This window comes from Balaenoptera physalus (assembly GCF_965194825.1).
Source record: "Balaenoptera physalus genome assembly, chromosome: 13".
In the NCBI taxonomy this organism is placed as follows: Eukaryota; Metazoa; Chordata; class Mammalia; order Artiodactyla; family Balaenopteridae; genus Balaenoptera; species Balaenoptera physalus.
Genome location: NC_138892.1, coordinates 11,378,333 through 11,444,927, shown reverse-complemented (window position 1 = coordinate 11,444,927; position 66,595 = coordinate 11,378,333). Strand labels below are relative to the sequence as shown.

General features: G+C 50.7%; 2 protein-coding genes and 1 pseudogene across 3 annotated transcripts; 2 read left to right on the top strand and 1 right to left on the bottom strand.

Moving 5' to 3' along the window:
• Positions 1-17,449: 17,449 nt before the first annotated feature.
• Positions 17,450-34,254, top strand: LOC309640808 (cytokine receptor common subunit beta-like). Its single transcript, XM_082420128.1, has 13 exons — positions 17,450-17,693; positions 18,668-18,791; positions 21,548-21,738; positions 24,929-25,080; positions 25,163-25,331; positions 25,885-26,020; positions 26,182-26,339; positions 27,497-27,636; positions 28,608-28,770; positions 29,804-29,894; positions 30,115-30,172; positions 31,045-31,148; positions 31,808-34,254. Exons 1-13 carry the CDS (start codon positions 17,618-17,620, stop codon positions 32,934-32,936), a joined length of 2,691 nt encoding a protein of 896 aa, XP_082276254.1. The 5' UTR covers positions 17,450-17,617; the 3' UTR covers positions 32,937-34,254.
• Positions 34,255-34,719: 465 nt separating this feature from the next.
• LOC309640802 (reticulocalbin-1 pseudogene) lies at positions 34,720-36,127 on the top strand (annotated as a pseudogene). The gene has a single exon. The product of its transcript is annotated as a reticulocalbin-1 pseudogene (transcript).
• Positions 36,128-43,006: 6,879 nt separating this feature from the next.
• On the bottom strand, positions 43,007-66,362 carry LOC309641306 (cytokine receptor common subunit beta-like). The gene is given in 18 exon segments (XM_082421158.1): positions 43,007-44,230; positions 44,234-44,301; positions 44,304-44,998; positions 45,658-45,761; positions 46,634-46,691; positions 46,912-47,002; positions 48,038-48,200; positions 49,170-49,309; positions 53,248-53,405; positions 53,567-53,702; positions 54,256-54,267; positions 54,270-54,423; positions 54,506-54,657; positions 58,385-58,552; positions 58,999-59,059; positions 60,227-60,354; positions 61,329-61,555; positions 66,282-66,362. Coding segments are annotated over 17 exon segments (2,610 nt in total). The 5' UTR covers positions 61,405-61,555; positions 66,282-66,362; the 3' UTR covers positions 43,007-43,984.
• Between the last annotated feature and the right edge of the window lie 233 nt (positions 66,363-66,595).

Sequence of the window (66,595 nt, the reverse complement as noted above, 5' to 3'; positions counted from 1 at the left end):
ATATCTTTCTACCTGTCTACCTACCTCCCCATTCAATTTCTCCTTGGAGGGGAGAGAGAGTTTGTTTCTTCTCTGGAGACGTGGGAACCCAGGACCACTGTTCGTGCCTCCACACAACACTGCCACGGTCACGAGGCCATGCTGGGTCCTAAGGTTCGGAAAGCCAATTTGCAACGCAGTGCTTTGTCGTTCAGGGGAAGAAAGCATGGAAAAAAGTGGATATCTGGCATCATATCAAAGTGAATGGCAGGCTTTTGATGCTGCCCATCTCGTGCAGTCCTGTCAAAGTTTCTCGGCTGGACATACTAAGTGATCAAGGAAAAGATACCCCCAGTTCCTTGCAGACACACAGTTACTGCCTCATAACTTCTTGGTTGCCTGTACAGAAGAAAAACTTCCTGTTATTTTCTTTTGTTTTGTTTTATTTTGTTTATTATATTTTCTGGCCACACCTTGAGGCACGCAGGATCTTAGTTCCCCGACCAGGAATTGAACCCCTGACCCCTGCAGTGGAAGCACGGAGTCCTGACCACTGGACCGCCTGGGAGGTCCGTCCCGTTGTTTTCAGATTGTAAGGAAATTATGATCATAGCTGCTGCTTCATGGCAATGTTTATTACTGATCAGCTCAGGCATCATGCAAAAGAGCTGAATGCATGAAAAACTTCAGATACCAGAATCTCTTCAGGAAAATCAAAGTAATACACAGAATTTCAGGGAAACATTTTCAAAACAAGGGAGTTTTAAAAAATGGTGTCCCTTGGGAAGACACTGGCCTGTAGTCATGTCTCACGGCACCTTTGCACAAGGCTGTGTGGGAGGCTGAGTTTCTGGAGGTCTGAGGCTCACAGATGGGGTTGTATCTGAGCACCAGACACGAAATACCAAAATGTTAGGGGGATGCATGGGGTATTGATCAAATGGAGCTGTCTATGATAGAAAGCAAGGAAAAGCATCAAGTTAAATAGGTAAATTCAGTGGTGTAAGTTAAACAGGCTTAAGTTAAGGAGTTTAAGTCATGCCTTTGCTCTGCAGTCAGATCTTGTGTGGAAAAAAAAAACAAAAACAAAATGAGGCCAGAAAACAAGCAATCACCGAGGATCCGCTTACGTTCTTCAACCCTCAGGAGTGAGGGGCCCTGGAGCAGAGCTCCAGCCTAGCCTGGTAGAGTCAAGGAACTCAGGGCCACCCTGAACATGCTCCACTCTGGCTGCCCTGCCAGTGGTAACAGCGGCATTACAAGGAGAAAAGTTAAATATACATGAAAGAGACAAGCAGTCAAGGTGAGGCACCATCTGGAGTCATTCTTTACTCCTCAAGCTTTGATGCGCTTACACATCACCTGGAGAATCTCGTTAAAATATGGATTCTGGTTCACTGGATCTGCAGTGAGGCTTGAGATTCTGCTTTTCTGATAAGATGCCAGGTGATGCTGCTGTTGGTGGTCGAGGGACCACACTTTGAGTCACAAGGACTTGGTTGGCATCACTTTGGGGGAAGATCTGGGAGGGTTTGTGGAGCAAAGAAGGATGCCATGAATGAGGGAAGAATATATAGTATATAAAAGGGTGCAGCAAAGAGGGCCCCCTCAGGTGCAAGCAACCAAAAAACCACTGAAAGTAGCTGAGCAGTAAGACATGGTGCCTGGAGGGGGGACAGTACCATGTGAGTCAGTGCAGGGTCTCGACCTCATCAGGAACCCATGTGCTTTCCCTGCTTCTGCTCTGACAGCTCAGAATGTGGGTGATGATGGCTGGGGTGGCTCCAGACATCACAGGCAGAGGACAATGTCAGGAGGTAGGAACGATGTCTTTCCTCGGGAGGCAAGGTTACCCTTCATGACTCTTTGGCCAGATTGAGTGCACATGCCTCTTCCCTAAGCCAGTCTCTGGCAAGAGGAGAATTACCATACATAGCTCAGACTAATCAAGTTCTGCCTCCTTGGGACTTGGGACTGGGGACAAGAATATATCATATCCAAGATCTGATTATTCCAATATCTTTGGTTCTTGAGGGTCAGTATCTATTGTTTGTTTCTGGCTCATTTCTTTGTGAATATGGTGATTGTTAATTATGGGCTTATGTGGCTAGGTGGAAAGTCAACATGGTTTGGCAAAAAAATGGTGTCTTCTACAAACAGTCAACTAGAGCTTGGTGTCTGAGAGGCATTTGGGGTTCAACTGTCCCACTGCTCCTCCTGGTCAAGTTGGTGTTGTAATAAGTCACATGGTTCCATATCCACACTGCCACACCTGCTCCCTCTTTCATTATGGCTGCCCGGAGGGAAACCACAGAAAGCAAAAACCAAGGGCGGACAGAGCAGGATGTTCTTTCTTCTAACACCCTGTGCTGGGGTTCACAGCAATCTAGGCAACCTGCCTTTACCATGACTCCAGGGTTGGAACAGAACACACCACCAAAAATGGCCATTCAGACCCCAAGGAGCTCTCACTGGTGGTCTCTCTACTTGGGCTTCACTTGTGACCATATTTACAGGGTCTCTGCAGCCCACCACAAGCCTTCTCCTATTCCTCCTCTTACCCTAGACCATGGGCTCTAACCTAAATCCTCCACTGCCTTCTTCCTGCTCTGCCAGGGACCCTTCAGATTCCGGCAACTTAGTTATGCTGAGCAAGTTTCTGGCAAGAGGGCAAGGGCTTCACCTTTCCTAAACAGAAAGGAGCCTGTAGATTTCTCCAGAGTTCAGGGATAAAACAGATTTGGGTTTCTCAGCATGTTATATGGATGAAACTTTCTTGGGAAAGCAGCTTGAGCTGAGCCGAGGGCATGGATGGGCCTTGGAAACGCTATCACTTAAGGGGTGGGCAGAGAAAGAAGAGATGATGAAGGAGAAATAGAAGAAAATAGAAAAGCGTAGTGTTCCAAGGCCAAGGCACAGACACGCATCAGGTACTGAGTGTTCAACAGTGTCCAAGCTCTATTTCCACAGTGAGGTGACCATGGATTTGGCAATGTGGAGGGCCTTGCTGGCCTTGTCAGAAGCAGTGTTTATGGAGCAGATTTCCCTGGGCTGAGGAGCAAGTGGGAGGTGAGAAGTGGTGGTGGTGATTGTAGACAAGATTTTTAGAAATGGCAAGTGTCTCTTCTGCCCAAGGAGGTGGACCCGACCATCCCATTTAATGCTGCAAACTGCTCTTCCCTCACCCACCCAATCCCCTTACCCTGCTCCACCTATTTTTCCCATGGTAGCATTTATCCCCTTCAAAAATATTACGTGCCTTTATCCTTCACTAACTTATGATCTTTGGTGAGTGTATCTCTCCCCTGTGAGACCAAAATGGTCCCGAAGACAGAGACCCTTGTCAGCTGTGTTCACTGATACATCCCAAGTGCCTAGAACAAAGGGTCGGCACCCAGTGGGTGTTCAAAAATATTGGTTAAATGAATGAAGAGAAGGATGGTGATTGAGAGGGGTGCTGGGGCAAAGGAGGGGGTTGTTTTTAAAGCTGGCAGCAGCCTGTTTATGTTTATGGCTTAGAGGACCAGTTTGAAAGCGCAGAAGAGAGAAGTGAGAAATAATGACTCAAGGTCTTAGAAATGATGAGTTTCAGAGTACACTTAGAGAGGACGGTCTGGTTGGGGGGAAGTTGCAAGTGGTGACATGTAAGTCTGGAAGGGTAGATCCATGGAGTGTTTTAAATTACTCCGATGGACTCAGAGTTAATGCCCTGGGTAATGGAAATCCCGGGGTTGATGCTTTTTTTGAGCAAGGAGGTGACAGATCACTCTGGTGACCACTCGGGGTCACAGTGTTGCAATGTCTCAGGACATACCATTCCAAATCCCATACAGCACAAGTGAATGGTGCCTTCTGGAGTTGTACAACATGGCAGCCCTGTGAGGAAGGGCTGGCACTGAGAGTGGTGCAAGGCAGGACTGTCTGATGGGAAACTCTCGGAGACATAATAAGGCCTGACTAGGGTGTGGCAGAGAGGCAGGTAGAAAGTTCCAGAAGGCTGAGTTTTTGCCAGAGCAGAATCAACAACACAAATTCAGATCTACTAGCAGGTGGGAAGGCAAGAGGGTCAGAAGTACTGAATGTAAATTGTTTATGGAAAGACCTTCAGGACAGGGGCTGGCTGGACTGAGGAGATAATGAACTGAGGTTTTGGTAGTTGCAGTTGCTCAAGAAAGAAGAAGGAAGTCACTTAGATACCATAACATGTTTTGTTAAAAGTATGGTGGTAGATAAATTCCCAGACAAAACCCACAAAGGGAATTTAGAACTTACCCAAAAAAGGACGATTGGAAGAGCCTGTGACCTTTGAGACTGATGTAGGGAGGCCACCTATGTCCTCCTGAGATCGTCTTTTGGTGCCTTTACTATTCTTATTTGATTCAATCCCATCCTGTCCCCTCTGTTTGATTTAACTACACTCTAGTCCATTCAATAGATGTTAATTGGGTATCTACCAGTCCTTGGCATCAGAATAAGAAATAAATGGTAAGAAATAAATGGTATGGTCCCTGCTCCTGATTGGCTGTCAGGCTTCCAAAGAAGACAGAAATGCAAGCAACTGCTGTAGACCGTGGACAATGCTAAAATGAATATTCTGCAGGGATTGGGGGGGGCAGAGGCAGGAGAAGGTCGGGAGCATTATGGTTCCTCCTCTCACTGAGTTTCCTAGTGAAGAGATGGGGTGATGTTGAGTTTTCCTTGGTCATTTTTCTTCCCGAGGCCCCAGGAGCTGGAGTGTGCAGCGGGAGGAAAGGGTATAGAAAGTTCAGGATTTCACGTTTGCTCCTGGGATCCCTGACTCTCCTCAAAGTCATCAGAGGTAATGTTGGCCTCCACTCAACCTCTAACTAGCTCTGACCTTGGGGTGCCACTCATTGCCGGGGAGCCTGGAAGTGCGGGTGTGGACCCAGTCCTTTGTGGAAGCCCTTTTGACTGCTTGGTGCCCTCCTAAGTGAGCCAGGTCAATGAGTAGACCCCAGAGACAATCAGTAAAAGCCTTCACCTCCAAGAAGCCTGCCTGGCAAGAGCCTCCATAAACTCCAAGATCTAGCTCTGCGGGCACCTCCTCTGTGGAGCCTTTTCTGATCTCTTAGGAGATGCATCTCCGGTTTCCACGTGCTTCCGCTGTGAGTGGGAGGTCCTCACAATGCATAGGAGGGAGAGGTTTGCACAGGACCCTCCCTGGACTCTGAACTCCATGGGGCTAGGCAACAGCTTTTACTCATCTTCAATACCTAGCCCATGGCAGGTGCTCAGTGCTATTTGAATGGATGGATATGTGAATGAATGTCAAAATTTTACATCCTCCTTCACTCCGTTGTCACTGCCCCTGGAAGCCTTCCCTTGCCTCGCTGGGCAGAAGTCACCACTCCATCCCTCATACTCTCATCAGATGCTCTTTGACTATCTACTACAGAACAGGGGCTGGCAAAGTTTTTTTGCAAAGGATCAGATAGTAAATATGGCTTTGCAGGCCACACAATCTCTGTTTCAACTACTTAGCATTCCTACTGGAGCACAAAAAGAGTGGAATAATTAAGAACATGGCCTCTGGAGACAGATGGGCCTGTATTCAAATTCTGATTCCAGACTCCCTCCCTCCCTTCCTTCCTTTTCAGTCAAAGTTACTAGGTGGCCTGATGAGGGCAGGAAGGCAGTCAGGACTCATGCAAGGAGGGTGAATTCCTTTCTTAGGGCTGCAGTAACGGAGTACCAAAACTGGATAGCTCAAAACAACAGACATTTATTGTCTCACAGTTCTGGAGACTTGAAGTCCAAAATCAAGGTGTCAGCGGGGCAGAGCTTACTCAGATGGCTCTAGGGGAGAATGCTTCCTTGCCTCGTCCAAATTTCCAGTGTTGGCTGACAGTCCTTGACGTTCCTTTGCTTGGAGATGCATCACAGCGGTCACATGGCCGTCTGCTCCCTGTGTGTCTATATGTCTTCCCTCTGTGCATATCTCTATGTCCACGTTTCCCTTTTATAAGCAAGCCAGTCATATTGAATGAGAGTCCAACCTAATGACCTCGTTTTCACTTGATTACTTCTGTAAAGACCCTATTTCCAAGGAAGGTCGCATTCTGAAGTACTAGGGGTTAAGACAGCAACATATCTTTTTTGAAGGGCCCAATTCTACCCTGTAACAGTGGATGTCAGAGCAGGGTAACAGCCCAGCACAGAGGTGGGCTACACGTGGGCCGGTGAGCAAATAAGGATAATGAAAAAAGAAAGAAAAGAGAGAGGGAGGGAAGTTAGGAGAGAGAGTGTGTGACTACAGATTTTATCTCTTTCTTACACATATATTTTATGTCCAATATCTGATTATTCCAAAGTCTTTGTTTCTTAGGGGATCTATATCTGTTGTTGTTTCTACTTACCTTCTGCAGCTTCTTTTGATGAGCTTGGTGATTGTTGATTGTGAGCTTATAGATGGGAAACCGAGAATGCTTTCCTCCAGAGGGATTTGCATTTGTTCCCGCCAGGAGGCAGAGGCTATCCTACCCTAGAATGGATTGCGGTCTCCTCCAGGGTTCTGAGTTTAAGGTGAGAATCTTGAGTTCAGCCTCCCCTGTTGTTGGGAGCCCAAGGCATCCATTCCAAATGGTCAGAGCAGTTAATCAGCATTTGCACTGATCGCAAATTCAACACCACATTTCCAGTTTGCTTAATACTCGGGTTTCAGCTCACTATTTTTGTTGATTTTTGTTGTTGTTTTGGTTTTTGTTTGAAAAGAAGGGGTGCCTTAGAGAATTCCTTCTCCCCTCAGGAGTCCAACAGTGCTCTTAAAGACTAAGTGGACCCAGGATATAGGGGTTTCGTTGTGAAAGGGACCCTCGTCATATCTAGAGCATCACACCAACTGAAGTCATAGATCTTGTGTTGTCTTTGGCTGTTTGACTCACTGTGGAATGTCACATTGGAGCAGCAGAGGCTGGCCTGATTTTTCTTTTTGATCCTGTGCAGGTGGTATGCAGGAGCCTTGGGGGCCATTCCCCAGATTTTTGCAGGGTGTCTACTTTGCCCCTTGACCAGCTCCTCTCCACTTTGAAGGGCATTTCTGTTCAGATTTGCTGATTCACCCTCTTTCTCAGTATTGCTTCTGACTGAAGGGCCAGAGGAGCTTCCTGTGCTGGGTTGCTGGCCTCTTCGAGATTTCCTTGCTTCTGTGTCATAAAATCGAGAGCAGAAGGTCACTTCCACATCCTCGATTGGTTGCTACTGGTACATTTCTGTCTGATTTTCATGTTCATTTTGATTAGTATCTGGGAGATACAATCTGTGGTTTTGCTTCGCTCTTATTTTATCTGGAAGTCTGATATCTACATTTTTCACAGCACCTCAGAAGTTGCAGGTGGTCTTTAGACCAGAATTTGAGAGTCAGGGGTTACCCATGGCATGAGCGAGTTAGAATGAACAAGCAGGACAGAGCAGGCTGTGGACGATTCTGGAGTCAGAAAGCTTTTGCCTATCACTTTGTTTAATTGAAGCAAGTAAGATGCAACTAAGCATAAAGTGATCCCATACAAGTGAAGTTCAAAAACAGGCACAATTCAGAATGGTAGCTCCTCAATCATTTAAACAAAAGTACTATATGCTCATCAATTCCACTTCTGGGAATATTCTCAAAAGAGGTGAAAGCAGGGGCTTGAACACATATGCGTACATCAGTGTTCATAGCAACATTATTCACAATAATCTGAAAGGTAGAAACAACCCAGATGTCCACTGACAGATGATTGGATAAACAAAACATAGTCTATCCATACTATGGAATGTTATTCAGCCTTAAAAAAAAAAGGAATTCTGACACATGCTACAATGTGGATGAACCATGAAGACATTATGGTAGTGAAATAAGCCAGTCACAAAAGGATAAATATTGTATGATTCCGCTTATATGCGGTACCAAGAATGGTCAATTTCCTAGAGACAGAAAGTAGAATGATGGTTGCCAGGGACTAGGGGGAGGTGGGAATGGGGAGTTATTGATTAATGGGGACAGACTTTCAATTCGGGACGATGAAAAGGTTCTGGAGACGGATGGTGGTGATGGTTGCCCAGCCATGTGAATGCACTTAATACCACTGAACTGTGCAAAGTGGTAAAAATGGCAAATTTTATGCTATGTATATTTCACTCCAATTAAGAAAAAAAAAAGACAACTAATTTACAGTGAGAGAAATCAGAGTAATGGTTATCTTTGAGAGAGAGTGGCGGGGTGGAGGCACAAAGGAGCCTTCTGGGGTCTGGGAATGTTCTGTAGTTGATCTAGTGATGGTTATAAGAGTGTATAGATTTATTAACAATCCCTAAACTGTACGTTCAGGATTTCTGCATTTTAGAGTACAGGACTTTAAAATATTTTAAATTCAGGGACTTCCCTGGTGATGCAGTGGTTAAGAATCCGCCTGCCAATGCAGGAGACATGGGTTCAAGCCCTGGTCTGGGAAGATGCCACATGTTGTGGAGCAACTAAGCCCGTGCACCACAACTACTGAGCCTGCGCTCTAGAGCCCGTGAGCCACTACTGAGCCCAAGTGCCACAACTACTGAAGCCGTTGCACCTAGAGTCCGTGCTCCGCAACAAGAGAAGCCACCGCAACGAGAAGCCCACGCACCGCAACGAAGAGTAGCCCCTGCTCTCTGCAACTAGAGAAAGCCCAGCTCAGCAACAAAGACCCAACACAGCCATAAATAAATAAATAAATAAATAAATAAATAAATAAATAAATAAATAAAAATAATTAAAAAATGAAAAACAAAAATGCAAATACAGTAGAGAATTTTTTTTTTTAATTCTACAAGCAAAACTTCTTAAGTCCCAGCCAGAGAGGAGCTGGGCTCCACGACACTCATGGCAGTTGAGAAAAGAATCACAGAGTTGAGAAAAGCCAGCCTGCCTTGAACTGGGTGGGACGCGGGCAACCTCCACCCTCCCATCAGAACAGTGCTGAGTCACCACACGCCCCATCCTGCCCTCTGGGAGCTCACACTCACATCATAGCCACGCTTCAGCAACCTAATTAAGCTTCTCTTGGTTTATTTTTGCGTAACTTCTTGTTGTTGTTGCTTGTTGGTTTTTATATTATTGGCAACTTTATTTTTAGAAGTGGACCATTGTTAACCTCTGATGTTCCATGCTCAGGCCACCTCCCTGCTGAGTCCTGGTCACACATTCCCATCAGTGAGTCCTCATCACACAGGGAGCCCCGAGGCTGAGGGGCACCTTTGCCCACTGAGGAAGGAGTGTGGCCTTTGTCGGGAGCTCAGCTGAGCGGGGAGAGGGAACTGGGCTGCCAGGTATCGGAGAGCTGATTACAACAACAAGCCGACGACTGAGAGAGTTTACCTTCATCATTTACTGCGATGGTGTAAGATGCTATAAGATGGTATAAGCAAGATTGTAAAACTGGAGAAAGAGCCGACTCCCCCTTCCCCCATAGGGTCATCGTTGAGGGAGCCAGAACACGAGGCTCCAGCCCTTTTATGGACCTTGGGTTTGGGGGACGACCAGGGCTAGGGCTTGGCGTGGAAAAGCACAGGGTTCTTAGTCAGAGGGGGGAAGTGTCCTCCCCTAGCCCCATAAGGAGGCTTCCACCCAAGGCTTCACCTAAGAGACCTAGGAATGCAAAGATGCAAAAGAGCGTGACCGGACAGGGCGCCTGAGTCTTTGACCTCAGCTCCCCCAGAGCCGGCCCTGCACTGCGTGTACCCAGTCTGAGGTGGAGGGCAGCCAGGGAAAGCTTGGTGCTTGCCTGTGGTCAGGGTTGAAAAGAACACACAGCTTTTTTTTTTTTTTTTTTTTAAGAAATTCACGGTCTTTTATTTATTTATTTATTTATTTATGGCTGTGTTGGGTCTTCGTTTCTGTGCGAGGGCTTTCTCTAGTTGCGGCAAGTGGGGGCCACTCTTCACCGCGGTGCGCGGGCCTCTCACCATCGCGGCCTCTCTTGTTGCGGAGCACAGGCTCCAGACGCGCAGGCTCAGTAATTGTGGCTCACGGGCCCAGTTGCTCCGTGGCATGTGGGATCTTCCCAGACCAGGGCTCGAACCCGTGTCCCCTGCATTGGCAGGCAGATTCTCAACCACTGCGCCACCAGGGAAGCCCGCACACACAGCTTTTTAACCTGGAGCCAGACTTCTCACCCCCCAGACCACAACGGAGGAGCACAGCCCATGCTTTCTCTGCCCCGTGGGACATTCCAGGCACTTCCCGGCCAGGCCCTTCCTGGCAGAAGAAAAGCAAAGAACAATCAGGCCAGGAATCCAGTGGCCACAGGTTCTGGGCACTCCCCGCCCCTGGTCCCCACCCCTGCCCTGTACCCTCTTCCTTCATTTCTCTTCTCTCCTGTCACTCTGTCTCTGCTCAGGAGAAAAGACACTGCTTCTTCCCCCTGCCAGACTCCAGTATGGCTCAGCGTGAACTGTCACCAAGCCTGTCGTCATTTAAAATTGTATATTTTGTTCATCATGGATTTAAAAATGTTTTTTACAATATTGTATTAAAATATCATCTTGATTACTGAGTATTTGGGTGTCTCCTGAAATTTTGCGCCCAAGGGAATGCCACACTCACTTGGCCTTAACCCTGGCCCTGCTGTGCTCAGGGAGTCATTCATTCATTCGTTCATTCATCCGTTCCACACACAGTCGCTAAGGGCCCCATCAGTGTTAGGGCACAAGCTGGGTACTGGGGAGAGAAAGGGAGCCCTACACGACAGTGTTGGGGAAAGACAGCTGTGCACCCCAAAGATTGTTGGACAGTGAGGGAGGGAGGTGCAAGGCAAAGGGACCCCAGGGAAATCAAAATCATAGCGGCTAACTCTTAGGGTTATCGTGCCCCAGGCTCTGAGCTGAGGTCTTGCTCTGTGACATTTCAATGGCCCTTCGATGCTTGCAGATGCCTGTAAGTCACAGAGGTGGGTCCTGAGCCCTGGTGAAGTTACATGCAGGTAATTTGCACAAGGTCACACTCTGAGCAGGCGGAGGTGGGAGTCCAGGACCCCGTGGCTCTGGGCTCTCACCTGCTCTGGGTACTGCAGCCACTCCCCCCTGCATCCCCCCGGGGGTGTCAAGGAAGGCTGCATGGAGGAACTTTGCATTGAGCTGAGAGAGGATGCGTGGAAGTTTACAGGAAGACCAAGGATAGAAGGTAGAAGTACTTCTGGCAGAAGGAACAACGTTTGCAAAGTCAGTAAGGCTCAGAAAAAAAAAAATTGATATCTTGGTGTCCACAATTCTAAGAAGCTGGGCAATCTTCTGAAGAGTCACTTGTACAGAAAGAGGCCAGGGCCAGCACCGCTTCCTCTTTCAGCTTCTCTGTTTCCTAATGACGTCAGCATAAATAGGAAGACTGAGAGGCTGGCTGGCTGCCGCCTGGAGACTCCAGCAGAAGGTCCGTCTGTCCCGGCACAAAGAGGTACGGCCCGGCTTTGGGGGTAGGCTAAAGGGCAGGGTGGGGAGCAGGGGTAGTCTGGGATGGAAAGGACAGGGAGAGCCTGGGGGTGTTGAGCGGACAGGTGTGCTCTGGGGACTTGGGAGGTTAGGGCTTGGCCTCTTGGGAAGTCCTGAACCCAGACTCCTAGGCAGCCAGTGGACGAGGAGACAGTGAGGGCCGACCTGCCTGGGTTTTGTATGAGGGGCTTTGGGGGGTCCAGGCCTCACTGGAGGATCCTACTGTCCTAGCAGCAGAGAAGATGCCTGGGGCGGTGGAGAGCTCAGGCCTGGGAGTCAGACCCCTGTGTACCGTTGTCTTTGCTTTGTCACTAAGGTGTCACGAAGGTGTTGGTGGCAGTGGGAATATCCTGCCCTGGGCTTCTGTCTCACGTCTGGAATGGGGAGAGCACTGATAGTTCCTGACATCCTGGTTCAGAAAGAGAGAGAGAGAGAGAGTGTGTGCGCGTGTGTGCGCGTGTGCGCGCGCGGGCATACGCATATGCATATGTGGATGTCCACAAGGATGGAGAGATACTGGGAGACAGAGGGTGAAGCCGGGAGCCTTGCTGTGGCCAGGCCCAGAGCTTGGTGCGGGTTGAGAAGCTCACTTTGGAAGATAAGAAGATGCCCAGTCCCTTACTTCCTTAGAGACTTGTCTTCCCCTCTCCAAGAATGTTTTCTTTACGGTCGCACTCCTCCCTGACGCACTGTTGCTTAGTTGGGTTTGGGCCCAGGTGTGGATGCCCTGTACTGAAGTGTGTTGGCTGAGTGGGGGGCGTCTGGGGGTGTCTGCCTCCGGGTGTGTGCAGGTGTGTGCACTTGCCCTGTGGGTCCCCACGGGGGTACAAGCCTGTGGACACTCGCCAGACAAGCTCCAGTGACAAGTTGCAAATGTGTGATGTTAAGTCTTCAAAGGCCCCACTGTTATACTTTTGTATAAACAGATTCTAAGTTTCTCTACTTATCATCTTCCCTGTTTTCTAATGGTTTTATAATGAGTAAAACCTTTCCTATTAATTTTTGGTCACCCTTTTTTTCATTCATTAGTTTTACTTATGTTGTGCTATATCCAGTAATACTACAGGATACTTCATGAGTTCTTTAATGAACGTATTTAATACTAACCAAGTAAATATATGGATATCTTCTTTGTTAAAAATTTAAAAATTTGGAGTACATAAATGAGATAATAACATACATATTGTTCTATGACTTAGTTTTCCACTTAATATTACATTTTGGACAACGTTCCAGAATAACACATGGAGATTTAACTCATAAATTAGCCCCAAGAGATGCATAGCATTTATTAGTATAGACACCCCACAGTTTACCCAATCCCATGTTGCTAGACCCTTACGTGATTTCCAATTTTTCCGCACCTGTGAAAGTATTTCTGCAGCCCAGATTCCTAGAAGCAGAATTGCTGGGCAAGAGATTGCATGTTTAAAATAGTAATAGATATTGTCAAACCATCCTCAAAGTAGCTGAACTAACATACACCTCACAGTCGTGCATAAAAAAGCTGATTTCTCTTTAGGGAAACAATCTTTTAATTGTGTCCAATGTAATGGATGAAAATCACCTGGTTCTTGCTTGGATATGTCCTTTCCCTGATGATGGGTGCCATACCCTTCAACGTTCCCTTCAATTCCTCATTTGCCAAGGTTTATTTCTTTGCCAATGTTCCCTTCAATTCCTCATTTGCCAAGGTTTATTTCTTTGTTTAATCAGGAATGGCTTTTGTATTACCAAAAATTTAGGAGCAACTGTCAAGATAAACTTATCCTTTTTTTCCTTTTAATCTGTTGATCTATTTCTTTTAATCATGAATAGAGTTGATGCATTCTTAAAGTCTTTGTCAGATTGTCCTATGAAATTGTTTTTGTCTGGAGTGAATTTGTGCTTTGATTTTTTTTCCCTTTTCCAGTTTTTACTTTTATCATTAAATTTCTTCATGAGTTTGGGAATTTTTGTGTTACATGTTTATTTTATTTTGAGTGAGAAAGCTTTTGGCTTTTCTCACCTCTTTCTCCCTCTCCCTCCTTCTTCTTTGCCCCTACCTACCATCCTCTTACTCCCATGTTTACCCCTCACTCTTAGTGATTTTTAACCCTTACATTTTAAATACACATATTTAACTTACATTTTCCATCAGCATTTGGGCTTACTTAGAATATATACGCTCCTCCAAAACCAGACAAGATCCTTAGCAAGCTTTCAGTTCTCCTCTGCTTTTCACCCTTAACCTCACAGCCAACTCCCATGTTAAAATCATCTTAGTTTTACTTCAATATTGTTACCATACATTTATTTATTTTCACTTTATACAGTAACAATTCTTCTTTACTTAACTATAAGTCTTATTGGTTTCTTCTCTCAACACTGGTTCCAGTGTCACATGCTATCTTTCTTTCCTAGTCTGAAATCCACACTAGACTAATTTTCTTAGAAAACATCTGAAAAGCTTTCATTGTCCTTACATTTCCAAAATGTTGTGGGTTTTTGCCCTTGAACTTCAAAATAAGCTTGACTTTTTAAGATTCTAGGTTCAAACATATTTTCCTCTCAGTATTTTCAAGACATTACTATCTGTTTAGAGTTCCAGGTCACTTGTGAGAGAATCTTGCCAACCTGATCTTTTTTCATTGAAAATAACTTGTTTGCTTGTCTTTTTCCTTCTGGAAGCTTCTAGGATTACCCTTTTACTCTTTGATGACAGAAAGCTCATTAGCATGTGACTGAGTTTGGTGCTATTAAAAAAAATGAATCTTGCTTTTCACTTAGTGGATTATCGTCTCCTTTAAAGCCCTGTGAATTTTTCTTCTGTTTTCAAGTGTATCTCTTTGGTTGCACGTGGAAATCCCCAAATAACAGTGGCATAATAATATAGAAGTTTATTTTTTCCCTCACATAGCAGATGTTCAGAGGTAGGCAGTCTCAGACTGGTATGGCTGTTCCACAGCGAGAAGAGGGATCGAGGTTCCTCTTTTTCTGTTGCATATGACTTCCACTCTCAAGATAATCTCATAATCCAAAATGGCTGCTGGAGCTCCAGCCATCACTTCCAAATTGCAGACTAGAGGAAAGAAAAAAAGCAGGAGGGCAAAAATGGATTCCTCCTACCTGAGCCAACTTCCTTTAAGCAGCCTGTCTTGGAAGAGACACCCAATGATTCCACTCACATCTTCTTGGACATTTTGTCACATGACCACACTTAGCAATAGGAGAGTGTAGGAAATATAATCTTTTATTCTGTGCAGCAATAAACCTAGCTAAAACTTGAGCTTCTGTTACCAAGGAGGAAAGGGACAGCTAGGTAGCTGCCACTGTCTGCCATATCTGCCCTCAATTCTCTCTGTGTTCTGCTTCTAGATGTTGGAACTCCTGGATTTCTTTTCTAGGTCTCAACTTTTTTCTAAGACTTTCCATCTCCTTGCTTATTTGCTGTCTTCAATACCTACCTTTGTAACATGACGGTTTATAGTGTTAATTCTGTGATTTAGCCCATTATTGAGTTGTGGTGTTTGTTTCTTTGTTCGTTTGTTTTTTATGGATCTCATACCTTCAGATTCCAAGAACTCTGTTTATTTGTTCTTTGCATAGCAGTCTGTTCTTAAATGGCTATGATTTCTCAAATTTCCCTGAGGATGTTAATTAAGATGTTTTAAAGTTTTGTGTTGTCTTTGCTGTATCTGTGCATGTCTGTAGAAGTGTCTACTGGGTCAGTATATGTCAGAATAGACACATATGATATCAATATTGGGAAATACCACCACTATTGGCGTAGTGGTTAAGAACATAAACTTTAAAGCCAACCTGCTGTGGGCTTCAATGTCAGCCTGTTCCTTACTCGCTGTATGATCATGGACCCTATACCGATTTCCTCAACTACAAAGTGGAGATTTTAACCTACACATTGATGTATTAATATCTGTAAAGCCCTAAGTACAGTGCCTGGCTGATGGTAAGCATTTTATAATTGTTAGCCACTAATATGAATTCTCTGCATGTATGTGTCTTTTAGACGTGTGTCCTTTGATGCCATTAATTTGTTCGAACTATTTACAGTGTAAAGGTAGTCACCTGTTCTCCATACTTCTAACACATTTATTTTGTAATTTGTCCTCTGTTTTACGGCTCAGTTATTTTTATAAAATACAGAAGAGTTCACTTTTATGCACTTCTGTCAGCCTTTGTCTCTCTGATATCCTCTAGTGCTTTGAAGCTTAAATAGTTCAAAGATTCACTTCTATGGTTTGCAAGTTTCATATGATTTAACTACATACATTTCATTGACCTGATATGTGGAGAATGGTGTGAGGTAGGGATTTAGGCTGATATGTTCTATGTTGTTATTCAATTGTCTCAACACTTTTTATTATTCCATCACTTCACACTGATTTGTGGTTCCTCCTTCATCACAGAGTACATTCTCTGGTGAAATAGAGTTTGTCTGGTCAGTATGTCCATTGATTTATCATATGTGTGTGTGTGTGTGTGTGTGTGTGTGTGTGTGTGTGAAAACCCATTGCTTTACTTAGACCTTTGCAATAGATTTTGCCATTAGGTGGAGACTCATTATTTTTATTGAAGTACAGTTGATTTACAATATTTTGTAGGTTTCAGGTATACAGCAAAGTGATTTGGTGGTACATATATATGTATATATCTATATTTTTTTACTTTTGATTCTTTTCCATTATAGTTTATTACAAGATATTGAATATAGTTCCCTGTGCTATACAGTAAATCCTTGTTGTTTATCTATTTTATATATGGTAGTGTATATCTGTTAATCCCATACTCCCAGTTTATCCCTCCCCCATGTGCCCTTTGGTAACCATAAGTTTGTTTTCTATGAGACTCCTTATTTTAAAAAATCTCATTAACTGTCCTCACATATATATATTTTTTCTTCTGAGTTCCCACACACAAAAAAATCTTGTTAATTTTTGATTAGAATTGTGTTAAACCTATAACTGACTTTCAGATGAATTGACCTCTTTGCATGTGCAGTATTTACATTTGTGCTAAGACCCAAAGAGAAGCTCTGAGTTTTTAGGCAAGTTACAGGTAGGCAGAGCAAGCTGCACCAGCTCACACAGACTCTCCCAAGCCTGCCATGGCATTGCCCCCTGCAGGACCTAAAGTGGACAATACTGACCCCCAGCTCCAGACAAACCCACTCTTCCTTCCTGAGCATTTCCTGGACTAACCACCCTGTAAACATCATTGAGTTTGGTTCTCCTCATGACCACCATGTGAGATACGTTGGGTTGTGCTTATTTTACAGATGCAGAGAGCAAGGTTCAGGGAGCATTGGTGAGTCAGCCAATGCATGGGAGGGGCACAGCCTGTGTTGAAAGTCAGTTTGGCTGAGCCCAGGGCCATGCTTTTCCCAGCAAGACAACTTCTGGTGTGCATGTGTACAGCTTGAGTGAAGTTTTAGACAATCTTACGGACGGAAAAGGAGTCACAGTCGTCTCTGTTCTACTCTCCTGGTACTTCCCAGGGCTGGATGAAATGAAAAGAGGAAATCCCCAGTCTTCTGCGGAGAAAAGGGAACTGGCATTTCAGGGGGTGGTGTGGGAGGAATGAGGTAAATGGAAAAGGGCGGGGAGAGCCCCAGGCCCCTGCGTGTGTGTGAGCAAGCGTGTGTGAGCGTGCATGTGCTCACATCCAGAGGAGGACCACACTCCCAGCACCCAGTGACTCCCCCAAGCAGATGTGGGTCATTTCCAGGGGGACCTGGGGACAAATCAAATACCAGGCCTCCCTCTTAGATTTTTCTCAACACCGGTGCACAGGATACCCAATGTGCGATCCAGCAGGAACCCACATCTTCAGAGGCCATTAAGTGCATCTCCCTCACGGTCACGTCCCAGCCACTGAGGCCGAGGAGAAGGGACTGTCCCAGGTGCCAGGCTGAAGCAGCAGCGGGAGCTGGAGCCCAGGCATCAGGGCCACTCCTGGGTCCGCCCCACCACGTGGGCCGAGTCCCAAGGGCTGACGCTTCCTTCCACAGGCCTAGAAGAGGCAGGGTCCTGGAGAGAGGATCCCCAAGGGCCGAGGACATGGGTCTGGCCTGGCCCCCAGCTGGGGAGGAACACAAGATTCTAAAGCAGTGAGGAGCCCAGACCCTACCCAGACCTGGACCCACCTGAGCAAGCCTCCTGCTCTTCCAGAGCCGACTCCAGAGATGGCGCTGACCCGGGGGCTGCTCCCCCTCGCCCTGCTGGTGCTCTGCTGGGGGCCCTGTGTGGCAGGGGCCCAAGGTGAGCCCGATCGCTCCCTCCCCCTCTCCCTCCCCCTCCCCACTGCTGGGCCCCATCCCAGAGGAAGCTCCAGACCCTATGCTCCAGCCTTCCCTCCCTTCCTTCCTTGCCCCCCGCAACCCCTGCTGGTTCTCGTCTCTCCTGGTCGTCCCCGGAGTCCCCTCTTCCCTCCTCCCACACTCCCGCTCATTCTTCTCTGGCCTCCTGTAAAGGCCCTCTCCGGTCCTGTGGCTTCTCTGCCCACATTTCTCCCTGCGGCATTTGAGGCCTCTGACCTCCTGGCTGACCATTCCAGTCCTTTCTCTGACCCTCCTTCGCCCCCAGACACCAGCACCTAGACGGCCTTAACCAGTTCCCACCTGGGCGCCCTTGCTCCTGGGGACCCTCGGCCTGGGGGTCTCTCCTCCTGCCTGGAGGTCATGCTGAGATGCTCCCCGGGCTCTTCAGGCCCGTGAACCCCCCTCCCCAAGGGCTCACTGAGAACTTGGCTCCCCTGATAGCGCTGGAGACCACGCTCCCTTTCCCAGCAGCTGACCACGAGAGCAGGGTGGGGACGTCCCAGAGTAGGGCCCTGCCACACCGCCCCTTAGGGGCGGGTCTGTGCCTCTGCTCCCAGGCTGCACCCACCCAGGGGCCCAGGGGCAGGGCCTGTGCCTGATGCATGTCCCCACCCTGGGGTGGGAGGGACCCTGTTCCAGGAGCAGGGCAAGGCGGGGGCTCAGGACGTATACTGTGAATCAACTAGACTATGTGTTTCTGTGCAGACAGGAGGGTCCGCGGCTGGCACCTTCACAGCTGCAGAGCCCCCAGCCCCGCCCAGGGCTCCTGGGGACCTCTGTCTGGCCTCCAGGAGCCTCTACGGGACTCTGGGAGATGCCTCCCCAGTGCCACACACCAGGAGGGGCTGGGAGGGGTGGTGACAAGGGACATCTGGAGGGGAGAGGTGTGACCCCCTTTCTGCCTCCCCCTGTCAGGGACCTTCCCCCTGCAGACCCTGCGCTGCCATAACGACTACACCAGCCGCATCGTCTGCAGGTGGGCGGACACCCAGGACGCCCAGCGGCTGGTCAACGTAACCCTCCACCGCAGGCTGAACAGGCGAGTGAGGCCAGGCCTGGGGCCGGAGGGCAGGAAGGGCCTCTGCTGTGGGGACTGTGCCGGGGTCGGGGCTGGACGGGGGGCGGGGCGGGGAGGCCCCTGCCCAGGAGCTGCTGCCCCACCAGGCGGCCTGCCAGGCCCGCGGGCTGGTGTCTGACGTCAGATTTGGGGGAAAACCCTCCTGTGTTAATATCGTTGTTATGATGGTGATGGTGATAATCTTCTCTTGTTTTGTCACAACTGAACAAGATCACCAGGCAGCAATCGATCTTGGTTCATCCTCCCTGTGAGGTGGGCAGAGATATGATGCCCAATTCACAGATGAGGAAACCGAGGCCGTGGAGGTGAGGTCCCTCCCCCAGGCCACACGGTGGGGAAGTGGCCTGAGCGGGACCAGTGTCCTGCGTCCAGCCTGCATGGCTGGGCTCCACGCGCCCCCCGGGCCCTGCCACCTCCAGAGTGGTGGCTTCTCCTCTCTCCTCACCTGGTCTCCGGGGCCTACCCCATTAGGGAATGTGCTCCCACCATTCTGGGATTTGGTGAGAGTCTGACTCACCATAACAGAAATAGTGAAACAGCTGGCATCACAGGGTCTGGGGTGTCCCCTGGAGGCCGCCCCTGGGAAGGCGCCGCTCTCACCCCACGGCGTCACTGCCCTTCCGCTCTCCCTCCTGCCCTCCCGGGAGCCTCAGTCTTCCTTGTCCGCTGTCCTCTGCCCCACTCCACCTCCCACCCTTAGCTGTGACCCACTTCCTTCTGCTCGGGGATAGCAGATCCCCCCACCCTGACCCCTAGCCCCCTACCTCACATGTCTGCTGCCTTCCTGGCCCCGCCCTGCAGGATCTGCCCTGTCCCAGGCTGTCTGAGGCTGCAGCCGGGCTCCCACCTGGTCTTGCTGCTCAAGGACATTGCTGCCACCACAGTCTCCACTGTCCCCATGCCATCGACAGGCCGCTCCCGGGATCCACTTTCAGATGCCAACCAGGCTGCAGCTCTGGAGCCTCCTGAGCCCCATCTCCTGCAGCCGGGCCCTTCTCTCCTCTGCTTCCCTCTGAGGCAACCTCCTCTAAAGAGTTGTCTAGACCCCTGTAGCCAGTGTCTCTCAGTTACACCCTCCTGAACCCACTCCCCCAGGACTCTGCTGCCCCCACCAGGTCACTTAAACTGCTCCTGCTGAGGTCAGCGCTGCCCTTCCTGGTGCTAAATCAATTGTCAGTCCCGGCCTTCTCCCTACGGACCTGTAGGCAGCACCTGACTGGGACTGACTGGGCCTGAGCATGGGGTCCTGCTGAGGCACCTCCCTCCCCCAACCCCGGCCAGCATCCTGGTCCTTCCCCATGTCTCCCTGGCCTACCCTTTTCCATCTCCTAGTCTGTTCTCTTCTTGTGTCTCTTCCCTGAAGCGTGAGATGTCCCAGGGCTCTTGGACCTCCACTCTTGTATCTGGATCCAGTGGCAGAGATCCAGCCTCAGACTATGGCTATGACCCTTACGTGCTCTCTCCAGCCCAGATCTTCCCCCAAGTTCCAGACCCGTAGGTGCACTTGCCTCTCCACATCATCCCTTATAGGTGTCTTCAACCCCAAATGTCCCAAACCACATTCCTGCTCTGCTCCCCAAAGAAGGTGCCTGTTCCAGATTCTCATCTCAGTTCACTGGATGGGAGCTCCTAGGGGCTCAAGCCAGACAAATGGGAGGGTTTTTATTTTTTGGTTTTTGTTTTTCAGTCGCCTTTCCCTCCTTTCCTTCTCCACCACAGCATTCAATCCATCAGCAAATGCTGTCAACTTTATCTTCAAATAGAATGTGAATCTGGCTAACACCATGGTTCAAAACACTTCCTATCACTGAGATAGTCCAAAAGCCTCCTAACTGGTCCCTCCACTTCCAATATTGCCACCCCCTGCAACCCAATCTATCCACAGCCCAGGAGCCAGAGGAATCCTTTCAAAGCATGCCAAAATGTCACTCCTTTGCTCATAACTCTGAGTTTTCCCCAGTTCCAGTGAAATCAAAATAATCAAATTTCCTTAAATTCCTTTTGAGCACTGGCCTCCCATCACCTCCCACAACTAGGCTTCTAGACCTCCCACCCTTACATCTCTACTCTGTGCACACTGGTTAACTGCCTAGTTATACAGCACTCCAAACCTGTGCCTACCCCAGGGCCTTTGCACTTGCTGTTCCCTTTAACTGAAATCCCCTTTCCCCGAAATCCCCTTTCAGAATCCGCATGGATTCCTCTCTCATCTCCTTCAAGTTTCTGCTCAGATGTCACCTTTTCTAAGAGACCTTTCCTGCCTCCCTTATATCAGATTGTATCCCCAGCCCAGACCTTCTGGCCTCTTCATACCTCTTTTCTTCTTGACTTGTCTTTGCACAGTTTTCTCCATTTGACACACAACCTAGTTTCTTCAGGTGTTTCATGTGTGTCTCCCTCTATTAGGATGTCAGCTCTGTTGACAGGGATTTGTGTGTGTTTTGTTCCCTGCCAGGCCCCCTGATCCTAAACAAAGCCTTACACATGGGAACCACTCAATAATGTTTGTGAATGAGTGATTCTTCTTCTCTCTGGGCTAACCTGCGTCTTCTCCTGACAGGGGCCTTCCACAGCCAGTGTCCTGCGATCTCAGTGATGGCATGCCCTGGTTCGATGGCCATTGTCCCGGCTGTGCTTACACATGGGAACCACTCAATAATGTTTGTGAATGAGTGATTCTTCTTCTCTCTGGGCTAACCTGCGTCTTCTCCTGACAGGGGCCTTCCACAGCCAGTGTCCTGCGATCTCAGTGATGGCATGCCCTGGTTCGATGGCCATTGTCCCGGCTGTGTGCCCAGAATATGTGTCATTCCCTACGAAGTTTTTGTCATTGCTGACCATGACTACTTCTCATTCCGACCGGACCAGCCTCTGGGCGCCCAGCTCACCGTTACTCTGAGTCAGCATGGTGAGGCTTGGGGGCCCTGGCCGAGGGTGGTCCCCTGTGTGGACAGGGGTGTCCAGGCTGCAAGAGATGGGCCAGGGAGGGAGATCCTTCAAGGGGCGTAGACACCGGCTTGAGTTGGGTTTGGTTCTTGGGGGAAGAGGATACGGTCTCCTTAGATGGAGGCACTGGGGCAGGTTCAAGGTGAGGAGCCCCAGCCAAAGGTACCCACCCCCTCCCCGATGCTCCAGCACCTGCCAAGTTATTGCCTTCCAGACCTGAGACTTCCCCTCTAGAAGAACAGTCCTTCCTAGTCAGATACAAACTTTATTCTTTCATCAATTTGGTCTCATGGAACTTCTGTGACAACCCATTTAATAGATGAGGCATTTGAGACCCAGAGCAATTACGTAACTTTTCCAAAGTGCCACCATGAACCATCATGACAGTGATGGGCTGGACTTGCCGAGCGCTCCCCGCATGTTGGTGATGGAGGTCATCCCCTCACTGTCCTCGCTGCTTGGCCCCCACTGTGTGCACTGCGCGTCCACAGAGCCTAAGAAAGTCAATGGTCTTGGGTGAGAGTCGATGATCATTTTATAAATAGTCGGGCTTCATTTAACTGTACCTCAGACAGAAATATAACGAGCACTTTCATCACTTTAATTCAATTATATTTGTGCTTAGAATGACCCTGAAATAAACATGGGGTCATTTTTAAAAATTAGAAATCTGCAGGAAACACGACTTGATCTTATTTAATCATTACAATAATGTGTGGTGTCATGCACTACTTTTTACCCCATTTCACAGATGATGAAACAGGCTGAGAGAGCAGGAACTTGCCCAAGGTTAGGTACTCAGATGCTAGTGTCTGAATTTATTGTCCTGGATCCCAAACCCTGGGCCACCTGCTGCTCCTTGCAAGTGTCGGATGGGGAAGGGGCTCCAGCCTTTGCTTCCTGCCTCTGATCATCACAGCAGCACAGAGCTGTTGCCTGGAGGAGGGGATGGGTTAGGCTGTGATGAATTCACTCCAAACAATATCTCAAAACATGTGTCTGATGGATGAGAAGGAGTCCCGTCCTGGTGGAGCTCAGAGCGTACAGGGCAGGACACACCAGATGTTGTCCGGTGTGATCACTTACTGAAGGCGGGTGCATGCCACGTGCCGAGGGGCAGTGGACAAGGAGCCCCTGGGAGGTCAGGACAGGCTTCCCCAAGCAGGGAGCTTTGCAGGGAGATCTGAAGGGTGGGAGGGAGGAGAGTGGGAAGAGCATCCTTGGCAGAGCAAGAAGTATGTGCAAAGGCTGGGCGACTCGGGAGGACGAAGCAGGTTGGGAAAACCGTAAATAATTGTGTCTCAGAAGCATCAACTTCAAGAGGACTGGGCAGTGGTAAGGAGGGGGGCAGGGAAGGCAGGGGCCTGACCTGGAGAGGCTTCTGTGTTCTGCAAAGGAGTTGTTTAGGGGTCAACATCTAGGCAATGGAGAGCCACTGAAAGGGCATGTCATGATCAGATGTGGGTGTGAGGACGTCAGAGGTGGGCGATGTACGGTGTAGATGGCAGGGGACAGGAGGGGGTGGGAGGATGGAGCTGAGAATGTGGCCTAAGGTACCCATCCCAGAGAGAAATGGTAGGGATTCAATCACCTTATGGCCAAGGGATGGGAAATTGGAGGGATACAAATCAAAGTTAGGATATACAAGCAATTCATTCATTAAACTGCTCTTCAATAGAACACTTGCACATACAGGAAAGCAGTGAAAAAGTCGTCAGTGTCCCTGGCTCTGTGAAGCTTATGGGGTGATGACAGGTGTCATGGTTGAGATGGGGACAACTTAGAAATGGGGAGGGCAGTGTGGCATTTGCCTGCTGGAGCATATGTTGTGTGGGAAGTTCAGTTTTAGCCCAAACCATTTAGGCAATGAATCACGGAGGCCTTGAGGTGCTGGGGAACGGAGAGATGTGCATCTGATCTGCTCTGAGGTTGCACATGTGGAGATCTGGATATTTCACTTCCTCTGTCACCTCCACCTGTGAAATGAGCTCGTGGACTACATCTCTCAGGTTGGATGAATAGGTTTTCCACTGGTTTCCCAGTCTGTTCTGTTGGGAGCAGCTTCCTAGAGCTTCAGGCTGACAAGGAGTTCCACTGCATGACAGGCTCAGGGGCTAGGAGTGCATGATTGATTAGTGATGTCTGCTGTGGCTGGGGCTGGGGCAGCGGTGCTCTGGATCTGCCATTCTGGGCTGAAGATTTTCTGAGGCTCCAGCTCTGACACGCTCTATCATGCCCTGTCCCCTGTCCGGCATAGAATATTGACATCTCGTTTGGCTCTTGTGGAATTTTTTGTGTTGGAAAGTCATCTCTCAGCATTCAGATATAGAAGCTTCAGGAAGTCTGCAGCCATGCCATTCATGGATGAATCTGCGCACCCAACCCTGTAGGTCCCAGCAGGTGTCTGCTTGCTGTTGGTGATGGAATGATTTCATGAAAAGTCTCTGAAGGTGGACCTACATGTACTCATTCATTGATTCCTTCATTGATTCATTCACTTTGTCCCCATATTCGATGAACCACTCATCTCAGGCCCTGGGGAGAGGCAAGGGGGTCAGGACCCCACCCCTGACATCCACAAGCTCCTGGACTACTTGAGGGGACAGATGTGGAACCATCTATATCCTCCAGGGTTGTTAAGGACCATACAAAGGGCTACAGTGGGGCAGGAAAAGGAGCAAGGGATTCTGCCTGGGGGAAGGGTCCAAGAATGTTCTAGAGGAGACGTCTGCTGGGCACTGAGAAGTGCAGGATGACACTGGACACTGGAAATAAGAAAGTGTGGACAGGAGAGAGAGTAACATGAGTCACAGCGCCCTCTGCTGGGAAGGAGGCCACACAGAGCTCCTCATGGGCAGCGGGGACAAAAGGAAGGTCCACTTGGAGTGTAACTGCCAGCACTTTGTACGGAGCTTATGTTCTGTGCGCCCAGCAATCTGCACATCTTCATTCACATACACATTGAATCCTCACAATTCAGCAGATGAAGGTCTGAGGCCCACAGAGGTGAGGGGTCTGTCCAAGGTCGCTCAGTCCGTGGGGGCCGTGCTTGGCCTGGAGCCCAGGTCTGTCCACACGTGGGCCCTGCAGGCCCTGAACCTCCCACACAGTCGTCCAGCCCCTTAGGGACCCTCTCCTTCCTCTCCCTGCAGTGCAGCCCCCCGCACCCAAGGACCTCAACATCCGTGCTGCCGGGGACGGTTTCCTGCTGTCCTGGAGTGTGGCCCATGGGGGTTCCCAGAGCCACTGGCTGTCCAGCCTGGAGTTTGAGGTGGTCTACAGGCGGCTTCAGGACTCCTGGGAGGTAGGGACGCCACCAGCTGTGCCCTGCGCCCACGGGGACCTGGCCCAGCCGGCCCTGCTCCAGCAGCCCCTCTCTCCCCCAGGACGCGCCCACCATCTACTCCAGCTCCTCCCGGGCCATCCTGGGGCCAGAGCACCTCATGCCCAGCAGCACCTATGTGGCCCGAGTGCGCACCAGGCTGGCCCCGGGCTCGGGGCTCTCGGGACGGCCCAGCCAGTGGAGCACGGAGGTTCGCTGGGCCTCCCAACCAGGTAACAGAGTCGGAATAGGGACGGCGCCCCCCTGTGGGGAGGGCAGCTCATTACAGCTCCTGGACAGAAGGCGTCCAGGGGTCCGCACCGTGGGATCCACGGAGGCTCTGAGCCATGTGTTCAGAGTGACTTCCCTGGCCCACCCCGTCCCTACTGTGACTCTGCAGAGGCAGCGGCTGCATCTTACTCACTTCTGGGCCCCAGTTTGCTGCCCACTTTCTGTGGAGGAACAATTACAATTTAATCACAATGGCATATGAGCATCTGTGTTTTCGTGAGAGCTGCACCATATGCAGACATATCAACGTGATTGTGTTAAATTCCCAAACCCTGAGGCTGACATGCCCTCCCAGCTTTGCACAGGGGGGTGTGAAGGCTCACAGAATTCACTCTCTGAGCTGTGCTTACACAGTTGGCCCTTCGGGCTGAGTTTAACCCCTGGTCTTTTTGGCCCCAATGCCCATAATTTCTCTGTGATGAGCCTCATGGTGGGCCCACTAAGGGTTAGGGAATGACTGAATGAGGACTGAATGAGGGACTGTCTCCCTCCCAGGGAATGAGTCCCAGCCCCAGAACCTCCAGTGTTTCTTCGACGGAGCTGCCCTGCTCAGCTGTTCCTGGGAAGTGAGGTCCGAGGTGGCCAGCTCGGTCTTCTTCACCCTCTTCTACAAGTCCGGCCCCAATGCAAGGTGAGTGTCCCCTGCCTCTGTCCCCTCTGCTCCTCTAGGCCTAGCCCTCTCCAGGCCTCCTCCTGCCCCTGGGGGCCCAGCAGATGCCACAGTTCATCCGGAGGTGTCATCCCTCACGTGGCCCTGCCTCCCCCTGCCCTCGCTTGTGCCATGATCCTCAGGGAGGAAGAATGTTCCCCAGTGCAGACGGAGGAGACCAGCAGCCCTTACGTCCGGCACTGCTGCCAGATTCCCGTGCCTGACCCCAGGAACCACAGCCAGTACATCGTCTCTGTTCGACCAAAGGAGGAAGAGAAACTTATAAAGAGCTCAGATAACAGTGAGTTTGCCCCCAGCCTTCTGCATGGAGAGTCTTGTGACAGCACTGTTTCCTTTGTGACCCGTAGAAACTCAGGGTTCCTCATGGCCCAGTCTTCATGTCTGTCACTTTCAGTGAAAAGTCCAGGGAGCAAATTGAACAAACATGATTCCAATCGGTCCTGGAAGTTCTCAAGTAGCAATAATGCAACAATGACAATGGTAAATAACATGAAGGAAGATGCAGTTGATATTCTCAAGAATATCAATATTAAAACCTTTGACCTCATTCTTTTAACTCTATTTTCCCTTCCAACTTTGCAACTGCTCTGAAGTTCCTACTGTTGCCCATGGCCTTTTGGTCCTCCCACCACATTTTCCCTTTCTTTCCCTGATTTGATTTTTCTCTTTTAGGTTTCCAAAGTCCTCCCTTGACATATTTTCAGTCTTCAAGATAATTGATCTATGATTTACTTCTTCAGCTGGGGACTAGAGTGTGTGCAAATGGACGGTAGTTCCTTACAGGTTGATTTTCCTGATTCCTGGTACATAGCAAGGACCTTATGCAAAGGAATCTCCTGCATTACTTCATGATGATCAAGTTCTTCTACCCCGTCTCTAGCATGTGTCAGAGACAGCAGCCAATTTGCCCTAGTCACCTGGGTTTGAATTCACTACTTACTCTTTGGGATTGTCCAGGTTGCAATCTTTGTCTCTGCCACTTGTTAGCTCCTTGTCCTTGGCAAGTTACCTAGTCATTCTGGGACTCAGTTCTCTGTCTGAGAAGTGGACAGATTGAGTATTTACTACATAGGGTTGTTGTCAGAATTGAGAGAAATAATTCATGTAGGTTTACCATTAATAATAATGCTTAGAACACTGTCAATACTCTAGATTAGAAAAAATTAATAGTAATTTTATTTCTGCTTAAATACTAGGGGTAACCCATACTTCTGGTCACTTCACTACAAAACAAGTGTATCTCAGCATCTCCCAAGAGAAGGGTGGCTCAGGTCAAAATAGGTGACATGGTGAAGTGGGGCTGCAAAGACCCTGAGATGGTGAAACCTGGGGTCCTGGGTCAGTGGAGAGAGCACCTGTGACCAGCATGGAACACAAGGGATACTCCACTGGAGGAATGTTAGAAATGATGTTCTCTAACACTTTCCCTCCCTGCAGTCCAGATGGCTCCTCCAACCCTCAACATGACCAAGGGCAGAGATGGCTACATCCTGCACTGGAAAGAAGGAAAAATGAACTATGAACACATAGCTTGCATCTTCCAGGTCCAGTACAAGAAAGAAGCTGCCTCATGGGAGGTGAGGGCCTGTGCCCGAGGAGTGGCCTGGATGGGGGAAGGGGGAAGCGAGAAAGACCAGGGAGAGTGCCACCAGCCAGATTCCTGGCTCCCAGCAGGTGCCCAGTCAGCGGGAGCCACTGGGACTTGGCGGTCATGCCCCTGTGCAGTCAGCAGGTCACTGTCCCTTCCCTTGGGGAAGGAACTGAGACTCACAGAGGTGATGCGAACTTGGCCAAAATGAACACGTGACCCTGAATTGCAAAAGAGGTGTAGACATCAGGACGAGAGACAGCTGGAGGAAGGGTTTTCAAAAGTCATAAAGGGGGCATTTCTTCACGAGAATCTCATCCAGAATGCAAATGTGCAGCTGCTAAGAGGAGAGCTGCTCCCTGCGAGGCGGGCAGGGCTCCGCCTGGGACTCAGTATCTGGCCCCCACCCCCAGGTATCCATCAGGGCCTGTGGGCAGAACCTGGGGCTCCACAGAGGCCAGTTCAGAAACCTTGGAGCCAGCCCCGGACCTTCAGGCTGGAAATGGGGAAACTGAGACCAGAAGGGGGTGTGTCAGTGGTGGAGCTGGAAGTGGCCCCTGGGCTCCTGAACATCTGTCTAAGGGTCCAGAGTCCACTCCTCCTGCACTGCACTCCTGGGAAGGCCATAATTAGGGTCCAGGCTGTCCCAAGAGGAGCTGGGAGGCTGAGGGGGGACATGGTGACTGACTCCTCAGGGTTTCTGGGCCTCGGTGTTGTCATATGTCACGGGGCGCATTGCAAGAGGTGCTGTCCCTGATCCCGCCTTGGTGCCGCCCCTCTGTGGGCACTGGAGTGTGGTCCTCCGCGGTGGGAGTGATGTTGCCTCAGATCTGGGGATGTGACTACAAGGTGACAACTGATGGGTACCAGGAGATCTGGGGTGCTGAGGCGGGAGGGCTTCATAGCTGCGCCCACGTGCACCAGACCTCAGCACACCTGATCACACACCTGCACCCACAGGAGACCAAGACAGAGGACTTCCAGAACGCCCACAGCATGTGCCTGCCACCTCTGGAGCCTGCCACCAGGTACCAGGCCAGAGTGAGAGTCAAACCTGACCCCCAAGGCTACAACGGGATCTGGAGCGAGTGGAGTGAGGAGAGCTCCTGGGACACTGAGTGGGGTATGTCCTCCCGGCCCCCACTCACCCCTCCAGGCACAGCCCCACTGGGCAAGGGTGGGGATGATATGGACATGAGATGTAACCCCACCCCAGGCTAGCATCCTTCCCTGCCAGGTGTCATTAGAGATGAGAAAGTGACACCCGGTGTGCAACACAGACTGCAGGTGAGGTCTCGAGAGGGCAGAGGAGAGCACGTCTCACCAGCAGGTCTCCCTAAGCCTGGACCTTAGCCCTCTATTAATATGGCCATGCTTTCATTAGCTTTTGTGGCAGCTACTACCCAGGGACCACTCAGCCCAAGTTTTCTGTTACCATGAAGAACTACAGACTGGAGCCTGGGATTGGAAAGCTTTGGTCTGATTTCTCAACCTTCCCTCAATCTGCACTTGCTAATTTCATTTATCTGTCACCATCACCGTAGCGGCCACCAGGAGACAAGTACAGAACAAGGTCCAGGAGGTGGTGGCAGAGAGAGGAAAAAGTGTTGGCAGCAAGGTCCCCAGTCTCAGCCAGCCGTAGCAGGGAAAGAGCACGAGGAAGAGGACCCCAGCCAAGCAGAAAGAAGGGCTGGGCCACTGGACCTAAGGGAAGGAGACCAGGGGAGTCCTGGAGGCGCACGGCCTCTGAGGGGCTTGAGGCCAAGTGGAGAGTTCTGAGGGCCCCTGATGGGCCTTTACACCTTCTGGTTCCTCCACCATCACCCCTTTCCCTGTCTCGGCCTCTCCAGTCCTCCCTGTTCTTGACGACCACCTTGTATGCTGCCACCTTCAGGAAGTGCCCTATGATTGCCTCTGGCTGCAGTCACTGCCCACCTACAGCAACACTTGCTACTGGACAGGATCTAACCCTTGGTGTCCTGCCAGCAATCCAGCACTGTGGGTGGCTTAGACAAATGCCCTCCTCTTCTTAGTCTGTTTCTGGCCTCTTCTTCCCTTCTGCATGCCAAGGCAGCAACTTCACCTCATCTCCTGAGCCCCCAGCCCTTTCCCTCCCCGAAAGTTAATGCTCCTTTTTCCTCCTGGCTGCCTGGAAGTGCTGCCCATGTGGGTCCTGGCGCTCATCCTGGTCATCAGCACCTTGATCCTGCTCGTGTCCCTGCGCTTCTGTGGCGTCTACGGGTACAGGTAAGGCGACTCCAAGATGGGGGAGGGCGCTACCCAGGGCCCCAGACGATGCCAGGGACCCCACAGCTGACTTTCTCCACTCTCTGCTCTGCAACTCACACCCTGTGGGGCCTTGGTCAAAGCTGCCCTCTCCCTGGGCTTTAGTTTCACCTCTGTACATGAGCACCAGGCAGCTGCCCTGAGGTCTTGGGCAGCGGTCACCTCCCTGCTGTCTTTCCAGGCTGAACCAGAAGTGGGAGGAGAAAATCCCCAGCCCCAGCAAGAGCCACCTGTTCCAGGTAGGGGCAGGCTGTGAGGGCGGCGGAGCTGCCGGGCCCCTGTGCTCCTGCGCCCACGTCCCCATGCCCGTGTCCTCCTCCCCTTCCGGTGGGCCCTGAGTAGGGGTGGTATGTGGCCAGGGCAGGGGCTGGGAAGCTCTAAGAGCCGGGCCAGCCCCTGCAAGCCCAGCACTGCGATCCCCTGGGCCCCCCCGATGCACAGGGTACCCTGCCCGCGGGGACTCCCGTGGAGCAGCAGAGAGGGTTGGCGTGGGGTTGCCAGGACCCAGGGGGGCGCAAGGAGAGCCTTAGTCACATCGGGGGCAGGGGGGATGGTGGGAAGCCACGTGGCTTCCCCAGGACAGGACAGCAGCGCTGAGCTCTGGAGGATGGAGGGTGGTGGCAGGTGGGAGAGGCCACTGCTGGCAGAAGGTGAGTGGAGGGTGGAGACAAGACTCCTTGGAGAAGGGACCTGAGGGGCGTGGGCGGTGAGTCTGGGGCGCAGCACGGGAGGCTGAGAGGACCCCGGGGAGGGTGCCGGCACGTGGGGAGCGGAAGCCCTTTGGTCGGGCAGGCAGGGCCAGGACTGCCTTGGGAGGGTCTCACGGCCAGTGTGGAGGAGACTAGGGGTGAGCATGGAGACAGGGACAGCGCAGATGGGCGTCCTCGTGGGAACAGGCTGCCCGTCCTTGATGTCCCAGGGCCCCTGCGAAGTCCCAGCCCCTCTCTGGCCTTGTGTTCCTGGTGTCAGGAGGGCGTGGTCGGTCCTGCCCATGCTGAGATGCCGCCACGTCTGGGGGCTCCCGAACCCTCGCCACCCTCAAGGCCCTGCCCCCACCTCACCTCCTGGGGTGCCCCCACCCCACAGGCACGAACGCCCTCTCTCCCCCCAGAACGGGCGCGCCGGGCTCCGGCTCCCACACAGCATGCACGTCGTCGGCAGCGGGAGCCACGCACACAGGGGGCTCTGGGGCGGCAGCTGCCCTCAGCCGGAGGGGTGAGTGTCGGGCGAGGGATCCCTGGCGGGTGGCACGGTGGCTCCCTCCTGCACATGGGGGGCTCGGGGGAGGCGGCCTCGGCCTGGGTCTCAGCAGGAACAGGTCCTTGGAGGCTGGCTGCACTAAAGCAAGAGGTGCCCCGGCTGGATGGAGGGAAGAGCTTCCCGATTCCCAGCTTAGGGAGGGTCGGGGCCAGAAGCAGGAGACTGGGGCAGATGACCTCCCCCGGCCCTGCTGCCCAGGGAGACGCCACGCTGCCTCGGCCCCACTGGGTGGCAGAGGATCTGCGAAACCTCGTGGCCTCAGCACCTGAGCAGCCGGCTCACCACTCACCCGCAGGTGGGGCAGGTGAAGGCCGAGGGCATGGCCGAGCCCAGGCTGGGCGCTGACGCTGGGTGACGGCAAGGAGCGGGAGGTGGGAGGGGCCACAGCTGGCAGAGCGTGACCTTGAAGGAGAGCACGGAGGCTGGAGGGGGAGACCCACAGGGAGGCTGAAGGAGCGCCCGTTGCCTGTTCCGGGCCGGCTCCCTCACCCTGCTCTGCGTTTTCTGTGAGCTGGGGGGAGCCCGGCCTCCATCCCACCCCAGGGCTCCCTGTGCGCTAGCTGAGGCATCTGTCCAGGGTGGTGCCAATGTCCCTGCCCTTGTTCTCCCCACAGGGCGTCCCCTGTAGACTTCGGGCACAGTGAGGTGTCCCCTCTCACCACAGAGGACCCTAAAGATGCGTGTGACTCATCACCTGAGCCTGACATGACTCTGGTCACCTCGGACCTCCCCACGGAGCAGCTGCCCCAGCCCCCGCCAGAGCTGGCCACCCCCTCGAGCAGGCCTGAGAGCCAGGCTTCCGGCTTTGATTTCAATGGCCCCTACCTGGGGCCGCCCCACAGCCGTTCCCTGCCTGACATCGTGGGCCAGCAGGGACCCCTACAGACAGGCACGAGCAGGAAGCCGCAGCCCCCAGGGTCCCCGAAGTACCTGTTTCTGCCCGCAGCGGGGCAGGTGCAGCTGGTCCCACTGGCCCAGGTGATGGGGCCGGGCAAAGCCCGGGATGCGGACCTGAGGTCCAGCCCAGGCACCGAGGGGAGTCCTTCCCTGGAGTCAGGGGCAGGCCCTACCCCTCCTGAGCCTGGGGTGATGGTGGGTGGTCAAGGCCCGAAGGACAGGGCCCCCCCATGTCTGCCCACTGGCTCTCGGGGTCCTGAGGAAGGCACTGTGGCCACTGGTTACGTCACCACTGCAGATCTGACATTCACCCCACCCACAGGGGCCCCGTCTCCTTCCCAGGCTCCCCCTCTGGGCCTCCCCTCAGACCAGAACCCCAGCCTCTGTCCTGGACTGGCTGCTGGTCCCCCTGGATCCCTAGCCCCACTGAAGCCAGAGTTTGAAGGCTATGTGGAGCTCCCTCCAACCACAGGCCAATTTCCCCAGTCCCCTCTGGCCAGCCCTGCCCCTCCTGCAGCCAGCAGTGCTGTCCTGAGCCCAGGGCCGCCCCGGGCAGATGTGCTCTCAGTCTCCCCAACCCCCGAGGGGCTCCTCGTCCTGCAGCAAGTGGGTGACTACTGTTTCCTCCCTGGTCCAGGGTCTGGCCCTCTCTCACCCCAGAGTAAGCCCACTTCCCCAGGACCCTGTCCTGAGATCAGGGACCTCAACCAGGTGTTCCAGGCCAAGAAGCCCCCATCTCAGGCCATTCCCCAGGTGCCGGCCATTCAGCTCTTCAAAGCCCTGAAACAGCAAGATTACTTGTCACTACCCCCTTGGGATGTCAGCAGGCCTGGGGAGGTGCGCTGAGACCCTGTAGACGTTGAGGGAGGGGAATAGAAGGAAAGGGTCTGCCTTTCCTCCAGCCCTGCCTTTCCCTCCTGCCAGCCCCTGGTCCATGGTCCTTTCCGCAAAGCCAAGGAGAAGTTTCCATGTTGTAACATGGATACCAGAAAAACAAGTCAACCATCTACCTCCTCCCTTGACCTTCAGCAAGGTCAAGCTCCTCTTTCTCTCCCTCCCTCTCTGCCACACACGCGCGCGTGCACACACACACACACACACACTGTTCTTTCAAATTCACTTCTTTTAGGTTCTGAATTATTAGAGCTTTATACACATACTCATTTCATTCGCCCCCGTTTTCCTTTTTTCCCAGTTTCCCTGCTTTTCCTATTGTCTTCTCTTTCCACTGACTTATCATTAGAGCGAGTCTGAGGTGTGGGCTAAGCCTATTCTGAGATGCCGTGTCTCAGTCACAGCCTCTTCAGATGCTGACATATGTGGTTTCGTGGAGGACTTCTGTCTGTCCCTGGCAGGCATGAATGCACACGACAAGATTCCAGCCCGGGGACTTCCCTGGCGGTCCAGTGATTAAGACTCCGCCCTTCCAATGCAGGGGGCGCAGGTTTGATCCCTGCTCCGGGAACAAAGATCCCACATGTCACACCCTGTGGTGTGGCCCAGTGCGGGGAGGGGAAGAGATTCCAGCCCTGAGGCAGGAGGCAGAAGGCATGGGGTGAGGGCTTGGGGGTTTCAGGCTTGGAAGAGCAGCTCTGGACTCAGCATGCTTCTGTCGGACGCTGCAGGCCCAGACATGGTAGCAAAGCACCAACCTCCATTGTCACTCCAAGAAATGGGCATGGCGTGAGAAGCACTGTTCTGAGCTCACAGGAAGCCCTGCTAGTCTCACGGAGGTGACCGGGGAGCCTCAGGGACCCCAGGCCCTGCATCTTGTAGAGGCCACTGACCTGAGCAGTGGGCAGTGCCACTCCTGGTTGAAGTGATCTCCTTCCTACATCCAGGCTGGTGGGGCCTGGAGAAATTCAGGAGGGGAGGGGAGTCCAGAACCCACGTCGACTGCAGAAAAGTTGGAAAGAACTGCTCAACAAGGGAAAAAGGAAAATGACCCAAAGGCATGTACTCTTGGGCTTATAGTCCAAATCTCGCAGCTGCCCTCCCTCCAGAAAGACCTTACAAATCCCATGCCCACCAGCCACGTACGAGGGGCTTTTGGTCTATGGCTTGGCTTACGCTGGGGATCATGGTTCTTTGAAATTCAAATTTCATAAATCTTTGCCTTTCTGATATGCAAAAAAAAAATGGCATTAAATTGTTTTAATTTGCATTATTTGAGAACTAGCATGTTTGCACATATTTTCATATTTCTTGGGTGTTTGTATTTTTTTTACTGATCTAAGCCCGTTAAGATCTTCGTTGTGTTGGATGTCCCCTTTTTTCTGATTAAGCTTTAAAAACTATTTAGCTCCTGCCTTTCATAGATGGTGTAAATTTGTTTTCCTCGTTTGTGGTTTGTCTCTTAATTTTGTACATGACGCTTTTGGGTGTATTCAATGTAGACTTGTCTGGGTGATCAGATAGATCTACGGGTGAACTTCTTCACGCTTCCACTTTGGGTGTCAAATTGACAAAGCCCTTCCCCACTTCAAAATTGCATTTGTCCGAACCACACTCCAAGTTTGGAAAGATTGTCGATCGAATTGACAGTGATGGGGATGGCTTTGTCACCACCGAGGAGCTGAAAACCTGGATCAAACGGGTGCAGAAAAGGTACATCTACGATAATGTCGCCAAAGTCTGGAAAGATTATGATCGGGACAAAGACGATAAAATTTCCTGGGAAGAATACAAACAAGCCACCTACAGTTACTACCTAGGAAACCCCACAGAGTTTCATGATAATTCAGATCATCACACCTTTAAAAAAATGCTGCCACGTGATGAGAGAAGGTTCAAGGCTGCAGACCTCGATGGTGACCAGACAGCCACCCGGGAGGAGTTCACCGCCTTTCTGCACCCTGAGGAGTTTGAGCATATGAAGGAAATTGTGGTTTTGGAAACGCTGGAGGACATCGACAAGAATGGGGATGGCTTTGTGGATCAGGATGAGTATATTGCTGATATGTTTTCCCACGAGGAGAATGGCCCTGAGCCAGACTGGGTGCTGTCAGAACGGGAGCAGTTTAATGAATTCCGAGATCTGAACAAGGACGGGAAGCTGGACAAAGATGAGATTCGCCACTGGATCCTCCCGCAAGACTATGACCACGCACAGGCTGAGGCCAGGCGCCTGGTGTATGAGTCGGACAAAAACAAGGATGAAAAGCTCACTAAAGAGGAGATCTTGGACAACTGGAACATGTTTGTTGGAAGTCAGGCTACTAATTATGGGGAAGATCTCACCAAAAACCATGATGAGCTTTGATGCACATTCACCATAATATGACAGACTGTCATAGGCTTTCGTTTATTGTCCTGGATAATTGCTACAACTGTCTCATTTACAGCAGTTGTGTCCCCCAAAAAAGCAAGTTTATCACCTCAGATTGGGATTAAAATTATTTTTTACTCAATATTTGCTGGAAAATAGTCATCACTGATCTTTGAGTAAGGTTTCTGTCCAAACACATTAAAATCTTGGTAAATTGCAATGCTCTATGGGGATACATTGCTAAAACATGACTTTTTAGCTTTTTCCATGAAATTTGAACTGAAGGGGAATAAAATTTGAAAAAGCCCTATTATTCAGAAGTTGGGTGAGAGGGGAGAGGGCAGTATATGGAGTGACTGCTATGTATTTTAACTGCAGAGTTTTTACATTTGCCACTGTTAAGTAATTGGTGAGGGAAAATTCTGATTAAGCTTCAGTGGTATCTCTTCCTACACAGGCTTCTTTCAGAGCAAGGCTGATATTTCAGATTCTCCTTCTTGACTTGGTACTCTGAGCTGTTACTGTAAATGGCATATAAACTTCTGCGCATTCTTCTATATGGACCTGCTAATGTGCACAACAGATCCACCCATCTTTGTTTTTTGTTTTTTGTCTTTGTTTTTTACAATAAGAAGAAGTTAAGAAAGTTTATGTGAAAAAGAAAGGAATTTTAAAGGTAGGGAGAAAAGATGAATGTCAGGCATTTGAAGAACTATAGGAAAATGGTAAACACTTTACCATACTTGAGAAATTTTTCTTGACATGTAAATGAAGCAGATCTGATCTTTGAAAAAGTGAATAGAAATCCAATCCATTTCCTTGCTGATCTCTGATAGGAATAGGGAGTAGGGTCCTAGGAAAGCCTGCTTAGTGGAGCTCTGGAACCCATCTCATCCAGTCCCGGTGAATCCACAACCCTCGGACCTGCCCCAGGACCACTTACACCATGTAATTGACAAAGCAGTGTTCCAAGCCACTGACTGAACTGGAAGAAATAACTTTTCCAGGTTGAACTTCCACCTTATAAGGAGAAAGTGAATGAAATAAAGGATCCCTCTGAGGAAAAAAAAAAAAAAAAAATTGCATTTGTCCAAAGTTGTATTTTTTTCTGGTTCTTTTTGTGTTTCAAGCTTTTCATGTGAAGTTATAGTGATTTTGGAATATATGCATGTGAAACGGAGAGCCAGTTTTATGTTTCCCCTAAACGAGTCGCCTGGGTGTTCTGGCATCATTGATTGAATTGCCCATTCTTCGTCCATGTATCTGAAAGGTCACATTTATGATATAGAAAATCCATGTGTATGCTTAGTCAGTTTCTAGGCTCTCCTTTTTATTGTTGTCCTCTCCATGGCACCCCACCATTTTAACTGTTCTAGCTTTATAATATGTTTTAATAAGTGGCAGAGCAAATGTTCTTGTTCCTTTTGTCCACAAATCCCTGTTCATTACAGCATTGTCTGTGGTCGAAGAAAATGATAAACAATTTAAATCCTCACCAATAGTGAAATTAATCACAACATTTGAGTCCATTCTGAGGTGGAATCCTGTGTTCAAAATGAATGAGGTGGGGGACTTCCCTGGTGGTGCAGTGGTTAAGAATACGCCTGCCAATGCAGGCGACACAGATTCTAGCCCTGGTCCGGGAAGATCCCACATGCCGCGGAGCAACTAAGCCGGTGCGCCACAACTACTGAGCCTGCGCTCTAGAGCCCACAAGCCACAACTACTGAGCCCATGTGCCACAACTACTGAAGCCTGCACGCCTAGAGCCAGTGCTCTGCAACAAGAGAAGTCACCGAATAAGAAGCCAGTGCACCACAACTAAGAGTAGCCCCCGCTCGCTGCATAGAGAAAGCCCGTGTGCAGCAACAAAGACCCAACACAGCCAAAAATAAAAATAAAATAAATAAATTTTTTAAAAAAATGAATGAGGTGGACCTACATGCATTAGAAAGAAGTCCAAGATATGAATTCCAAAATGTTTGGACATTGTTAACTGAAAAAATTTCAATAAAATATTTTTATTATAAAACATTAAGGTGTGTATATGTGCTGGGATAGATGGGCAGGGTTGCTGTTTGAAAGCACAGTTGCCCTAAGGAGGATAGATTCTGTTCAACAGAAGGGCCTTCAGTCTGCTACAGTGAGTTAGGAGCAGTTTTGATCAGAACAGAAATGCTGGGGGTAAGAGAGTGAGAAGCAGGTGGTGCTCCCTGGACAAGCCAGGAGGGAGTGAGGAAAGGAGAAATACAGGCTGGGGGAGAGAAGTATAAAAGACACACTCACTCTAAAAAGAAGTATTCGTTGTAATCTGAAATTTGAATCTAACTGGGCATCCTGTGTTTGGTCTCTAATGAGAGTGGAGAAATAAGAAAGAGAACGAATTCCCTGTAAAAATAGATGAGAATTGGTAAGAGCTTATGCCTGTCAGACGCTGCTCCATTGATTTAGGGGACCACAACTCTCTGAGAAAAACCCTACCTTTATGATACTCTTTTTGTAAGTGGGGAAACTACAGCACAGAGAGGTTACATAACTTGCCCCAGGTCAACAAGTTGGTGGGTGGCAGAGGCAGGATTCGAACCTTGGCCCTGTGGTTCAGAGCCTGCCCTCGAAAGCAAGGTCTCCCACCAGAAGATCCACACTTGAATGCAAGATGATCCAAGTTGCTTGGCAAGACAGAAAAGATTATAAACCGAGCAGGTTTGGTGGTGGGGGCAGATGGAGCCAGAGGTGAGCAGAAAAATTGTTTTTATTTCTTTGGGAGCTAAATATTAAGGATGTGGGTTCTCACTCACTGATGTCCTGAGAGACCTTGCAGGTAGGACCCCGTCTCCCTCACCTGTCTGCCCCTGGGAACCCAGCCCAGAGCCACGCATGTGGCAAGGGAAAATTGAGGGGTTGTCATGGCTTGAGGGCTCCAGGAAGCTCTTCCCGAGATGGAGGGAGACATTCAAAGGACATACTGGGGATGACAGCACAGGGGAGGAAGCAGAGCTGAACAGGAGAAGCTGTCAGCGCTTCCAGACCCGGATAAACATCTGCCAGCCCACGGGGAGCTCCGGAGCCAAAAGGGCCCCACGATGGACAGAAGTGGCCAGGTCCTAGGGCCCTCATAGTGTCAGTCATCAGCTGGGGTGCCCTGAGAAAAAGAAAGGAGCCAATGCTGGAGGCCGTCAGCAGCTGGGCTGCTGGTCCTTTCCTGATTGGGAGGCTGAACAGCGTCTGAATCTTTCAACGATTATTTATTACACAGAGTCATTGCCCCAACAGATTATCTGCTCCCAAAGGAAACCTTTCCATTGTTTTGAAACATTCATTTCCCAGCCGGACAGAAGTGGCCTGCACGCCACTCACTCAATCAATCAAGGTTGGGCAGCCAGGGGAGGTGGTGTGGCCAAAGGGTTGAAATGCAGGTGATTTGGGCAACGTCATGGGCCCTGTGCTGCGGTGACCTCGTCGCCCATATTGTTAATTTCTTGCTTATATCTTTGTGTCTCGATGAGACTGAGACCTCCCTGAGGCCCAGCCACCATCTGACTCATGACAGGCTTCACGTGGGACTCAGGATCCGACACAGTGTTTGTTGCTGGGGACACTCCGGAAACGTGCCACTCTTTCTCCTCCTCCCCATTGGGGTGACTCAACTATTCCACTAAGGGCTGTGGAGGATGAAGAAAGTTGACTAGTTGCTGGGTGCCAAAGCAAATACATACACCTACAGCCTGGGTTTCCATAAAGACCATGCAACAGCCAGCAAGAGGTGAGGTGGTTGGGTCTTTTCAACATTGTTTACAGCCTTGGGAGAGACACCAGGAGACTCTAGTGGCCTGGGAGGGATTATGCCTAGGGTGTAGAATCCGCTTCCCCTAAATGGCTGCCAGACTTAGTAAATAAAAAAATACAGATATCCAGTTAAATTTGAATTTCAGATCATCAACAAATAGTGTAAGCTGTTGATCTGAAATTCAAACTTAACTGGGTGGCCTGTACTTTATCTGGCAACTCTGTTCTCAGCTTACGTTTGCACAAGGATGTTCATTACAGCATTGCTCACAACTGAAAAACCTAAGAGACCATCCAAATGTCCATCAACAGGGGAATGGTTTGAATAAGTTTAATTAATTAATTAATTAATTAAGGGGTACATTTACATGGGGGTGAATACTAGGAAGCCACTAAAATGAGGAAGGTCTACTTATAACAAGCTTTTCAAGAGGCACCACGTGAAAGCAAGCAGCAAGTTGCAGGCAGCACCTGAACGATGACCCCGTGCTGTGTGTCCTTAGAAGTCCTCTGGGGTGGGGTGGGGGGAGCAGGTTGTGAATGCAGGGTCTAGATCTTAGTGCCTTATTAGTTGAATCACTGTCTCCCATAGACCTGTGGGTGTTGACAGTGCAGGTAAAGATCCCGAATTCTTACAGACCCAGGAGGAGGGTTGATTCAAAGGCACCCCAAAATAAATTTGGAAAGCAAGGGATAAAGTATGAGTAAAGGTTTTGATGTCTATGTAAAGATATAAAAGCAACTGTAACTCAAAAGCCCCCAAAGATGGATTTGATAAGCCTTTTGGGTTGGAGGGCGAGTCCCAGAAGAACACGTAGAAGCAGAATGATATCCTCCCTTAACTACGGCATTGGGAGAGGCAAGATGATTCTCTTGCTCCTGAAAGTCAAAAGAAAGGAAAGATGGAGAAGAGGAGAAAGGGAGAAGAGAATGAAGGAACCATGGGTTGGGGAGCGCTCTGTGACCCTACTTATCACTGAGGTTGACAGAAAACTTCACACAAGTGGTGTGGGCTATCAGCGGGGCCGGGGGGCATTGGGGAGAGATTGGGTCCAAGTCTGGATTGCACTGGATGTGAGATGAGGCAGAGTCCGTGTGCACAGCTGGGAAGGCCTGAAGGCAGAGGCTCCAGGAGGCTGGGTGCCTCTTGGAATGTAGAGAATTGGAGACATGGGGCACGGGGATTGGAAGCAGGAGCGATAACTTCACTGTACTCAGGAGTGGGGCTTTGAGGCAATTGTACCCAAACAGCTCAGGACAGTGTAGCTCCAGCCAACACTGGGCTAGAGATGGTAGAAAAGGGGTTAGCAACCATAATAAAGAGGCTCCACAAATCAATAAGAACCCAGTAGGAAAAATGGCCAAAGTACCTGAATGAGTAATTTACAAAAGAAATATAGATAGCCAATAAAAAAAAGAAAAAACTTACCCTCACTAATAATCAGGTAGATTCAGCTTAGAATGAGATACAGTTTTTTAGTCACCAGATTGGCAAGTACTAGCAGCGAACTTGACTGGCAACATCCAGAACTGGGAAGGGTATGAGATATAAGTGCTCATGCTGTTTTTAATAGACTTTATTTTTTAGAGAAGTTTTAGGTTCACAGCAAAACTGAGCAGAAAGTACAGAGATTTCTCATATATTCCCTGTCCCACATATGCAAATCCTCCACCACTAGCCACATCCCGCACCAGAGTGGCACATTTGTTACAATCGATGAACCTACACCGACACATCATTATCATTCAAAGTCCAGAGTTTACACCGGGGTTCACTCTTGGTGTTGAACATTCTATGGGTTTGGAAAAGCATGTAATGACATGTATCCACCATTAGAGTGTCATACGGAGTAGCTGCACAGCCCTAAAAATCCTCTGTGCTCCGCCGATTCATCCCTCCCTGCCCCCTGACTCTTGGCAACAACTGATCCTTTTACTGTGTTCATAGTTTTGCCTTTTCCAGAATGCCATATCGTTGGAATAATATAGTATGTAGCCTCTTCAGACTGGCTTTTTTGACTTTGCAATATACGTTTTAAGTTTCCTCCATGTCTTTTCATGGCTTAATAGATCAATTTCTTTTAGCATTAAATAATATTTTATTACCTGGACGTACCACAGTTTATTATCCATTCACCTACTGAAGGATACCTTGGTTGCTTCCAAGTTTTGGCAATTAGGAATAAAGCTGCCATAAACATCCGTGGGCAGGTTTTTTGGTGAACATAAGTTTTCAATTCCTCTGGGTTAAATACCAAGGAGCATGACTGCTGGATCATATGGTAAGAGTATAGTTAGTTTGATAAGAAACTGCCAAACTGTCTTCCAAAGTGGCTGCACCATTCTGCACGCCCACCAGCAATGAATGAGAGTTCCTGTTGCTCCACGTCCTGGCCAGCATGTGGCGTTGTCGGTATTACGGATTTCAGCCGTTCTAATGGGTGTGTAGTAGTATCTCATTGTTGTTTTAATTTGTAGTTCCCTAATTACATTTGATGTGGAGCATCTTTTCATATGTTTATTTGCCATCTGTACACCTTCTTTTGGGAGGTGTCTGTTCAGGTCTTTTGCTCATTTTTCAGTTGGGTTATTCATTTCCTTATTGTTGAGTTTTAAGAGTTATTTGAACAGTTTGGATAATGGCGCATGATCAGATATGTCTTTTTCAAATATTTTCTCTCAGTCTGTGGCTTGTTTTTTCATTCTCTTGAGCAGGTACTCTTATACTATTCTGGTGAGAAGTAGTTTTTTAGACAATAGGGAGCAAAATGAAAAATGCATACCTTTTGACCTTGCAATTTTGTTTCTAAAAATATTTGGGAAACATGACCAAAAAGATAGGTATATAAAAGTTTATTGCAACATTGTTTGACTTTCAGAAACAGAAACCACCGAAGGCAACAGTGTGTTCCCTTAGCCTGGGGTAGGGAGAGATGTGGATGTATGTACTACACCCCATGGAATACTATGTAGCCATTAAAAAGAAAGAATATTATGGAAAGATCTCAAAGATACATTAACTGGAAAAAGCAAGGTCCAGAACAATCTGTTGAGTAGAATCAAATTTTGTAGGTGGGGGGCCTGGAAGGAAGTAGTCAATCTAAGCTCAAGTTTATAAATGCAAGGGGGCACTTTGCAAGAGCACAGAGCAACCCACAGCAGGGGTTTCCTCTGGTGAGGAGACGGAATCAGGACAGTTTTATTCTACACCCTTTCAAACTGACTTTTTAAAGTTTATGTGTTACCTGTGTAAAATAAAACCATTATTTTAAAAATCATATTATTGTATCAAAAGCAAGGGAAGTGAAAAAGAAAAAAAGAAAGAAAATCAAATATTTATTTGTTATCACCATAAAAGCAGAGGGCCATAAGGTCAGGATTCTCAGATTGGATTACATGTGTTTTAATGCAGCTCTAGCCTGTTTTCAAGACACACACCCACACAAAGGGATTGAAAGTTGAAAATAATAGGATGGAAAAGGCAAATGCTAATAACAACAAGAAACTGCAGATGGCAGTGTTAATATCAGATTAAACAATATTTAGGGCCAAGTGTATTAAATAGGACAAAGAAGGATACTTACAATAAAAATAAATAACAACCTTGAAGATACAATGATCACAAACCTTTTAAAACTGAACGGCATGGGACAATCCATGAGGCAAATCCTTATAAATTTAAGAGAATCTGATAAAACTAAAATCTCAGTTGGCAAATGTAATATACTTGCTTCATATTTGGCAGATCACATAGATAAAATATAATTACAAGGATTCAAGGAACTAGCCCGGTACAAGGCACAGAGTAGACACTCAACAAATATGGGTGAGTGAATGAGAGAAATTATTTAAGAGCTGACACTTAGATAACATTTGATTTTATACCAGGCACTTTACTCTCTTAATCCTCCTGGGCACCTTGCGAGACGTGTATGATTATCATCCCATTTTACAGATGAGGGAGCAGAGGCACAGAGAGGGTTGGGAACTTGCCTAAAGGTACTAAGTTGCTGAGTTGGGGGTTGAACCCAGGCAATCTAACTATAGAATCGGAGCTATTTCCCTCTACTGCCTCTGGATACAACCTATATAAAACAATAATTAATAAGTGAGATTATATAGGTGAATAAGTATATTTGTAACTGTATAATATACAATATGTATATAATATATAAATAAAGATTATCTTTTCTTGCTTTTTTCTTTTATTCCTAAGGAATAGATAAATAGATGAATGATAGATAGATAGGTAGACAGATAGATATAGATGAATCAATCTACTTAGCCACAAGGAAAGTTTAAAGAAATTCCAGAGAGGAGGAATTCTGTATTGTATCATGGCTACATTTTCTGCCACAATACAACAAAACTAAAAATCAGTAACAGAGGGGAACAAAGAAGAATCTTGATTAATTGCTCATAATTAATCTTAATTGCGAGCAGTTTCTGCCCAATAATGGGCACAGGTATAGCTCTTGTTTGAGCCCTTGCTTCTACACCAAGGTCCTCAAAGTACCGTCCCCAGACAAACAGCATCAGTATCACCTGGGAACTCCTGAGAAATACAACCTAAGGGTCTCACCCAAAACCTACTGAATCAACAACTCTTGCTGTAACAAGCTCTGCAGTTGATTCTGGTGTATGATAAAGGTTGGGAACCACCGCTCTTTACTACGGTGTCTCCTCTGACACATGGAAAGTTCTGGGGAAGGAGCCAGGGGATGAAAGGCAGATGCAGAGCCTCAGCTGAGTCAGAGGAAGCAGCTAGACCTCTCCAGGCATGCTGTCACTCCTCAGTGGTGCTGGATCCTGCAGTGGCTTCACCCTTTGAAGATCTGAGTTATACTTTGTCCCTCACACTCAGCCTGGCATGGGCATCTTGACCATGGTAACTTAGTTCCAGGAGTTTGCCCTGGAGAGGTACCTGGCATACTCCAAAGCTGGAGGGGAGGGAAGAGTCACCTACACACTTCAGGATGAGGAGCCTCTTGGGCGGGTGGGAAGGCTGGGCACACATCTCTCTGGGGTCCCCTGGGATCAGGATAGGGCTGTTGACAGCAGGAGGCACAGGACTGGCCAGAGGGGGCTAGGGAAACTGGTCCATACTTGGAGGGAGATCCACATAGCCCTCAAACTCTGGCTTTAGAGGGCCAAGGATGCAGGGAGCCCATCACTCAGTCCAGGATGGAAGTAGGGGTGCTGGTCTGAGGGGAGGCCCAGAGGGGAAGCCTGGGAGGCAGATGGGGCCCCAATGGGCAAAGTGAACATCAGATCTGCAGTGGTGATGTAACCAGTGGCCACAGTGCCTTCCTCAGGACCCCGAGAGCCAGTGGGCAGACCTGGGGGGGCCCTGTCCTTCAGGCCTTGACCACCGACCATCACCCCAGGCTCAGGAGGGGCAGGGCCTGCCCCTGACTCCAGGGAAGGGCTCCCCTCGGTGCCTGGGCTGGACCTCAGGTCCGCATCCCTGGCTTTGCCCGGCCCCATCACCTGGGCCAGTGGGACCAGCTGCACCTGCCCCGCTGTGGGCAGACACAGGTGCTTCGGGGACTCTGGGGGCTGCGGCTTCCTGCTCGTGCCTGTCCGTAGGGGTCCCTGCTGGCCCACGATGTCAGGCAGGGAGCGGCTGTGGGGCGGCCCCAGGTAGGGGCCATTGAAATCAAAGCCGGAAGCCTGGCTCTCAGGCCTGCTCGAGGGGGTGGCCAGCTCTGGCGGGGGCCGGGGCGGCTGCTCCGTGGGGAGGTCCGAGGTGACCAGAGTCATGTCAGGCTCAGGTGATGAGTCACACGCATCTTTAGGGTCCTCTGTGGTGAGAGGGGACACCTCACTGTGCCCGAAGTCTACAGGGGACGCCCTGTGGGGAGAACAAGGGCAGGGACATTGGCACCACCCTGGAAAGATGCCTCAGCTTGTGCACAGGGAGCCAGGAGGTGGGATGGAGGCCGGGCTCCCCCCAGCTCACAGAAAACGCAGAGCAGGGTGAGGGAGCCGGCCCGGAACAGGCAACGGGCGCTCCTTCAGCCTCCCTGTGGGTCTCCCCCTCCAGCCTCCGTGCTCTCCTTCAAGGTCACGCTCTGCCAGCTGTGGCCCCTCCCACCTCCCGCTCCTTGCCGTCACCCAGCGTCAGCGCCCAGCCTGGGCTCGGCCATGCCCTTGGCCTTCACCTGCCCCACCTGCGGGTGAGTGGTGAGCCGGCCGCTCAGGTGCTGAGGCCACGAGGTTTCGCAGATCCTCTGCCACCCAGTGGGGCCGAGGCAGCGTGGAGTCTCCCTGGGCGGCAGGGCCGGGGGAGGTCATCTGCCCCAGTCTCCTGCTTCTGGCCCCGACCCTCCCTAAGCTGGGAATCGGGAAGCTCTTCCCTCCATCCAGCCGGGGCACCTCTTGCTTTAGTGCAGCCAACCTCCAAGGACCTGTTCCTGTTGAGACCCAGGCCGAGGCCGCCTCCCCCGAGCCCCCCATGTGCAGGAGGGAGCCACCGTCCCACCCCCCAGGGAACCCTCGCCCAACACTCACCCCTCCGGCTGAGGGCAGCTGCCGCCCCAGAGCCCCCTGTGTGCGTGGCTCCCGCTGCCGACGACGTGCATGCTGTGTGGGAGCCGGAGCCCGGCGCGCCCGTTCTGGGGGGAGAGAGGGCGTTCGTGCCTGTGGGGTGGGGGCACCCCAGGAGGTGAGGTGGGGGCAGGGCCTTGAGGGTGGCGAGGGTTCGGGAGCCCCCAGACGTGGCGGCATCTCAGCATGGGCAGGACCGACCACGCCCTCCTGACACCAGGAACACAAGGCCAGAGAGGGGCTGGGACTTCGCAGGGGCCCTGGGACATCAAGGACGGGCAGCCTGTTCCCACGAGGACGCCCATCTGCGCTGTCCCTGTCTCCATGCTCACCCCTAGTCTCCTCCACACTGGCCGTGAGACCCTCCCAAGGCAGTCCTGGCCCTGCCTGCCTGACCAAAAGGCTCCTGCTCCCCACGTGCCGGTGCCCTCCCCGGGGTCCTCTCAGCCTCCCGTGCTGCGCCCCAGACTCACCGCCCACGCCCCTCAGGTCCCTTCTCCAAGGAGTCTTGTCTCCACCCTCCACTCGCCTTCTGCCAGCAGTGGCCTCTCCCACCTGCCACCACCCTCCATCCTCCAGAGCTCAGCGCTGCTGTCCTGTCCTGGGGAAGCCACGTGGCTTCCCACCATCCCCCCTGCCCCCGATGTGACTAAGGCTCTCCTTGCGCCCCCTGGGTCCTGGCAACCCCACGCCAACCCTCTCTGCTGCTCCACGGGAGTCCCCGCGGGCGGGGTACCCTGTGCATCGGGGGGGCCCAGGGGATCGCAGTGCTGGGCTTGCAGGGGCCGGCCCGGCTCTTAGAGCTTCCCAGCCCCTGCCCTGGCCACATACCACCCCTACTCAGGGCCCACCGGAAGGGGAGGAGGACACGGGCGTGGGGACGTGGGCGCAGGAGCACAGGGGGTCCGGCAGCTCCGCCGCCCTCACAGCCTGCCCCTACCTGGAACAGGTGGCTCTTGCTGGGGCTGGGGATTTTCTCCTCCCACTTCTGGTTCAGCCTGGAAAGACAGCAGGGAGGTGACCGCTGCCCAAGACCTCAGGGCAGCTGCCTGGTGCTCATGTACAGAGGTGAAACTAAAGCCCAGGGAGAGGGCAGCTTTGACCAAGGCCCCACAGGGTGTGAGTTGCAGAGCAGAGAGTGGAGAAAGTCAGCTGTGGGGTCTCTGGCATCGTCTGGGGCCCTGGGTAGCGCCCGCCCCCATCTTGGAGTCGCCTTACCTGTACCCGTAGACGCCACAGAAGCACAGGGACACGAGCAGGATCAAGGTGCTGATGACCAGGATGAGCGCCAGGACCCACATGGGCAGCACTTCCAGGCAGCCAGGAGGAAAAAGGAGCATTAACTTTCGGGGAGGGAAAGGGCTGGGGGCTCAGGAGATGAGGTGAAGTTGCTGCCTTGGCATGCAGAGGGGAAGAAGAGGCCAGAAACAGACTAAGAAGAAGAGGGCATTTGTCTGAGCCACCCACAGTGCTGGATGGCTGGCAGGACACAGAGGGTTAGATCCTGTCCAGTAGCAGGTGTTGCTGTAGGTGGGCAGTGACTGCAGCCAGAGGCAATCATAGGGCACTTCCTGAAGGTGGCAGCATACAAGGTGGTCGTCAAGAACAGGGAGGACTGGAGAGGCCGAGACAGGGAAAGGGGTGATGGTGGAGGAACCAGAAGGTGTAAAGGCCCATCAGGGGCCCTCACAACTCTCCGCTTGGCCTCAAGCCCCTCAGAGGCTGGGCGCCTCCAGGACTCCCCTGGTCTCCTTCCCTTAGGTCCAGTGGCCCAGCCCTTCTTTCTGCTTGGCTGGGGTCCTCTTCCTCGTGCTCTTTCCCTGCTACGGCTGGCTGAGACTGGGGACCTTGCTGCCAACACTTTTTCCTCTCTCTGCCACCACCTCCCGGACCTTGTTCTGTACTTGTCTCCTGGTGACCGCTATGGTGATGGTGACAGATAAATGAAATTAGCAAGTGCAGATTCAGGGAAGGTTGAGAAATCAGACCAAAACTTTCCAATCCCAGGCCCCAGTCTGTAGTTCTTCATGGTAACAGAAAACTCGGGCTGAGTGGTCCCTGGGTAGTAGCTGCCACAAAAGCTAATGAAAGCATGGGCCATATTAATAGAGGGCTAAGGTCCAGGCTTAGGGAGACCTGCTGGTGAGACGTGCTCTCCTCTGCCCTCTCGAGACCTCACCTGCAGTCTGTGTTGCACACCGGGTGTCACTTTCTCATGTCTAATGACACCTGGCAGGGAAGGATGCTAGCCTGGGGTGGGGTTACATCTCATGTCCATATCACCCCCATCCTCTGCCCAGTGGGGCTGTGCCTGGAGGGGTGAGTGGGGGCCGGGAGGACATACCCCACTCAGTGTCCCAGGAGCTCTCCTCACTCCACTCGCTCCAGATCCCGTTGTAGCCTTGGGGGTCAGGTTTGACTCTCACTCTGGCCTGGTACCTGGTGGCAGGCTCCAGAGGTGGCAGGCACATGCTGTGGGCGTTCTGGAAGTCCTCTGTCTTGGTCTCCTGTGGGTGCAGGTGTGTGAGCAGGTGTGCTGAGGTCTGGTGCGCGTGGGCACAGCTATGAAGCCCTCCCGCCTCAGCACCCCAGATCTCCTGCTGCCCATCAGTCGTCACCTTGTAGTCACATCCCCAGATCTGAGGCGGCATCACTCCCACCGCGGAGGACCACACTCCAGTGCCCACAGAGGGGCGGCACCCAGACGGGATCAGGGACAGCACCTCTTGCAATGCGCCCCGTGACATATGACAACACCGAGGCCCAGAAACCCTGAGGAGTCAGTCACCATGTCCCCCCTCAGCCTCCCAGCTCCTCTTGGGACAGCCTGGACCCTAATTATGGCCTTCCCAGGAGTGCAGTGCAAGATGACTGGACTCTGGACCCTTAGACAGATGTTCAGGAGCCCAGGGGCCACTTCCAGCTCCATCACTGACACACCCCCTTCTGGCCTCAGTTTCCCCATTTCCAGCCTGAAGGTCCGGGGCTGGCTCCGAGGTTTCTGAACTGGCCTCTGTGGAGCCCCAGGTTCTGCCCACAGGCCCTGATGGATACCTGGGGGTGGGGGCCAGATACTGAGTCCCAGGCTGGAGCCCTGCCCGCCTCGCAGGGAGCAGCTCTCCTCTTAGCAGCTGCACATTTGCATTCTGGATGAGATTCTCGTGAAGAAATGCCCCCTTTATGACTTTTGAAAACCCTTCCTCCAGCTGTCTCTCGTCCTGATGTCTACACCTCCTTTGCAATTCAGGGTCACGTGTTCATTTCAGCCAAGTTCGCATCACCTCTGAGTCTCAGTTCCTTCCCCAAGGGAAGGATAGTGACCTGCTGACTGCACAGGGGCATGACCGCCAAGTCCCAGTGGCTCCCGCTGACTGGGCACCTGCTGGGAGCCAGGAACCTGGCCGGTGGCACTCTCCCTGGTCTTTCTCGCTTCCCCCTTCCCCCATCCAGGCCACTCCTCGGGCACAGGCCCTCACCTCCCATGAGGCTGCTTCTTTCTTGTACTGGACCTGGAGGATGAGATTTATGCGTTTGTCCTGCATTTTTCCTTCTTTCCAGTGCAGGGTGTAGCCATCTCTGCCCTTGGTCACGTTGAGGGTCAGGCAAGCCATCTGGACTGCAGGGAGGGAAACTTTTAGAGAACGCTGTTTCTAACATTCCTCTGGTGGAACAATCCTTGTGTTCCAGGCTGGTCACAGGTGCCCTCTCCACTGGTCCAGGACCCCAGGTCCCACCATCACGGGTCTCTGTGCCCCTACTTGGGGTGCCAGCATCTATCATGGCCAGACCAACTCCTCCCTGGGAGATGCTGAGATAAGCTGCAGTGTGTTGATCAGTAATGAGGTGGCTGGGTTACTGGTTACTCACAGTAGCTGAAGAAGCCGCATTTGACAATCTGTGCCTTTTACCTGAAATTGACGTGGGCTGAGTCAAAGTCACCACTTTGATAGCATCTGTTCCAGGCACCTGCCTTTTATGCTGCCTTGAGAAGGGAAGGTGAACAGAGTTTCAGGCCCTGGAACGGTGCCCTTCTCCACCCGTGGCTCCAGCCTGTCTTCGCTTGGCTGCCCCTCATGAGGGTTTGCCGGGCATGGGACAGACCCCTGTCCTCCAGAGACAGGACACAGGTACAGACTGCCCATCTCGAGAGGGAACTCGGAGGTGCTCACTGCGGACACACCATCCAGGCTCTGAGAGGCCCATCCCCTCATTAGTACTGGACACAGGCCAGGCTGTTCCAATGGCCCTGTGCCCACCCCTCCCTGAGGCTGACTCTCGGGGCAGGATTTGGAGCTGCCATGATGAAAGGACCAGAGAGAGGCTGTGGAAGAATAAACAACGACCCCCGAAAGTATCCAGGTCTTGGGGCTTCCCTGGTGGTGCAGTGGTTGAGAATCTGCCTGCCAATGCAGGGGACACGGGTTCGACCCCTGGTCTGGGAAGATCCCACATGCCGCGGAGCAGCTGGGCCCGTGAGCCACAACTACTGAGCCTGCGCGTCTGGAGCCTGTGCTCCGCAACCAGAGAGGCCGCGACAGTGAAGAGGCCCGTGCACTGCAATGAATAGTGGCCCCCACTCGCTGCAACTAGAGAAAGCCCTCATGCAGAAACGAAGACACAACACAGCCAAAAATAAATAAAAATTTTAAAAAAAACAAAAAAACACAACTGTTTAAAAAAAAAAAATAGTATCCAGGTCCTGCCCTGGAACTTGCTACCTTACATGGCAAAATGGACTTTGCAGGTGTGATTAAGTTAAGGATGCTGTGATGGGGACACGATTATCCAAGTGGGCTCTAAATGTAATCACAGTGGGGGGAATTCCCTGGCGGTCCAGTGTTTGACTCTGCACTTCAAATGCAGGGGGCAGGGCTTCAATCCCTGGTCGGGGAACTAGGATCCCACATGCTCTGTGGTGTGGCCAAAAAATTTAAAAATAAATAAATAAAATTAAATTTTAAAAAATAATATAAATGTAATCACTGGGGTCCTTATATGCTGGTGGCAGGAGGGAGATTTGACTACAAAGAGAAGGCACTTGGCAGGAGCAGAAAGAGATTCAAAGATGCTCCCTTGCTGGCTTTGGAGATGGGGGAAAGGCCAGGGGCCAAGGGATGCAGCTCTAGAAGCTGAAAAAGGCCAGGACATGGATTCTCCCCCAGAGCCTCCTGAGGGACTGTGGTCCTGCCGACTCCTTGACTTCAGCCCAGTGAAACCTATTTCAGTCTTTTTTATTATTGTGGTAATTTGTTGCAGGAGCAATGGGAAACTAATACAGAAGCCGAGGATTCCAGCCCAGGCTCTGCATTTGATGTGTCAGTTTATCCAGTTACCACCGGTCTCAGCGCCAGTTTCCGCATCTATGAAACAAAGACCACGGTCATCGCTCTTCCTCCTGCTCAGGACCGGGGTGAGGGCCACGGGACAGAATGGTGAGTCTGAGCCTTCTACCAGCTCACCACTGGCCCATAACTGGGATGAATGGTATCAGATGGGGAAATAGCTTGTTTACTGGGTCCAACAGGACAGCGCCGGCCTGATTTATCCCAGGACAGCGGATCTGAGATCTCTTAGGGTTCAGGCTGTACAGAAACTGAAGGATCATCTGGCTTTTGCAGGAGGCAATGCTCCCAGATTTTTTTGGAAGGGGGAGGGGAAGAGAGGCAGGATCTCAGAAGGGAGAAGAATGCAGCCTCCAGAGTCAGACCTGGGCTTGAACCCCTGATCTCCTTCTTTCCATTGTGTGACTGGGGCCTCCCTTTACAGACATAGAAACTGGGCATTAGCAAAGCCACCCACTGGGGAAGCTGGAGACTTCAGACTGGGTCTACCTGGCACACCTGCTGCCCTTAACCAGGGGCTGTGTCTCTCACAGTTAAAAGGACAGAGCACGGAACACTCTGCGATATTGAAGTGCTAGGCAATATGTACATGCACAACTGAATCACTTTGCTGTACACCTAAAACTAACACAACATTGTAAATCAACTATACTCCAATGAAATTAAAGTATTTGTTTAAAAAGTGCTAAGCAAATACAAGAGATTGCTTTTCTTTGGAGTCATCAAAGTACAGCAGGGACAAAAATAATTATTACTGTTACTATTTAATTTTTAAATAATTAATTTAATAATTTATTATTATTATAAGAAGAAGAAAAAAAAGAAGATCCTATTTAGCTACATTGTTATTTTTTATCCCTGTTTTGCTTCAAAGGCCTCAAGAAGAAGGAACTCCTTCCTCCTACCCCTCACCCCTTCCCACACCAGCCCTGGCCCCTCCCTTCCCCATCCCCATCCTAAGAAAATCCATGGGGTGTAGATTGAGGCAATGAGGGAGGGGGGAGCCTTGGAGGAAGGGAGGGTGGGCAAAGGACAGAGAGCGGACAGGAGGTGGGGAGAGACCTGTACTGTCAGGCAATGTTTGTACCTTGATTCAACACACTTTGAGGGCCTACTGTGTGCCAGGTGCTGCTCTGGGGAACAAAGCAACGTCCCTGTCTTGACAAAGCTGACACGATAGATAAATATACGTCAGGTGGTGATAAGTACTGTGGGAAAAGAAAGTGGGGTGACCCATGATTTCTGGGTTGGGTGCTATTTTATATAAGCTTTTCAGAGAAGGTTTCATACAGATTGTGACATTTGGGCAAAGGCCTGAAGGAGGTGAGGGAGGAAGCCATGCAACTTGAGAGAACAAAGGGAAGCAGGTGCAAAGGCCCTGAGGCAGGGGTGTGCCCAGAGAGTCTCCCAATGTGGAGGAGGCCATGAGGCTGAAGTCAAGGGCCGAGGGGAGTAGGTCAGAAAGGTCTTGTGGGCTGTGACAGGGATCTTGTTATTTCCTCTGTGCAGGAGGGGAGCTCTTGGAAGGTTTGGGGTAGAGGAGGGGCATAATTTGGTTATGTGTTAACAAAATCAGATGGGCTGCTGATTGGGAAGAGACTGAAGGGACTGCAAGGATGGGAGAGGGAGACCTCACTGCACTAAGGCCTGCAGTAGACACATGGTGCAATTCTAGGTGTATTAAAAAGATCGAGGTGACAAAATTTGCTGGGAGACTGGATGTGGCATTTGAGAGAAAGCTATGACGAGGAGGATCCCAAGGTTTCTGGGTAAAGCAACTAAAAAAGACTTACCATTTAGGGAAGTGGGGAGGATATGGAAAAGCAGGATAAGAGAGACAAGGGACATACATTATGGAGCATGTTAGGTGTAAAATAACACTGGACATCCCAATGGACATGCTGAGAGGGCAACTGAGACTGAGTGGTATCAGTTGCCAAAGGTCTGGAAACTCAGATTGAGAACACAGAGCAAACGAATGGGGAAAGTATTTTCAGAATTGGACTGATGTGTTATCAACCACATCATTTATATATTTTTTGAGAATTTAAACATTAGACTTGCTCCTGTTCAGTTTGGGTTGCTGGACTGCATTTCATGCAAAGTGACAGACATGAAGACTGGGCCATGAGGAACCCTGAGTTTCTACGGGTCACAAAGGAAACAGTGCTGTCACAAGACTCTCCATGCAGAAGGCTGGGGGCAAACTCACTGTTGTCTGAGCTCTTTATAAGTTTCTCTTCCTCCTTTGGTCGAACAGAGACGATGTACTGGCTGTGGTTCCTGGGGTCAGGCACGGGAATCTGGCAGCAGTGCCGGACGTAAGGGCTGCTGGTCTCCTCCGTCTGCACTGGGGAACATTCTTCCTCCCTGAGGATCACGGCACAGGCGAGGGCAGGGGGAGGCAGGGCCACATGAGGGATGACACCTCCGGATGAACTGTGGCATCTGCTGGGCCCCCAGGGGCAGGAGGAGGCCTGGAGAGGGCTAGGCCTAGAGGAGCAGAGGGGACAGAGGCAGGGGACACTCACCTTGCATTGGGGCCGGACTTGTAGAAGAGGGTGAAGAAGACCGAGCTGGCCACCTCGGACCTCACTTCCCAGGAACAGCTGAGCAGGGCAGCCCCGTCGAAGAAACACTGGAGGTTCTGGGGCTGGGACTCATTCCCTGGGAGGGAGATAGTCCCTCATTCAGTCCTCATTCAGTCATTCCCTAACCCTCAGTGGGCCCACCATGAGGCTCATCACAGAGAAATTATGGGCATTGGGGCCAAAAAGACCAGGGGTTAAACTCAGCCCGAAGGGCCAGCTGTGTAAGCACAGCTCAGAGAGTGAATTCTGTGAGCCTTCACATACCCCTGTGCAAAGCTGGGAGGGCATGTCAGCCTCAGGGTTTGGGAATTTAACACAATCACGTTGATATGTCTGCATATGGTGCAGCTCTCACGAAAACACAGATGCTCATATGCCATTGTGATTAAATTGTAATTGTTCCTCCACAGAAAGTGGGCAGCAAACTGGGGCCCAGAAGTGAGTAAGATGCAGCCGCTGCCTCTGCAGAGTCACAGTAGGGACGGGGTGGGCCAGGGAAGTCACTCTGAACGCATGGCTCAGAGCCTCCGTGGATCCCACGGCGCGGACCCCTGGACGCCTTCTGTCCAGGAGCTGTAATGAGCTGCCCTCCCCACAGGGGGGCGCCGTCCCTATTCCGACTCTGTTACCTGGTTGGAGGCCCAGCGAACCTCCGTGCTCCACTGGCTGGGCCGTCCCGAGAGCCCCGAGCCCGGGGCTAGCCTGGTGCGCACTCGGGCCACATAGGTGCTGCTGGGCATGAGGTGCTCTGGCCCCAGGATGGCCCGGGAGGAGCTGGAGTAGATGGTGGGCGCGTCCTGGGGGAGAGAGGGGCCGCTGGAGCAGGGCCGGCTGGGCCAGGTCCCCGTGGGTGCAGGGCACAACTGGTGGCGTCCCTACCTCCCAGGAGTCCTGAAGCCGCCTGTAGACCACCTCAAACTCCAGGCTGGACAGCCAGTGGCTCTGGGAACCCCCATGGGCCACACTCCAGGACAGCAGGAAACCGTCCCCGGCAGCACGGATGTTGAGGTCCTTGGGTGCAGGGGGCTGCACTGCAGGGAGAGGAAGGAGAGGGTCCCTAAGGGGCTGGACGACTGTGTGGGAGGTTCAGGGCCTGCAGGGCCCACGTGTGGACAGACCTGGGTTCCAGGCCAAGCACGGCCCCCACAGACTGAGCGACCTTGGACAGACCCCTCACCTCTGTGGGCCTCAGACCTTCATCTGCTACATTGTGAGGATTCAATGTGTATGTGAATGAAGACGTGCAGATTGCTGGGCGCACAGAACATAAGCTCCGTACAAAGTGCCGGCAGTTACACTCCAAGTGGAGCTTCCTTCTGTCCCCACTGCCCATGAGGAGCTCTGTGTGGCCTCCTTCCCAGCAGAGGGCGCTGTGACTCATGTTACTCCCTCTCCTGTCCACACCTTCTTATTTCCAGTGTCCAGTGTCATCCTGCACTTCTCAGTGCCCAGCAGACATGTCTCCTCCCCTAGGACTTTCTTGGACCCCCTCCCCCAGGCAGAATCCCTTGCTCCTTTTCCTGCCCCACCATAGCCCTTTGTATGATCCTTATAGCCCTGGAGGATATAGATGCTTCCACATCTGTCCCCTCAAGTAGTCCAGGAGCTTGTGGATATCAGGGGTGGGGTCCTGACCCCCTTGCCTCTCCCCAGGGCCTGAGATGAGTGGTTCACTGAATATGGGGACAAAGTGAATGAATCAATGAAGGAATCAATGAATGAGTACATGTAGGTCCACCTTCAGAGACTTTTCATGAAATCATTCCATCACCAACAGCAAGCAGACACCTGCTGGGACCTACAGGGTTGGGTGCGCAGATTCATCCATGAATGGCATGGCTGCAGACTTCCTGAAGCTTCTATATCTGAATGCTGAGAGATGACTTTCCAACACAAAAAATTCCACAAGAGCCAAACGAGATGTCAATATTCTATGCCGGACAGGGGACAGGGCATGATAGAGCGTGTCAGAGCTGGAGCCTCAGAAAATCTTCAGCCCAGAATGGCAGATCCAGAGCACCGCTGCCCCAGCCCCAGCCACAGCAGGCATCACTAATCAATCATGCACTCCTAGCCCCTGAGCCTGTCATGCAGTGGGACTCCTTGTCAGCCTGAAGCTCTAGGAAGCTGCTCCCAACTGAACAGACTGGGAAACCAATGGAAAACCTATTCATCCAACCTGAGAGATGTAGTCCACGAGCTCATTTCACAGATGGAGGTGACAGAGGAAGTGAAATATCCAGATCTCCACATGTGTAGCTTCAGAGCAGATCAGACACACATATGTCCCCTCCCTGACTCACTGCCAAGCTTTGGGGGCCTAGAACTGACATCCTGACTTAGGGCATGCTCTAGGAGGCCAAGCACTATGGTGCCCCATCCCTGAGTTGTCTGGTCTCCTCCACCATGAAGCCTTCTCTGGTTATCAGACTGTAAGCCCAGTGGGGGCAGGGATACTGCCTGAGCACTTCAATGCTCTCCTGGCCTATGTAGGTGCTCAGTGAAGGAGCAAATTAATGAATGAATCCCTTCTACTCCCTATGATTTGCGCTTCCATCTTCTTTTTATGGTCTGCTCACTCCAACCTAGCTCTCACCTCCCACCTTAAACCTCACTCCCATGGCGCACTTACCCTCACCTCTCCTGGCTTCCTCACTCATCTGACCTGTGATGCTCTCTCCCCACTCTTATCTGGAGCAAGGATTGTTAAATTTTGGCCCGAGGGACAAATCTGGCCCACGGCTTGTTGGGAGCTGAAAATGGATTTTTACATATTTTTTTACAGTTTTTTTTTTAATCAGAAAAATATTGTGCCACACATCAAAATTCAATGAAATTCAAATTTTTGTCTATGAAGAAAGTTTTATCAGAACACAGCCAACATATTTTTTTAATTTTTAAATTTAATTTTATTTTTTATACAGCAGGTTCTTATTATTTTTTATACAGCAGGTTCTTATTTTATACATATTAGTGTATATATGTCAATCCTGATCTCCCAATTCATCCCATACCACCACCACCCCAGCCAAGCCAACATATTCATTTATGTGTTTTCATGTCACAATGGCAGAGTTGAGGATTTGCCGCTGAGACCATTTGGCTGCAAAGCCTAAGATATCTCCTCTCCGGCACTCCATAGGTGTTTGCTGGCCTTGGATAGAGGGTGACCCCTAAACTCCTTTGCAGGACACAGAAGCCCGTCCAGGTCAGGCCTCTGTCTCCCTTGCCCCTCTCCTTCCTACCTCTGTCCAGTCCTCTTGAAGTTGATGCTCTGGAGACACAATTATTAGCAATTTTACCAACCAGCCTCACCCTCTAAGTCGCCCAGCCTTTGCACACACTGTTTCCTTAGCCAGGGATGCTCTTCCCACTCTCCTCCCTCCCACCCTGCAGATCTCCCTGCCAAGCTCCCTGCTTGGGGAAGCCTGTCCTGACCTCCCAGGGGCTCCTTGTCCACTGCCCCTCGGCACGTGGCACACACCCACCTTCAGTAAGTGATTACACCTGACAACATCTGGTGTGTCCTGCCCTGTACGCTCTGAGCTCCACCGGGACGGGACTCCTTCTCATCCGTCAGACACATGTTTGGGACATCATTTGTAGTGAATTCACCACTGCCTAACCCATCCCCTCCTCCAGGCAACAGCTCTGTGCTGCTGTGATGATCAGAGGCAGGAAACAAAGGCTGGAGCCCCTTCCCCATCCGACACTTGCAAGGAGCAGCTAAGTCAGACCTTCCTGGGTCTGAATTTCAGCTCTGCCCACAGCCCCTGTGAGGCTGTGGGCATACACTGCCCTCTGTCTGTTTTATCCCCAAATAGCAGTAACAATACTATCTCCTTTTTTTTTTTCCTTTAAGTTTTTTGGCCACTCCACATAGCATGTGGGATCTTAGTTCCCCAACCAGGGATCCAACCCACGTCCCTTGCACTGGAAGTGCAGAGTCTTAACCACTGGACAACCAGGGAAGTCCCAATACTATCTACTTTGGTGGTGTTTTGGGATTGAAATAAGAACCAGCAGTGTCTGCTGAAAGCCCGGATAGGCATGGTTTTGGCCATGTGAATGTAGACTTTCATAATAGGACTTTCATTTTCTATTTAGCCTCGTTCTCAGAAATAATTTCCCCGAATGCATGAGTTCAAAGTTTTGGTTATATTTCTTTCTAACATATAGTTAAATAAAATCTAACTATATGAAACTGTCATCAACACCCACCCAAGACCATTGACTTTCTTAGGCTCTGTGGACACGCAGCGCACACACTGGGGGCCATGCAGCGAGGGCAGTAAGGGACCGACCTCCATCTCCAACATGCAGAGAGCACTTGGCAAGTCCGGCCCATCACCGTCATGACGGCTCATGGTGGCCCTTTGGAAAAGTTAGGTAATTTCCCTGGGTCTCAAGTGCCTCATCTATAAAATGGGTTGTCACAGACATTGCAAGAGACCAAACTGATGAAAGATTTGCAAGCTATAAAGTTTGTATCTGAATAGGAAGGACTGTGCTTCTAGAAGGGAAGCCTTCAGGGTTGGAAGGCAATGGCTTGGCAGGGCTGGAGCATCAGGGGCGGGGGAGGTACCTTTGGCTGGGGCTCCTCACCTTGAACCTGCCCCAGCGCCTCCATCTAAGGAGACCATATCCTCTTCTCCCAAGAACCAAACCCATCTCAAGCTGGTGTCTCCACCCCTTGAAGGCTCTTACTTCTTGGTCCGCCTCTCGCACCGCTGTCCACACCGGAAGCCCAGACCTCACCGTGCTGGCTCAGAGTAACGGTGGGCTGGGTACCCAGAGGCCGGTCTGGTCGGAATGAGAAGTAGTCATAGTCAGCAAAGGCAGAGCTCCGGTGGGGGATGATGAAACTTTGGGGCACACAGCGGGGACGAGGGCCGTCACTGAGATCGCAGGACACTGGCTGCGAGGCTGTCCTGCCAGGAGGGGACACAGAATGAAGAAAAATCACTCATTCACAAACATTGCTGAGTGGTTCCCATGTGCGAGGTTTTGTCCAGGGCCAGGGCGGGGCGGTAGGGGGAGCTGGTAGGGAACGAAACACACACAAATCCCTGCCTGCAGAGCCAACATTCTGGTAGAGGGAGACACACCTGAAACAACTGGATAAACTATGTCATATGTCAAACGGAGGAAACTTTACATAGGTCCGGCAGGGAAGGGGCAGATGGCGTGCAACGTGCAGTGGGCAGTCAGGGAAGGCGGCCTGAGCAGGTGATGTTAGCGCTAGAGCATCCTGCCGTGCGGAGCGTGGGGTATCAGGATGAGTGAACAAAAGAGATCAAGAGGCTAGGGAGGCGCAAGGCACACCTGGGAGTGGACTGTCTTGGAGGTCGAGGGGAGCACGGTGGGGTCACCTGTGCCAGGTGATGTGGATGGGTCAGGTAAAGAAGGCTGACAAATGACCATTAGGCTCAGCTACACGAGGACACAGATGATCTTGACCAGGGGGGTTGATCGACGTGGTGGGAGGGAAATCCTTACTGGAGCAGGTTCTAGGGACACAATGGGAGAAGGCAGTAGAGTGTTGATGGGAAGGGAAGCAGAGGAGAGAAGGGCCCGGCTGCAGGAGAAGGGGCTCAGGAGGCTCCGGAGCTGCAGCCTGGTTGGCATCTGAAAGTGGATCCCAGGAGAGAGTCCGTTGACAGCATGGGGACAGTGGGGACTGTGGTGGCAGCGACGTCCTTGAGCAGCAAGACCAGGTGGGAGCCCGGCTGCAGCCTCAGACAGCCTGGGACAGGGCAGATCCTGCAGGGCGGGGCCAGGAAGGCAGCAGACGTGTGAGGTGGGGGGCTAGGGGTCGGGGTGGGGGGATCTGTTGTCCCTGAGCAGAAGGAAGTGGGTCACAGCTAAGGGTGGGAGGTGGGGTGGGGGCTGAGGACAGCGGACAAGGGAGACTGAGGCTCCCGGGAGGGCAGGAGGGAGAGCGGGAGGGCAGTGACGCCGTGGGGTGAGAGCGGCTCCTTCCCAGGGGCGGCCTCCAGGGGACGCCCCAGACCCTGTGATGCCAGATGTTTCATTATTTCTATTATGGTGAGTCAGACTCTCACCAAATCCCAGAATGGTGGGAGCACATTCCCTAATGGGGTAGGCCCCGGAGACCAGGTGAGGAGAGAGGAAAAGCCACCACTCTGGAGGTGGCAGGGCCCGGGGGGCGCGTGGAGCCCAGCCATGCAGGCTGGACGCAGGACACTGGTCCCGCTCAGGCCACTTCCCCACCGTGTGGCCTGGGGGAGGGACCTCACCTCCACGGCCTCGGTTTCCTCATCTGTGAATTGGGCATCATATCTCTGCCCACCTCACAGGGAGGATGAACCAAGATCGATTGCTGCCTGGTGATCTTGTTCAGTTGTGACAAAACAAGAGAAGATTATCACCATCACCATCATAACAACGATATTAACACAGGAGGGTTTTCCCCCAAACCTGACGTCAGACACCAGCCCGCGGGCCTGGCAGGCCGCCTGGTGGGGCAGCAGCTCCTGGGCAGGGGCCTCCCCGCCCCGCCCCCCGTCCAGCCCCGACCCCGGCACAGTCCCCACAGCAGAGGCCCTTCCTGCCCTCCGGCCCCAGGCCTGGCCTCACTCGCCTGTTCAGCCTGCGGTGGAGGGTTACGTTGACCAGCCGCTGGGCGTCCTGGGTGTCCGCCCACCTGCAGACGATGCGGCTGGTGTAGTCGTTATGGCAGCGCAGGGTCTGCAGGGGGAAGGTCCCTGACAGGGGGAGGCAGAAAGGGGGTCACACCTCTCCCCTCCAGATGTCCCTTGTCACCGCCCCTCCCAGCCCCTCCTGGTGTGTGGCACTGGGGAGGCATCTCCCAGAGTCCGGTAGAGGCTCCTGGAGGCCAGACAGAGGTCCCCAGGAGCCCTGGGCGGGGCTGGGGGCTCTGTAGCTATGAGGGTGCCAGCCGCGGACCCTCCTGTCTGCACAGAAACACATAGTCTAGTTGATTCACAGTATATGACCTGAGCCCCCGCCTTGCCCTGCTCCTGGAACAGGGTCCCTCCCACCCCAGGGTGGGGACGTGCATCAGGCACAGGCCCTGCCCCTGGGCCCCTGGGTGGGTGCAGCCTGGGAGCAGAGGCACAGACCCGCCCCTAAGGGGCAGTGTGGCAGGGCCCTACTCTGGGACGTCCCCACCCTGCTCTCGTGGTCAGCTGCTGGGAAAGGGAGCGTGGTCTCCAGGGTTATCAGGGGAGCCAAGTTCTCAGCGAGCCGTTGGGGAGGGGGGTTCACGGGCCTGAAGAGCCCGGGGAGCATCTCAGCAGGTCCTCCAGGCAGGAGGAGAGACCCCCAGGCCGAGGGTCCCCAGGAGCAAGGGCGCTGAGGTGGGAATTGGTTAAGGCCGTCTAGGTGCTGGTGTCTGGGGGTGAAGGAGTGTCAGGGAAAGGACTGGAATGGTCAGCCAGGAGGTCAGAGGCCTCAAATGCCGCAGGGAGAAATGTGGGCAGAGAAGCCACACAACCGGAGAGGGCCTTTACAGGAGGCCAGAGAAGAATGAGCGGGAGTGTGGGAGGAGGGAAGAGGGGACTCCAGGGACGACCAGGAGAGAAGAGAACCAGCAGGGGTTGCGGGGGGCAAGGAAGGAAGGGAGGGAAGGCTGGAGCATAGGGTCTGGAGCTTCCTCTGGGATGGGGCCCAGCAGTGGGGAGGGGGAGGGAGAGGGGGAGGGAGCGATCGGGCTCACCTTGGGCCCCTGCCACGCAGGGCCCCCAGCAGAGCACCAGCAGGGCGAGGGGGAGCAGCCCCCGGGTCAGCGCCATCTCTGGAGCAGGGGCCGGCTGGCCGGCACACGTGGGGTCTTCTGTGGCCGAGCTGAGAGTCAGAGATTCTGTCCACTTTCCTTCTCCTGGGAGCCTCCATCCAACAGTGGGGATATTATCCTTCCTTTACCAGCCAGGTTTGTGATTGCTTCTAGTTTCCAAAATTAGATTAATAGTATATTGTTTAGCAATACATGGCAAACGTTTAAGGAAAAACCAAGGAAAGATTGACATAGAATTCAGTATAAAAGTTATCTCCCACCTTGGGAAGCGGTAGGAAGGAGGACCTGATTGAGATGGCGTTTGCAAGGAGGCAGCAGTGTTTGTAAGTACAGAAAATGATCATGTTTTATACGCCCTCAGCATCCACCTTCAACTCTGTCCCCCTATTTCTCTACTTCTGGGCTAATCCACAGTCTTGGCTAACTCTAACCCTTCACCTACCCACCCCCCCCGGCACAGCTGGACAAAACCACAACAATTAGTCTTATTTTAAATATTTGACGATGGGGAGGAGGGATAAATTGGGAGTTTGAGATTGACATGTACACACTACTATATTTAAAATAGATAACCAACAAAGACCTACTGTATAGCACAGAGAACTCTGCTCGATATTCTTTTTTTTTTTACTGTTTTTGGCCACGCCATGTGGCATGTGGGATCTTAGTTCCCTGAACCTGCACCCCCTGCATTGGAAGCGCGAGTCTTAACCACTGGACCACCAGGGAAGTCCCTCTGCTCAATATTCTGTAACAACCTAAATGGGAAAAGAATTGGAAAAAGAATAGATACATGTATATGTATAACTGAATCACTTTGCTGTACACCTGAAACTAACACAACATTGTTAATCAACTATACTCCAAAATAAAATTTAAAAATTTTAAAGTATATTTGACTATGATGCAGGAGTGCTGCCAGACCCCCATCCCACACTTACCCAGTCCGCTCTCTCTCCCAATCCTAGGAGGTGATTTCATACCTTCTCCACTCCCCTCCAGTTCCACTATACCCACTCCCACTCTCAGCCTCCACCTGCTTTCTCCCTCACTAGAAAAACTGATCAGAAAAACCTCCTCCCCCACCCCACAGACTCCCATCACCAGCGTCTGCCCTCATACACAATGCGCCCTTGCCTATTGCCACCAATGGACTCTTCGTGCTCTTATCTAAAGCCAAGCCCCCAACTAGTGCACAGGATCCGTCCATGCTTGCCTAGGCAGAGACATGGCTCCAAGAATTCTCCCTCCCTCTCTCTCTCCTACAGCATCAGTTTGGGTCTCACTACCGGATCACTCCCATCAGCTCACAACATGCTGTAATTTCTTCCATCTTAAAAAAAAAAAAACAACCTTTTTTCTTGGTCCCACTTTCCCCCACCACTTACACCTTATTTGTCTTCCCTTCTTTGCAATGAAACTCATTCAGAGTTGTCTGCATTCAGCATCCTTACTGCTCTCCATCCATTCTGTCTTTAATCAGGATTTTGCCTTGATTTTGTCCCATTGCCAACATCTTTGGCTAAGTCTTCATCAGATCTCATCTGGAATTGTGGGAAAGCCTCCTAAAGTTTCCCATTTCCATCCTCATCTCCCCTCATTATTTATTCACAATATGGAAGCCATAAGCAGATGTCAATTCTAATAAAAATTAGCCAGTGTCTCCCCTGTTACAATTAGAGTTAAAGCAAAGTTCTTCCAAAGGCTCACAAAATCTGCCCTCGCCCATTACCTCTTTGATCTCCTTTCCTACTATTCTCTAGATGCTTTCCTAGATCACTGTGCTCCAGCCCCACTGCCCTCCTGAGTATTCCTCAAATACTCCAAGCTTGCTCTTCCCTCAGAACCTTAGCGCTGGCTGTTCCCTCTTATTGGAATGTTTTTCCCTTAGATATCCACATGGCTAACTGCCTCACTTCTTTCAAGTTTCTGCTCAAAGAGCACCTTCTCAATGAGACATGCCTCGACCCACTTCCTCCCTCCTCCAAATTCTGGTGTCTCTTACCCTGACTAGCACATGTTATTTTCTAGCACACTATACGATATACTAATTTAGTGTGTTTATTGATTCTCCCTCCCCACTAGCTCCATTTCTTTCCATCATTTTTCTCTCCCCACTTGTTCTGTAAGGGCAAATTTCTTTTGTCTTCTCTTTTCACTGATGCATCCCAAGTACCTAGAACGATGCTCGACACATATTTGTGCGATAAATAAATTTCTTAGTATGAATAATGGGTAGCCAGTTGTTCAATTTTATCATTTTTTCTTAAACTGTACTTACAAGTTTTCATACTCTTCTGTATGTACAAAATAAGATGTTTAACTTAAAAAAAAAACTAGAAAAAAAAGAAAGAAGTTGCTAACTAACAAGTAGTAAGTAGCTAAATTGCTGAAAACCAGTGCTAAAAGGAAAATCTTCAAAGCAGCCGGAGGAAAAAGACACATTACAGGACTTCCCTGGTGGCACAATGGGTAAGAATCCACCTGCCAATGCAGGTGACATGGGTTCGATCCCTGGTCCAGGAAGATCCCACATGCCGGCCGTGGAACAACTAAGCCCATGAGCCACAACTACTGAGCCCTCGTGCCACAACTACTGAAGCCCATGTGCCTAGAGCCCATGCTCTGCAACAAGAGAAGCCACTGCAATGAGAAGCCTGCACACCACAACAAAGATTAGCCCCCACTCACCGCAACTAGAGAAAGCCCGCACACAGCAACGAAGACCCAATGCAGCCAGAAATAAATAAATGTATTTAAAAAAAAGACACATTACATACATAGTAATAAAAATAAGGAAAATAATAGACTTCTCATGAGAAACTATGAAACCAGGGGACAATAGAAGGAAATATTAAAAGTGCTAAATGGGGGGGGAGGGAACCCTGCCAATCTAGATATCTACATCCAGTGAAAATATCTTTCAACAACAAAGATGAAATGCAGACATTTTCAAACAAACCAAAGCTGAGGGAATCATTGCCAGCAGACCTGCACTATGAGAAATATTAAAGGAATCTGTTTAGGATGAAGGAAAATTATATTAGATGAAATTTGAATCTGTATAAAGGAATAGGGTGCCAAAAATGATAAATATTAAAAAAATTCTTGAAAGACACAAACTGCCAAAACTAAATCAAAAAGAATTATAAATTTTGGATAAGCCTATATCTGCTTAAATGTTGAATTTATAATTAAAAACCTTCTCACAAATAAAATGCCAGGCCCAGATGGCTTTACTGATGAATTCTAATGAATAATACCAATTCTACATGAACATGAAGGAGGGAATACTTCTCAACTCATTTTATGAAGTCATCAATACTCTTACAGCAAAACCAAGCAAAGACAATACAAGAAAAGAAAATTACAGACCAATACCTCTTATGAGCATAAACACAAAAATCCTTAACAAAATATTATCAAGTTGGAACCAACAATATATAAAGAAGGTAATACACCATGACTGTGTAGGGTTTATACCAGATATGCCAGGTTGGCCTGACATTTGAAAATCAGTCAGTATAATTTTACCACATTAACAGACTAAAGGAGAAAATCATATGATTATCTCAATACACACAGAAAAAGCATTTGACAAAATTCAACACCCATTCATGATACAAAATAATTTCGTCAAGCTGATAAAAGGCATCTATGAAAAAGCTACAACAGCTTCCCCCCACCAAGATCAGTAACAAGACAAGAATGTTATACTTCCATTGCTATTCAATATTTTGCTGGAGGTCTTAGCCAATGCAATACATCAAGAAAAAGAAGTAAAATGCATACAGATTGGTAAGGAAGAAATAAAACTGTCTTTATTCACAGCTGATACTCATGCACACAGATAATATTAAGGAAACTATCAAAGAATAAAAGTTATTAGACCGGGCTTCCCTGGTGGTGCAGTGGTTAAGAATCTGCCTGCCAATGCAGGGGACATGGGTTTGAACCCTGGTCCGGGAAGATCCCACATGTCGCAGAGCAACTAAGTCCATGCACCACAACTACTGAGCCTGTGCTCTAGAGCCCACAAGCCACAACTATTGAGTGCATGAGCTACAACTACTGAAGCCCACATGCCTGGAGCCCGTGCTCTGCAACAAGAGAAGCCACTGTGATGAGAAGTCCACACACCGCAATGAAGAATAGCCCCCACTTACCGCAACTAGAGAGGGCCTGCATGCAGCAACAAAGACCCAATGCAGCCAAAAATAAATAAATAAAATAAATAAATTTTTTAAAAAAAGCTATTAGACCAAGTGAATTTAGCAAAGTTACAGGATACAAGGTTAATCACACAACATTTGGGGGAAATGAATGGTTGGTGCTCAAGAAGAGTAAATGTCTTACACAATGTCTCTGGGACAACCCTCGCAACTCCTAAATTGAGCTCACCACACCACACTGAGCTTTGAGCCTGCATAGAGAGAATCTCCAGCTTCCACCTTTTATATCCCTCTTCCTCTGCCCTCACATTCCTCATATGTACACACACACACTGCCACACAAACACACACTTCTAAATCTATGTGTCAGAGCTGGAAAGGGTCTCAGAGATTGTCAGCTCCAATACTCCTATTCTAAAGATGAAGAGACAGAAGCCCAAAGTGGGGAGAGAATATTCTCACTGTCACCAAGGCTTTAGTGGCAAAGCAAGGGACAGAACACAGATATCTGACTCCAGAGCTCTCTCCTCCAACCCCTCATTCCAATGCCTGCTTGAGAGATCAAGCCCTAACCTCTCAAGTCCCCAGAGCATGCCTACGCACTCAACATCCCCAGGCTCTCCCGATCCTTTCTATCCCAGACTCCCACACTTGCCCTGCTCTCCACCCCGCCCTTCAGCCTGCCCCTGAAGCCGGGCCATACCTCCTTGTGCCGGGACAGTTGGACCTTCTGCTGGAATCTCCAGGCAGCAGCCAAGGAGCCTCTCAGTCTTCCTATTTATGCTGACGTCATTAGGAACCAGAGAAGCAGAAAGAGGAAGCGGGGCTGGCCCTGGCCTCCTTCCACACAAGTGACTCTTCACAAGATTGCCCAGCTTCTTAGAATTGTGGACACCAAGATATCAATTTTTTTTTCTGAGCCTTACTTACTTCGCAAATGTTGTTCCTTCTGCCAGAAGTACTTCTACCTTCTGTACTTTGTTTCCCTGTAAACTTCTAAACATCCTCTGTCAGCCC

Bases quoted from the DNA above. Each gene is read 5' to 3' on its own strand.
- LOC309640808 (XM_082420128.1), top strand. From the start codon at position 17,618: ATGGCGCTGACCCGGGGGCTGCTCCCCCTCGCCCTGCTGGTGCTCTGC. The intron at 17,694-18,667 runs GTGAGCCCGATC...TCCCCCTGTCAG, and splicing joins CTGTGTGGCAGGGGCCCAAG to GGACCTTCCCCCTGCAGACC. The intron at 30,173-31,044 runs GTAGGGGCAGGC...CTCTCCCCCCAG, and splicing joins GCAAGAGCCACCTGTTCCAG to AACGGGCGCGCCGGGCTCCG.